Source organism: Nelumbo nucifera, chromosome 3 (genome assembly GCF_055504915.1).
Source record: "Nelumbo nucifera cultivar China Antique chromosome 3, China Antique-T2T, whole genome shotgun sequence".
Classification (NCBI taxonomy): domain Eukaryota; kingdom Viridiplantae; phylum Streptophyta; class Magnoliopsida; order Proteales; family Nelumbonaceae; genus Nelumbo; species Nelumbo nucifera.
In genome coordinates, this window is record NC_142651.1 from 90242477 (window position 1) to 90314565 (window position 72089).

Here is a 72089-nt window from a genome sequence, read left to right on the forward strand (position 1 = left end):
AGCTTGGGGCTCCTTGGGGGGAGCCCGAGCTCTCCAAGCTAGGTGGGAGGCTAAGTTACCGAGGTGTTAGTCCTCGGCGAGTTGCTTGTCCTGCCGAGTTGCCAGTCCTCGACTTGGCGTGTCCTTCCTGTCGAGTCGAGATCATGCTGTCAGGCTGAGCTGTTCACCAAGCCAGGTTACGCACACATGTCCTTGGGCCACGGGGTCAGGCCAAATCGTCCTCCATCAAAACTTATGAAATTCTTTAAACCCAAAATTGCCCAAGTATATTTTGCATTACATACCACCATATTCGGTAGTACTAGTAAATGTTTGTATGTATTGCACGTGGTGGTTGTGATTATGATGATGATGATGATGATGATGATGATAATGAATTCAATGTTTTTATCAAAACTTTAATGAGTGTGACAAAGATAAATAATCAAATCATGTTGTACCAATGGATTTATTGCCTTTCAATTTGAATTCAATTTGAAGACCAAGCTTCAAATAGTTTTATTTGTACTAGTAAAATTTTAGATGCCAATAAGAATTTCAATATCCTTATAATTATTGGAACCCATTACAAAAGATTAGTAATTAAACCATAGTGTTTGGAGGATTTAAATTTTGTATTTTGTTTTTAGTGTTAATAAAAATACTTTTTAATTATCATATTTATTTTTGTTTACTATGATAAACATATAATATTAGAGATGTGGACATTTTTTGACAAATTTCTATGTTTTTATAATATATATATATATATATATATATATATATATATATATATATATATGTGTGTGTGTGTGTGTGTGTGTGTGTGTGTGTAAGGTGCAAGTTGTATCTGTTAAGCCAAGTTTGTGTTTAACCTAGGCCCAACCTTATGCATTGGGCCTAAGGCTTGAGCCCAAGGTCAAGCTTGCTCTATCCAACCTGAGCCCATCATGCATTGAAATTTGATGCACTTAGGCTTAGATTTATTAATCGCTCCATGCTAAAATTTCACATAAATGTCTATGGATAAATGTATGCAAATATATGACTATGTATGTATGCATGCATGTATGTATGTATGTAGTCAGACCAGGCTTGAGCTACCAAAGGCTAGCCCTGGGTAGAGGTCAAAATATATAAGAACCCAAACTTTTTGGCTCAAGCCCGAGCCTAGCTTGAGGACTAAAAACCCAAGCTAGTTCATCTAAAATTACAAGTTGGGTAGGTCTAGATGTCTAGGCTCTGATTTAATCCACCCAATCTGCACTTGTATAAGTCACTCATCACAATTAGATGAAAAAATAGTTTTATTTTGAGTTAGTTTAAATTTTTATTCTATTTTCATCATTAATAAAAATAACTCTTATTTAACACTCTTATTTTTGTCTAATATGATGAAATACATAATATTAGAGATGTACCCAAATGTTTTATACAACTTTTTGTATATTTTTTAATAATTTTTGTCTCTATCTCTTTTAAAACTTTTTTTATTTAATTATGATAATGTGGGTTGACTGGTTTGACCTAAAAGGTTGAACTATTGATCCATCACTTGAATAGAAAAATGACTTCACTTCAAGATCTGTTTTAAATTTTGTGTTTCATTTCCATCATTAATAAAAATATTTCATATTTACCATACTTATTTTTGTTTAACATGATAACTATATAATTTTAGAGGCATGCCTAAATATCTTTGTAATTTTAATATTTTTATTTATTTTTAAAGCTTTATTAATTAACTATGATCATATGAGACCATTGGTTCACCCATTTGACCCATATAGTTGAACTAGCATCCACCACACAAACAAAACAACAATTTAGTTTTCATATTGGGTTTGGACACATAGGTTTTATATTGTTAAAATCATCGGCTAGAGATTTAATTAATAGAATTTATTGGTGAGAAACACAAATACTTCAAATAAAGGATCTAAGAAGGAAAAGTGATAGTTAGCACCTTAACGAGAAAGAATTGAATGAAGTAAAAAGTAATAGTTTAATATATATTTTATGCCCTCACAATTAGAGAAGGATCAAATTCAAAAGTAAGGGTGTTTTAGTCAAGAAAAAGTCTAAAACTCTTTTATTTAATATAAAATATACATTCGATTTGATAAGAGGGTATGGGAGTTAATACCTAATATAGGACTTAAAAAGAGGGAATGCAATGAATTTAATATAAGTAGTAGTTCAGATTATGTTTTTGGCTCTTATAATAAAAAAGAAACAAAATTCAACAATAGGGGTATTTTAGTCAAGAAAAATAACTGCTCAACATTCTTATTCAGACAATAATTGTCAACAACCAACCTGCGAGCTTTGGGAAGATCATGACCGGTTTAAAAGGATAGAGTCACCACCCACTTTTAGAGGAAATGGGCCCTCATTTTAGCTTTAGAAGTTTGATTTTATTGTATTGATAGTGACTCCATTCTCCACAAGAAAGGCACTTAAACAAGAGATTCCAAATTCCAAAGGATTGGGAGAGGGAAGGTGTTAGGCACCCTTCTCTCCAAGCTATAGTAGCAACTCAATTTGCGGTGAAGAACCAACAAAAAGAAAAAAAAAATATTGTTGAAATTTTTGAAATCTGTAGAAAAATGCTCTTGACTTCTCTTGAGACCAATTTCGATGTGTTGTAATTGGGCTTTAGGTACTAATTTCCCTAAGGCCTTCGCCTCTCTACCTCTTTTTCAGTTTAGAAGAAGTTGAGAACAATGATTCTCCAAGGTCTTAGAACTTTAACTTAGGAACTATAAGTTCAACCGGTAAGAAGGCTAGGCGAGAGACTTACCTCTCATATGTAACTTTGTCGATGGAATTCCAATAGCTAAAATAGACCAACAAAGTGCTTGAATGTTCTCAAGAGGGGTCTGAAACTATTAAGAACTTGGAGATTTCGTACAAATCTCAAATCTAGAAAACAATGGGCAGATCTGAAACTTAAAGCTCAAATGTTTATAGATTTCTTTCGAATGAGAGTTCTATAGAGGTTGGGGATGCTCTTAAGGTTTCCCCTTTACCTTTCACTTCTCTCCCTCTTCAAGGGTCCCCCTAGAGTTTGAGTTGAGTCTAATTATAGAGAAAGGGAGGGGGACAGGTAGAGGTGTAAAGTGTGTCGTGTCGGGCTACGGCCCACGCAAAGTGCGGGCCGTGCCATACTGGCTCGCAGGCCATCACAGGCTGTGCCACCCTCCCCGGTGAAAATTTTAGGGGTCAGCCCGGCAAGGCCCATGACCCAGGCCCGTGTGGGCCCGTGCCATGTCGGGCCATGGACCGGGCCAAAGCTATTTTTTCCTATTTATTTAAAAAAATAAAAAAAAACTTAAAATTTTAATTTTATATGAATTTTGATGTATACAATTGCTTATATATACAATAATTAAATAAATTAGTATAATAAAATTGAAAAAAATTATTTATTTTATTAATATATTATATACTATATATTATTATATAATTATAATTTATATGAGATATTATATATTACATATAAATATAAAATATAAATACTATGTATATATAATATAAATAGTATATATGGGTCTTGTCGGGCAGGGCCACTAGTTGGGCCATGCTGGCATGTGAGCTACGGGCGACACAACCCACTTGGTTGTGTCGTGTCGTGCCGGCCCATGGACTTCAAACCCTAGGCCCAGCACGACTCGTGGGCTGTTGTGCCGTGCCAGGCCGACTCAGCCCGATTTACACCTCTAAGGACAATTCCAAATTCACTCAATTAGAGAACCCGGGCATCAAGGCAACTTTTTCAAGAAAATGGGCAAAGATTTTTCAAAGAAGATGGTGCTCAGTTAAGCTTTCCTCTTTAGTGAAAAATTTTCCTTAATTTGGGGTTCATTTTCATGGGTTTTGTGCATTCAATGGAAGCTTGGGGTGTGTCTATCGTTGCTGCCTCATATTTGAGGCTATCAGTGGCATAAAATGTAAATTTGACATATAAATGATATTTTGTCTTTTCTTAACTTTAAATGCGTATATCTTTGGGTTTTGAGCTTTTTAAGTTTACTAGGCCAAATTTTATTAGTTCAGATGTTTGAACAGGTCAAGCATGGGTCTGACATCAGCTATCACCTTTTTCAGGTTTCAAGTTGAGACAGATGAAGTGGTGATTTAACCTGACACGTCGAAATGAAATCTATCTATTTCAATGGTCAAACGGGTGAATTAGGCCATGAAATTTGACATATATTTTATATTTTCTATACATTATGAATTAATAAATATTCATTATATATATTTATAATATATTATTTATTATTTAAAATAATATATTTCCCCTCATCAAAGTAAATATCAAATGACACTTTCTCATGGACCATGTATTCTTGGGTGATGCATATAAGAGTTGTGTGAAGTCATTGCTCTCTAGAATGTAAAAATTAATTGTCATTTGTCAAAATCCAAGCCAAGAGAATGTAAAAAGAAAAAAAAAAGATATATACATGTCATGGTTTTGACCTTAGTCTCACCGTTGGATAGGGGTGGATTCGAGTTGAGCCAAATACCTAGCTATTCGAGCTCGACTCACCAAAACAATGCTACACTTGAGCAAGCTCAAGCTCAACTCAAGCAAGAGACTTGAGCTCAAATTCAGCTCAACTCAAAAGTTCACAAGTTTGAGTTTGGCTCAACTCGAGCTCAACTACAAGCCAAGCTTCTTATAAAAAATAAAAATTATACATATAAAAATAATTTTTATTATTTTACAAACAAAAAAAATAAGAATTGTAAATTTTATTTTTTGTATGTATGTATGCATGTATATAATAAAAATATACAAGCTCGTAACCCTAATTGAGCTGAGCTGAGCTAGGCTTGAGGTCAGCTCGAAGCTTGGTTTAAATCGACCTAAATTGAGCTTTTCACGACCTAAGCTCAAATAGCTTGTGAAAAGCTTGATTTGTTTCCACCTCTAATATTGGATAATTAAGATATTAAGATTTGCGAGGGTGGTTGCATGATGTGTGATAAGAATGTAGCCAACTGTGAGCATCAGGACACAACTCACTTGGGCTAAAAATGGAGTCGCCACCCATTAGTTATGGAAATGGAGGTGATGGGACCTCTGAAATATACATCGGAAAGCACTTTGGTTTAATAATGACTCCCAAGCCCAGTCACTGATTACACTAGTCTAGGTAAGACTCGGATGGGAGAGGGAAGGGGTTAGGCACCCCTGTCCCGGGTCCAATTGGTGGGGCCCACATGGGATCCTAAACAAGTAAGTGCAAATAAACAATTATAATAATAAGAGCAGAATGTATCGGATTTTCTTTAGTTATTGGTGCATAGATCAAATAGGACAAAAGTGAAAGCAGATTTCAAATGCCCTTAATAATTTCATCCTCATGGAAGCAACATAAATCCCCAATGAAACCAGACAACCTATTTTGACATTTTAGAAAGCCAACTTAAGGGAGAAAACTAATTAAACAAAACAAAATACCTTTCAAAATAAAAGGATTGCATGCACTCTACACAAGGAATCAATTAGAACAAAACTACCAATGGCTTATAGTCAAATCAAATATAACATTTAAATAGACCAATGCAAAATGATAAAGAATAGAACAATAATAAACAATCTTCAAATTGGTCAAATGAAGATTAATTTCCCAAGAGACCGATATTAAGGTAAGTTGTGCTGTAAATTGAAAGTGGAACATTATTCTCCCCGATAATCATGACTAAAACATTTTGTTTGTATATAACCACAATCGGTGAGTGCCGAATACTATCTACTTAATTCTAATAAGCCTATAATTAGATGAAAGACATGGATTAACGGCAATAACAAAACTATCATCGACATGGAGAACTAAGATTGATTGGTGGGATCGGAATGATGGGCAAACGTGGGTATTTTTGGGTGGAAGTATGCAAGGTAAGGTTTCTGAGTATTTTGGATTGATTAGTGGGTCAGATTGAGCCAAATGGGCCCAGATCGAGCAAATTTGGAAATGACTTAATTTGGTCAATCTAGAGTTTCAAGGGTCAGATTGGGCCAAACGAGGGTATTTTTGGGTAAAAATTTGCAAGTAGGTATTTTAGGGTATCCACGGTCTAGTGGTAGTGTTTGATTGGTTCAGAGGGTAAATATTGTAGGAATTTGAGTCAATGGGATGATCTAGAATGGAATCTTTGTTTGATGGAAGGTAAATAGGGGTATTTTTGGGTGAAGCTTTATAGGTAGGTTTTTCGGTGTATCCATAGTTTAATGGTGTAGTTTGATTGGTTTGGATGCATTTGGATGAAAGGAATTTGGTTTAATGGTGCTTTAGGTTAACAAGAGGGGTCGAAATGAAATCTTTGTTTGATGAGAGGGTAAATAGAGGAATCTTCAAATCAACATTGAAAGCCAAGCAAAACACAACATTGAAATCATCTCAAGAACAAGATACTTAAGTTTATCACAAAGCACGAAAAACACATGCAAGTAACATTTAGAAAACATTTTAAAATATTTTGAAAACTTGATAGAGGTCCTATGATTAATATAGTGTAACTTCTCTTCTGTCAAGTGAGAGGCGTCCTTTCAAGTAGGAGAAGTTTACACTTGAAAATTTAGTAAAACACTAGAAAATGCCACTAAGAGTGGAAAGTGTTGTGCCTTTAATTGCATGATAGTATTCATAATAATACATATTTAAATACGATTCTGCCAGTTAGTATTCTCACTTATGCTCTTTGTGGATGGTAGAGAATTCATAAATTCAACACACTAATAGGATGGTAGATGGTTGTAATGCATATGGACATGCTGCCACACGCTTATAAGGTGGTGGAGGACTTTCTACTAAGCTCTCATTACCATCATTTTTTACTTTTACTTTTAATTTTCATTTCTTCATTTTTTTTTATATTTATCACGATATATCATGCTACAATTTCAAATAAAGACATTGGCAATAAAAAATGTGCATTATGCCGTGACACAAATAACAATCCACTATAAGTCGAGAAAACACAAAGATTACATTATGTCATTATGCAAAAAGATGCTATCTTTTTTGCCATGAGGGATTTATGTAATAAAGGATTTTATTGTGATGTTAGGTTATGAAGTAAATCAATAAGCATCATGTTATGCCATGAAGTAGTTATCAACAAAACATTGTTATTTTAGCCACAAGGGACTTTAGCGCCATGAAAGACTTTAATGTCGTAATGGACTTTAATACTACAAGGGATTTTAATGCCATGAAGAACTTTATTTTCATAACGGACTTTGATGTCACAAAAGACTTTGAACAAATTTAATTAATTTGAATGATTTTTAACTAAACAATGAATGTTATGAAGCAAATCCACAAAAATCATATTATGCCATAAAGAAATTATCAACAAACACTGATATTTTAGCCACAAAGTACTTTAGCGCTATGAAGGACTTTAATGCCATAAGGGAATTTAATACCACAAAGGGACTTTGATGCTGCGAAGAACTTTGATGTCATGAAGAAATTTACTATCATAATAGACGTTGATGCCACATTAAGATGAATGATTTTTAACTAAACAGTGATATTATGTTATAAACAAAATTAATAAGAACCATGTTATTCCATGAAGTAATTATCAACAAAACAATGATAATCTGAATTGGTATCACACAAATCCAATTTATCCCCTCTATATGTGAGAATATATTATTTTGTTACCTATAAATATTTAAGCACTTTCTTCACAACTCTCCAATGTTTCCTATCTAGGTAACTTTGAAATCTACCTAGTACTCCCACTATAAAAGCAATGTTAGGTCTTGTGTAGACTTGTGCATACATGAAACTGCCAATAACTAATGCATAGAAAACTCTACTCATGTTCCCTTTCTCATATTCAATTTGAGGATAGCTCTCATTGCTACATTTGTTGCCTTTATGAATTGGAACTACATTTGGTCCACAATTTTCCATTCCAAGACCCTTTGGATATAAGCCCTTTGGGATAACCCTAAAACCTTATGGTTTCTATCTCATTGGATCTCAATCCCTAGAAACATAGAAGACTCTCCCATGTTCTTTATGCTGAATTTCTATTTTAGAAATTCTTTGATTTGGTATAATAGGCCCATATCTTTGCTAGCTAATAGAATATCATCAACATATAACACTAGCACAATGTAACCACTCCTACTAACCTTATACATCAATCCACAACATTTTTCTTTGTACCCAAAAAATGTAATAATACCGTGAAATTTGTATTACTATTGACAAGAGGTTTGTTTCAATTCATATATGGCCTTTTTCAGCCTACAAACCATTGTTTCTTGTCCTTAACTACAAACCCTTCGGGTTACTCCATGTACATTTCCTCTTCTAAATCTCCATTCAAGAAATTTGTTTTCACATTCATCTGATGTAGCTTCATGTCATAATGAACTACTAAAGCCATGATTATTCTGAAGGAGTTTTTCTTAGAGACAGGAGAAAATGTCTCATTGTAGTCAACTCCCTTATCTGTATTGTACTCTTTAGCCACGAGTTTAGCTATGTACCTCTCAATTTCACCAATAAGGACCCTTTTAGTTTTAGATATCCATTTTCATGGAATTGTTTGAGCACCTACTAGCAAAAGTACTAAGTGCCAGACACCATTAGTGACCATAGAGTCAATTTCACTCTTCATTGCCTTAAGCCAAAGTGTGGAGTCGCAATTATCCATGGCTACTTTGAATTTGAGTAGGTCTACAAAAGGACCCACATCATACTCAACCTCTTGAAAGTATACATAATCGAAAATGCGATGCTTTGTCTTATTCTAGTTAATCTCCTAGGGAGTATGGGTGCATTTGTACTCTCTATAGAAACTAGTATTTGTTCTGTGGGTTCTATGGGATGAGCAATAGTTGCATCTACATTAATAGTTTATCCTATTAACAGTAGTTCTTCTTATACCATAATGAAATTTTTATGCAGAGCAAATAACACTAAGAGGTTTGTCATTGTTTTGGACTTCCTTAAAGTCAATGCTTCTGGGATGTTCACTCCCACTCTCCCAAAGATCCTCTTAGAACTTCATGTTTCTTGCCTCTATAATTCTTGGGGAATTATTTGGACAGTAGAACCTGAACACTTTGGATCTTTGAATATACCCTACAAGATGTTTGTTGATAGTCCTAGGGTCCAATTTCCCCAACTATGGGTTGTAAACCCTCACTTTGTCTCTGCAATGCCAAAGTGTGTACATGGTTTAAACTCGGTTTCTTTCCAACCTAAAACTCGAATGGAGTTTTTGAAATGGCCTTAGTCAGCACCCTGTTCAATACATACATTACATGAATAGGGAGTTTTGTGTCATCTCTTAGTTACACATAAGCTTATGGGCAAGACATAGTCACTCATCATGCTTCTCACCATATCCATTAGGGTTCTGTTTCATGTCTTAGTTACACAATTCTGGCCTAGTGACCTAGGCGTGGTGTATTGTGCGACAATAGATGGTTCTTTTAAGAACAACGAAAGGGTCTTGAATTTTGTCCTAAGCCAGTATGTCTCTCATAACACTCGCCTCTTTAATTGAAATGTGACCCAACATTCTATGCCATAGGAATAGGGAGTTCTTCGTTGTTGAACTCGTCTTTATCTCGACTATGTAGGACATCAATTTGTCCAAATTTGATGAATAGTCTAGTTTGTACAACTTACCAATCAAATCACCAAATCCAATTAATCTAGATGAATAAAATATTTCCAATTTTAAATTGTAGAAATTTAGTTTATATCCATTAAGAACTAGTTTGGAAATTGAAATCAAGTTGAATCTAGAGATATAAACCACATTGTCCAAAATTAATTTATAACTAATACTCAAAATTCTTTCAAAGTCTCCTATGGCTTCCACAACCACTTTATTTCCATCTCCCAAAAGGATGAACTATTTATTTGGTTTTGGCTTCCTTGTCCTTTGTAGTCCTTGCATGGTATTAACAATATGAGTTATTGTACCTGAATCAATCCACCATGAATTAGAACAAGACTTAACAAAATTAAATTCACACATTATAGAAAGATTAGTATTTGATTCTTTCCCTTCCAAACCCTTCTTTTCTAGCTAACTCTTAAACCTTGTACAATCACTTCTAAAATTGCCCCTCTTGTAGAAGAAGTAAGTGTGCTCACTCTTTGGCTTTCCCTCAGTATTCTTGTGCCTCTTGTCTTCTGTGTTGGACCTTTCCTCTTCTTCTCACCTTTTATAACAAGAATTTTTTTTTTTTTTTTTTTTAGTTTTCAGCCTCTTCTCCTCTTGTATGCACATAGTTTGAATGATTCATATTTAGCTGGCAAGGAGGTCAGAATAAAGGTGAATGAGAAGGGCTTTGTAACAATCACACCAAGGCTATTGATCTTGTCGCTTATGTCCTTCATTTATAGAATATGACAACCCATGTAACGAATAATCATGGATCATTAGACCTAAGAACACTATCTACATCCATGGTTATCATTTATAGAATATGACAACCCATGTAACCAAAATTTGACCTAAATAATGTTGTAACACAACAGCAAATTTGGCTTCCATTATGCCATCAAATAATTTTTTTTGAAAATTAATAATCACAACATTATACACGATTTCAGTCGTACATCTGCAAGTAACCAATAAAAATTAACATTTACAGTAACCCTCTATGTTAATGGTGGGATTAACCGTTTCCACCAACATGGCTTGTTACAACAATGATGCCACTCAATAAATAAATAAAGGATCAAGAGAAATAAATAATGAAAAATAAAATAAATAAACCTCTTGAATTTAATAGATTGGGCATGAACTACAACCCGAAATTCAAGCCATGTTGAGGACAACCGGTATTTCGAAAATCCATTAACATAGGTACACAAAACAAAACAGTGCTAATGGCAGCCATGGGATCAATCTAAGCACAAGGGGTTTAACCAATATAGAGTTATGGTCTTGGAGGACCAGTTTTGATACCACTGAAAGTCGACCATGCATTTCACTAGTATTCGAACAAACTCGATATCAATGATGAAATAATTAAATAAAATATAGTAAAATAGATCTGATCCACTCAGATCTAGAAGACTAGTGATTGACTTTGGCCAAATAGGATAATAAAGTAATAAAATTAAAATAAAATCAATACCTCCCATCAACATAACTACTATTTGATTTGTAGAAGCCGATTTCCTCCTTGTACCAGCCTTGAATCCTTGGAAAGAAATACAACCACATCTTAGTATTCTCTTTGGTGGAAGATGTAGGGAAAGGTAAGGAAACCTTTACAACCCTTGTACTGGTTTCCCTGTCTTTCCTTTCCCTTCCCTACCTTTTCCTTCAAACCAAACATATCCTTAGTGACTAGCTACAAGGACTTGTTCTATCCCCTTAGTCACAATGACTCTCTCTCTCTCTAAAATAGGGTTGATAGGAAAACGCTCTAAAAAATTAGAGGTTCGGTGGTGGAGAGAATGCATATATATGTCTGACTAGGGGAGAGGCGTCCTCTCTCATATTATTTCTTCTAGGCAAGCTCCCCTTATCATAGAATTTTCCTAAAGTGTTGTAATTAATTTAATTCCCTTGATTTTCTTTCGATTAACAACTTCATTATTTCCAAATAAATGGGGTCAATCCAAAATTTTAATTTTAATTTATCAAATCTCCAAAATTCTAGAGCTAATATGGGAAAGAGTACTTTAAGTCTTACCACTCGCTTAATGAGCTCTAATTGAGTGGTTGGATTAGGACCATACAATCTGGATCGTGGCCACTATGATGAGTAACAAATTAAAGGTATATTATCTCATCAGTGATTAGGTTTAACGGTCAAATATCAACATTATTCTATAAAGAAATTGTGAATGAATCATAGATGTGTTGCTATAGAGCTGGTTTCAATATTCAATACAATCTATGTTCCAAAAATAAAAAAGGTCAACAGAATTGGATTAATGTGTTAATTAAATCCAAAACATCATTCTCAATCTTTGAAGTTTGAATTGAAAATATTATTATCAGGAATTAACAGTTAAACACGCAAATTTAAAGTGTTTTACTTTAAATCAGAAATATGTGATACTTTTTCACTTTGCAAGATACCACATCGGAAAGCAAGAGCCCCTTTATTGAAGAAACATAAAAAAAAGGTGATCCATCAATCACCCTTCCACCCAAAATACTACGCAACCCATTGCATCCCTGTTTTTGCATAAACAGAAATTTGCCAAACGAATTGTATGATTTGTCTTCATGCAATTATATGTATACATAATATGTGGAAAATGAATCAGATTGAAATCCCATCACCACTTGTAACAAATGTGCGTACATATCTGCATCATCCCTAATGATGGATCCATTTTCATCAGATGGTTGTGAAGTAGCTTCATGTGAGTAGATGGATGCAAGTCTAGAATAACTTGCCACATGTCACATGTTTCAAAAATCAGGACACACCATTGAATAGATCTATGCCAGAACATTTGTCATATAAAAAAATCAAAATAATTATCTAATTCGGTCATTATTTGCAGTCTTGCTGAGTTTTTTTTTCCCAACTTCAGTAGAAACTCCTTGGGCTGATGACTTTAGGCCCATCTAATTTACTAGATGGGACCCATCATATGGCAAGCTATGAGGACTCCAAACTCATCTATGAGTCATGCTTTTTTGTCATCAAGCCAATGTTTAAAGCCCAACGAGTGAGGGAATCCTTAAAACTTAACACCCCAAAACTCTATATATCTACCTTTTTCCATTTATGATTAATGGCAATATGTAGTTACATATTGTGCTTTTGTGAGCAAGCTTCAAAATATCACAACATTTTGATGCATATCATATGATATCTATCAGTTTTCAGAGTCACTCTATCAGAGTTAAGTGATTTCATTTCTTTTAAATGTTAATAGGTGATGTGATATATCCATTTCTTCTTCTTCCTTTTGATAATTGTTAATAAAGTCCTATGGTGGCCACTCCTTCCACCTGGAATAAAGTTTGGGGCGAAAACAAAAATTATGGAACCAACTACCAAGAAGAAGAGAGATAAAAATAGTTGAAAGAGAGACAACAGAGATGATGTGACATATCGTCATTGCATATCCAAAATTTAAGTTTTAATTTTTTTTTTTTACGAATAAGAATTGAAAGAGATAAAGCATTTTATATAATTGGAGATACAATAAAAGAGAGGACAAAGGGATCTCATTAAATTCAAAATTAATAGAATGCTAAAGCTGAGAGAAGAGTGTTGGAATTTGAAAATAGAGGATAGCTCTCTTGTAAATAATTCAAGAACTTAAGTGTTACTACCACCAAAGTATGGCCCATAACCGCTGTAGATTATATATTTCTATCCTCTTTTATTATTATTATTAAACATGTTATCCAAGAAAAATAAAGTAGATATACGTATAGAAACCAAAAGCCCCTCAACTAACTTCACTTGATTTCTTTATGAAAGAGCTGGATTGATGGCCCATCAAAGCCCAAGGATCTGTCATAAAGAATTGTGCAGTGCTGCATATTGTTATGGGCACACCATCCGGCAGCGCACTGTGGAGTAGTCATAGGCAGCAGCACGCACGGCAGGCACCGCCGCACAGCAGCACGCACCGATAGCGCACAACGTGCACCGCACGGCAGCACGCACCACGCACCCACCCGGCACCGCACGGCAGCGGCACCATGGCACGCAGCAGCGCGCACCGCACGCACTGCACGGCAGCACGCATCGCGCACATGCCCGGCACCGCACGGCAGCGGCACCATGAGCCGCGCGCACGCACTGCGCGGCAGCGGCACCATGAGCCGCGTGCACGCACCCGGCAGTAGCAGCAGAACGGGGCCCACACGACAACTCATAGGGGTGGGCCCACCCTTATCTAGACATGTCAAACTAACTTGCCGCCAGCTTACCTTATCCTTATCTTATCCCTATCCCTTATCTTATCCTATCCCCTATCCTTGTCTTATTTTATCTTCTTAAGTAGGAGTTGTGTTACCATTAGGAGTAGGTAATTAGGAGTTTAGTTTAAGTTGATTTACCCTAGCCTAGCCGAATCCAACAAGGAATTCTCTTCTGTAATCTCCTATTTAAGGAGCTATGAATTGAAATAAAGCATTCCGTTTTCAGCCAATAAAAGAGTGAGGAGAGTTCGGGTGGTTTCTTGGACAAATCACCCATTCAGTTCCGCAATAGGGTCTGCACGCAAGGGAAGCCAGGGCATTCGCACCATGGACCGGCCCGTGATGGGATCCTACACACGGGACCATAACAAATTGGTATCAAAGCCAAATGTCACGGGCGATATGGAGCAGCTGTCTTCCAAAGTCCACGAACTGGAACACCAACTTGCAGAAACCAGCATGGAGGTTCGTGAAGTCAGGGAAGACGTCCAGGAGATGCGACGCCTGCTAGAAGCATTCCTCTCCAACAAAGAAATGAGTTCAGAGGGAATCGCCAACACCAACAGACGCCGTCCGGACTAGGCAGGGGCATGCAGCGAACAACAGATCACTGCCCCTACAGCCGTAGTTATTTCCAAGGATCAACGCATGGAGGACAAAACTGTAAAGTCTCCTCCTTTGGTCGGGGACGATGTCACAAACATTATAGTAGAACCTGCAAAATGCACTCTTTTGACGGAAGCAGGTGGGCTTGGCGATGTTGCTGGGGCTTTACCGAAGGCCTTGGCTCGGCGTGGACATAAAGCTATGGTTGCGGCACCACAGTATGGTAACTATACAAAAATCCAAGAAACAGGAGTGTGCAAGAGATGTAAGGTGGGGGGGGCAGGATATAGAGGTAATTTCCTTCCAAGCTTATACTGATGGCATAGATTTTGTGTTCATGGACAGCCCTATGTTTCGTAATATTGAGGAAAATATATATGGGGAAGGCCGAGAGGATATTTTAAAACGCATGGTCCTCTTCGGTAAGGCCGCCCTTGAGGTCCTCGACTGTAAGCATACCCGGTGCATTGTTAGGATCCACAACATAGCACACCGGGGTCGTAGTCCAGTACGTGATTTCTGTTATATGGATCTTCCACAAAACTACTTCAAACTATATGGCCCAAGAGGTAGGGAACACTTCAATGGCCTTGCAGCTAGCCTGAATGCAGCAAAGCGGGTAGTCACTATAAGCCATGGTTACGCCTAGGAGCTGGAAACTAAAGAAGGTGGCGGGGGTCTGCATCAAATAGTTCAGCGTTATGCACTGAGAGACGAGGCAGTCCCTGTTGTTCATACTGTTGGTGGACTAAGAAATAGCGCACAGCCGTTTGATCCATTCGTAGAGTCCCAAGCCATGTATCCTGAACACGAGCTTGAGGACAAGCTTGTAGTCCCGGAGGGGTGTAATGTTATGGGCACACCATCCGGCAGTGCACTGCGAAGCAGTCATAGGCAACAGCACGCACGGCAGGCCGCACAGCAGCAGGCACCGCCTGGCAGCGCCGCACAGCAGCACGCACCGATAGCACGCAACGCGCACCGCCAGGCAGCAGCGCCCACCGCACGCATTGCACGGCAGCACGCACCGCACACCCACTCGGCACCGACGGCAACGGCACCATGGCGCGCAGCACGCACCGCACACACGCCCGGCACCGCACGGCAGCGGCACCATGAGCCGTGCGCACGCACCCGGCAGCAGCAACAGAGCGGGGCCCACACGATAGCTCATAGGGGTGGGCCCACCCTTATCTGGACATGTCAAGCCAACTCGCCGCCAGCTTACCTTATCCTTATCTTATCCCTATCCCTTATCTTATCCTATCCCTTATCCTTGTCTTATTTTATCTTCTTAAGTAGGAGTTGTGTTACCATTAGGAGTAGGTAATTAGGAGTTTAGTTTAAGTTGGATTACCCTAGCCTAGCTGAATCCAACAAGGAATTCTCTTCTGTAATCTCCTATTTAAGGAGCTACAAATTGAAAAAAAGCATTCAGTTTTCAGCCAAGAAAAGAGTGAGGAGAGTTCGGGTGGTCTCTTGGACAAATCACCCATTCAGTCCCGCAATAGGGTCTGCACGCAAGGGAAGACGCAAGGGAAGGCAGAGCATTCGCACCGTGGACCGGACCATGATGGGATCCTACGCGCGGGACCATAACACATACTGTTTAAGATATTCATAAATATTAGGGTAAATTAAAGACTATCTCCCTGCAATTTGGGTTAGTGATGCTTAGCCCTCTAAATAGAGGTGTAAATCGGGTCATGTCGTCCATGGCTTGGCATGACAGCACACGAGCACGACACGATTGTGTGTACTATGCTGCCCGTGGCCCATGTGCCAGCATGGTCCAGCACGTGGCACAACATAGAATGTAGGCTTGCAACGGGCCGAGTGTAGTCCATTCGAGAAAGCTAGCCATTGGAACCCTTGGGGGACCCTCCAAATGGCTAGTTTCAGATTTTTAGGGGAGTTTACAAAAATACCTCCTCAATCGACAGTTATAAGCCTATAAATAGCTATATAGGGAGTAAATTATGTATTTTGGCTTGGGGAAGAAAAAGACAATAATGCCCCTCAAACAACTATATCCTATATAACAACTAATTTTTTAGGACTTTGGGGCATTTAAATAAAGTGATAAATGACTTTACAATGACCAAAATAACCCTCCCAACAACTAAAAAATAGCTAGTTCTTATGGTATTTTGGGCAATTGAATTATTTTCAATTCCTATAAAAATCCCTATTCTCCACCATTCTCATCCTCAATTCTCATATTCTCTTAGTCTCTTATCTCATATAGTCTCATAATATCATACACTTAGCAATTTAGTAGGCTTTGAGGCTTTAATTGTTGAAATCAAGTTGAGATTCTAAACCATTAATCTGACCATTTAGGTAAGTGTAATTAAATTAATTTTTATTTTTTAGAATTAAAAAATGGTCAGCTCATCCTCCCAAAACCAATTCCCCAATAGTAAGTTTATTAGCCCGACTTGGAAAATATTTAAAATAGAGGAGGTTATGAGGAAGGAAAAAAGAGTCATTTGCCAAAAATGTAGGATTAACTTTAGTTTCAATAGCAAGGGTGGTACTGACCACTTGAATAGATATTGCTCTTCCATGAGAAATAAGAAAAAGACATCTGCTTTAAAGATTTGCTAGATGCTGAGAATAAATTACAAGACAGAGGAGGGCATGGCAATACTACACCTAATGAAGCAGATGATTAAAGTCAAGGAGATGGAGTATTTTTTTCAACTTTATTTAAATTATTTGTTATTTTTTCAACAATGTAATTTTTTATATTTTTAATGAAATAAAATTCCTATCTTTTTTTTATCCAATTTGTTGTCCATTTTGTATTTTGGTAAGTAATTTTTTCATTTTTTTGTTAGATTTTTTATTTTTTCAATTTGTTCCCAAAGCCCAACCCTAAAGGAAAGTTAAGTATTTTAGTTTTACTTAGCAAAAAAACAGTCTTGGCCTTTTTTGCCTATTTTAGCCTAAGCCAAGGCCCAACCTGTAGCCCAGCCCAGCACAACCCTAGCCCACAACATGGCCTGTGACATGGAACGTGCCTGCATAGGCTCGGGCGCGGGCCGTGCCAGGATGGTCCCCCAACTTATCCCAGGAGAGGGAAGAACAACCTTGCTCGGCCTACTTGCCAGCACGGCACGACCCGCTCTTTGCACGGGCCACAAGCAGGCCATGCCATGTCGGCCCAACATGACCCGATTTACACCTCTACCTCTAAACTTTGATTTGTAAGAAAGACCCACCCAAAACTTTTAGATTCCAATTCTTTATTGCCTACCTCATTAACAGTCTTGATTAGACTTGTTCATTGGCAGCCCATCAGATTCGTTTTTACACTACTTCGGTTTGGGTCCCTTCAAATTTTGTCAAAATTTGAACCTAGGCCTGGCCCATGAGCAGTACTAGTACCGATGGTAAAGGTGAAATCACCTAAAAGGCCTATTTGAAGTTCAGTGGGTTAGGAGAAGAAAATAAATAGGGATGCTAAAGCAAAATATCTTTTGTTGTATTTTTAGTTTTTTTTTTCATTTTTAGTGTTTTCTCTATTTTCTATTTTTCCTTTTTTTTTCTTTTTTGTATTTTCTATTTTATGTATTTCATTGTGTTTTTCCTCTTTTTTTCTTCATTTTTGATGTACTTTTATCAATTTTCTACAAGACAGTCTCATAAAATGACAAAAGGGCAGTTTAGGGTTTTAGAAATGTTTAAAATTGCACATGATAGTCAAAAGGAATCTTTCTGACGTTAATTGATGAAATGCTAATGGTAAGGGCAAAGTGCTGGTATCTACTAATTCAAGCTGGGTATTTGCCCCAAATTATAGTTTGGGGGCTGAGTGTCGGTGTATCACTACCTGTCTACCCCCCAAGTACGGTGACAATTTATAATTTACCCTAAACCAGGTGTAAGAGTGCATGTGCATGCTATGCACATGTGCAAGTAAGTACTAACCATATATGATATCAAATTATATTTCCTCCTTACAAAATTGGTCCTCACACCCACTTTACAACCCTTGCAACTATGCATTGGGAACATTATGAATAAAAGCATACAAGTACTATACTTTATATAGTATAGATAGATATTATTTAACATCAATAATAAAAGCACTTATCAACAAAATGTATTACAATGATCTCATGTAAATGATAGTGACCATCCAAAGGGTCCCCATTCCCCAATATGATGAACTGTCTGAATTGACTATAAAGATTCCTCTAATTCGTTATTTCTATTTTCTATCCGACACATCCTATCTATACTATATATAAAAGTGTAGATGCAATGTAAAACTCTTTTTGGACTAAAATTACCCTCTATTTTTTTTATTTGAGAAAGGGTATAAAAGTCATTATATTATAGCTTTAATGGCTACTAAAATGTCAATATTTATGTATTTAGTTCATCTTTAATTATAAGGGTTGAAAATTTAAATCCACTTTTTTATTAAATCCTATATTTAAGTTATTTTTCACTAATAATTTATACTAATTAGTTATATGTCAATGTTTTTAACAATATAAGCCCATATATTTTAAAATTGACCAAAAAACAAACCATTCTTTATCCAAGTAGTGGCTAATCGATTTAACCATCTGAATCAAATTGATCAACCTATGAAGTGATAGTTAGTTAATAATTTTTTTAAACTAGAAAAAAATATAAAAAATTACAAAAATGTAGAAAAATTAGACACATTTATGATATTTTTATTAATCAAATTAAAAAAATAAGTATCATAAACAAGAATTATTTCTATTGATAATGAAAATAAAATACAGAATTTAAATTGGGTCAATATGAAATATAAAAATTAAATAGTAAATAATTCAACTTCTGGTTAAATGTTTTAACCTTTAATGTCATAAGTAAATAATTCAACATCTATAATTCTATATTTACACTACTACTAAAAATATGAACAAAATTGTGAAACTTTCTTTTGACTAAAACACTCATTTTTGAATTTAGTCCCTATTTAATTGTGAGTTTTAAATTGTAAATTGAATTACTACTTTTCACTTCATTCAATTATTTCTATTTAAATCTTACATTTTTTTGATAAATGAATAAAAAATATACACAAAAATGATAAAACTTTACAAAAAATAAGAGTCTAGAAATGATACTTAAAACTTCACAATGCAATCCTATTATTATATATTTGAACGAGGTGTTTATGTAATCAGAGTTAGATTTTGCAATCTGCATCCAGTTAATAATACAAAACAAAAAATCTACAAAAAGATAAAAAAAAATACATATCGTCTATAGAAAATTTTGGATATGTTATTACTATCATTATCATCATCTATAATTGTCATGTGCAAATCACGTGCACGCTTACTAGTTTGTGATAAATGGGTGGATGGTAAGTCCAATCCAAAATGTCTATGTAGTAGTGGAATCTCTGGATTAGTCACATATTCAACCGTTCAGTTCACATCATCCCTATACCTATACCCTACCTTATATTGGCTGTTTTACAGTCTTAATATAAAAGTTACACACAAAAAAGGAAGCTTCTTGTAAACATGTGTGGCATTTTCATTTGCTCCAAAATTTGCTATAGTTTAAAGGGTTGGGAGATACCTTGGTCATTTAGGCTATGTATGGTTTGATAGAAATTAAAAGAGAAATAGAAAGTTGAGAGGTTCTGTTTCTCTCTTATTTTCTTTCAAACCAATCACAACCTTAGGGAGCTTCATTTAAATGATTTGGTTGACATGCTTTAAACTCTTTCTGCAGCATTTGAAAGCAATTAATACATTGTGAGTTATTCTTTATAAGGTCCACGCTCATTATGAGAAATGAACCAGTAAAAACTAAAAACTTTGACCCAAAGCAAACTAATATTTCTGTCTTCATCATTATAGTCACCATTGAAGTCTTATCCCAACTATATGGGGTCAGCTATGTGATTCCATTCTATTCAAAGTCATATCCATTGTTAAAGTACTTGTGCTTAAGCCTTAAATCATTTCTTAGTACTTTGACTCATATACTTTTTGGTATATTCCTCAGATATTCTAACCCCTTTAACTTACAACAAATTACTTCTCATGAGTCATTTTTGGTATATAATATAATATTTATGTTGTTCACAGTAATGTTTTATAAGTCTTAATTTTATGACACCTAATTATGACCTAAGACGTTTGTTTTTAGTATAAAACCTAAGACCTATTTCAGAAATAATTTGGTTGTGACTTAAGAAATATTATAATTTGTAAATGCAAAAGACATGCATGTAGAGAAAGACGTAGAAGCTCTATGCAAGATTCAAATTTTCCTCATTTATCAACCGCTATTTATCATATTGGTGGGTCACTGATACATGAAATAATGAAGTTTTGACCTATGAAGCTTTGACCTATTTTAGGGGGTAGACAGCCTAAGACCTACCCCTAATTATTTAAAAAAAAAAGAAAAAAAAACTAAAAGAAAGGGGTTGTACATGGTTCAAACCAATAGACCCCTTCTGCATGTGTATTGATATTTTGAACCTTGACTTTATATATTTTAGAAGCAAAAAATTATATAATTTTAGTGGATAAACACAAAATCTACTAAGAGCAGTGGAGGGGACTCATGAGCATTAGTTCAGTAATTGGAGTCTATGAAACAAAAACAATTTATAGAGACCACAATTGGACAAATAATAAGAAAATAAGATCATAAAGAAGGAAGTCACCAAAATATCTAAGAAAAGTTAAATTAATTTGGTGTATGGTTAGGGGTGGCAATTTTATGCCCAACCCATTGAACCTGACAAATCCACCCACTTTATAACCCGCCCATTTACTTAGTGGGTTGGAAATGGATTGAATCACCCATTGGCTCAATTTAAATGGATTGGATTGGGTGAGGTTGTGAATATCCAATAGGTTAACCGTTAATAATACAAATATGATTTGTTTAACTAGTTGCTCATTCAGGTTGAGTTGGGTTGGCACAAATTCAGGTTACTAACCTGAACTCAACTCAGTCAAATGGTGGTTTGTTCCAGTTTGGGTCAATGTGGTTCACCCATAATCCAAATTAATTTAAATCCCATTAAATGGTTCGGTGGCCCAATATGGTAGTCCAATTTAGAACTGGGTAGAATTGAGATGTTCAGGTTCAGCCATACCCAACTTGAATTCACTCAAATCTAATCAAAATGAGTAGGTGGTCTGATTTGATTTGGACAGGTTCAACCAATAAATATATAGGGATCATTCTAGTTCAATCCAACATAATCTACTTGTATTAACTTGAACCCAAGGCCGACTTGAGTCACCGTGGTTTGCATGATGGTCTGTTGGGTTTTAGATGGCCCGGTCCAATCTAGGCCCAAATGGTCCAACCGTGCTTAATTCAAAGCAACCCCAAACCTAGTCACTTGGCTTGGTTCAATTTGATTTGGGATGGGTTGGTCCGGTCCAGACCCAAAACAACCCCAAACCCAATCAGGTGGTTTGGCCTGATCCGGTCCAGGTCCACACAGTTTGACCGTATACAAGCAACAAGCCACATTAATTGTTCTTTAAAATTTCCATGTAAAAAGCATGTACTTGTGATGCGATTTGAACCTAGAACCCTCATCCGTAAGACAACACTTTTTAGTTGTTGTAAAGACTTACCATTAGGCCATGCTTAAAACGTGCCTCAAGTGATTCGTCTTTTACTTTGAGCATCTTTTCATGCGAAGTTATTAGAAGGTTAATGGGTTGAATTAGGTCAAAGTGGGTTTGGGTTGAACTCAATTCATTTAAACTGATCATTAATGGATTGATGGATCAGATGAATTAGGTTGAAACTCAATCCAAACCCAATCCATTCAAACCTGTCCAATTGCTACCCTATATGGTGAGGGACGCGAAGGATGCAAACCAAAGAATGAACAAAAGAATCAAAGGAAATCTAGAATTTTAGACAAGACAAATTGAGTGACAAGCATTGAGATAGTTGAAGCAATGGCAGCTAGGGGAGTAATTATTCTACAACTTAATAGCATTTGTCTACAAGGAGACTCCAAAGTGGTCACAGGAAAATGTGGAATCCTTGAAAAATAACGACAATTATTATCAATATATTACAGCTAGAAAGAACCCATCAGAAAATGTATTTAATTAGAGAAAGGAATGCACAAATTTCTATATATTTTGAGACAAAAGGGTGTAAATGTATTGAATGAACAGAACCCGGATCAACTGTAAATAAAACATGTTCCAATCCACTACCAACATGATTTTACACCGCACATCTCATATATGGCGGCGGGTCTCACTTTGGTGGGACCCAGTCTCATGGTGAGATGTACGGTGTTAGATTGAGGTGGTAGAGGGTTGGCACATGTTTTGTTGGCAGAAAAAAATGAAACACCATTTTCAATTTTATGTAATTATCTTGAATTATAATGTTCTTTCTTATTGTATTTTCATCTGACTTTTAATGCATGGTTCTTTATCTTTGTAATATTTTTGTATTTGAAATATAAAAATTTATGAATATTAATGAAATAATGAGATTTATCATTAGTTTTTGGTCTGTTTTGTAAATTGTAATACAGACATGACAAGAAAGGTTGTGAAGATATTTGAAGAATTCAATGTAATTTCTACATCTAAATGATTCTAGATGTTCATCATTCATTACAAAAAACTTGTTTATGTAATTAAAATGATTGAATAATCTATATCTGTATTACCATAAAAAGTGGGAATGGACTTTTCCTTAACTAAAATACCTTTATTTCTGAATTTGGTCCCTCCTTATAAAGGAAATAGTCCCTCAGCTCAATAACTTTTATTTTTAAGCTATTAAATATCAATCCCCAATCTTTCTCACCATTAATTCCATTAATTAAGTTAGTACTATATAATTGTAATAATATAAAAACCAATTTAAAAAAAATGACTTAAAAATGAAATTATTTTCCATCCAAGTGGCTGATTAGTGGTACAAACGTTTGGATCAAATGGAACAACTTGTAATATTATATTAAACAATATATTTTATAAATAGACAAACATACAAAATAATTACAGAAAAATATGGAAAACTTGTAGAGAAGAATGCACATCTCTAATATTAAATATTCTTTATAACAAACAAAAAGAGTTTGTTTAAAGTAGAACCATAAGCATTTCTATGATAGACCTTTTTTTTTATTATTAAAAAGCCTTTGGAGTACCAACTTAGCCACAATTTCCTTTTTTTATTGAAGTAGTATATATAAGATGATTTGTTTGAAACATGCTAGGTAGAAAATAAATATTTAAGACATGAACCCCTTTGGGGTACCAATTTAGCCACAATTTCCTTTTTTTTTTAGGAAACCTTAATTAGCCACAATTTCTAAAATAATGTGTACTTCGAATTCCAATCCAGATTTATCTAAATTTCCCATATTATTTTGTAAGCATTACATATACAATATGAGCTACCATTATTGGTTAACCAGGCTATGGAATAGGAGTCTTCTACACAGCTTTAAAAATCAAAAGTAGGCATTTGATAAATGGATCTATGTAATTAATAGCTATATGGGGTAGACCTTTTCAACAAAAAAAAATATATATATATAGTGTTATATGCATACACCAATATTTATCATTAATAATATATTTTAATATTTAATAAGGCATAGAAATCCTCATGGAACAATGAAAAATCATTATATTAAACAATGAATTACAATTAATCGTTTATTTAGATTTTACTATTTTAGAATCATATCTTGATCAGGATGGACCTATGGGAGAAATCCACTTCACGCTTCACATAAACTCCAAACCCTATCTCTATTTTATTCTTCCTTGACTCTTTTTTTTTTATTCTTCCTTGGAATCAAAATCCAAAGTATTCCAAAGCCTTCCACTTCCACTCGTTATTTTCTTGGCTACCCATTTGTTTTTATTGTTACACCTGTTCTCCTCCATTTCATTTTCCTTTCAACGTCAAGTCCCCATGAAACCCCAATTGTCATTTGTCCCATTAATTTACACTGCCCCACTTCTCTAACCCTCCAAATGCTGTGCCTATTGCTAACAACCAGAGCTTCTACTTTTGTTTGCATTTAATTGCCCTAAAATCTCAGTCCCTCCAAAACGCAAAACATCAAAACCTTGAATCCTTGATCAATCTAGAAGCTTAGATCTTAATGGGTTGTTGGTGAAGCAATTCTATAAACTATATATAACTAAGACAGGACAAATATGGGGGAGAGTGAGAGAGAGAGAGGATAGATACTCACCCCGTCACTCAGACAGGTCAAGGAGAGAGAAAGGAGTTACGGATTGTAATGACTAAGTGGCCTGGCGAGCTCCACCACCACGCGCTTTGCATGCGGCTTTCCCACTCCCAAGTCCTAACTCATTTCAGCAGTTTTGGCAAAAACTTCTTCCGCCCTTCCATTCCCAATCCCTAGAGACCCCAGAATTTACAGCACTCACTTCAGAGTTTCAAACCAACCGACCGACCCTTCCATAAAATTTCAAAAACCAAGAAGACGCACCTGCCACTCTGTCCTTCCTCTCTCACATATAAAAATCCCACCTAAGCCTATATACCATTTTTGCTTACAAAAGTAACAGAAATAAAGAAATAGAGAAATAAAGAGATAGTGAGAGACAGGGAGGTAGGTCTTCAGGGACCCGATTACAGATTGGCAAGGGAAAATCAATCCCACCACCATCAGCGCCTCGCTCATTCAACTACATAAACCCACAGAGGAGCCAATCGAGTATCATGCCTTCAGGCGCAAAGAAGAGAAAAGCAGCAAAGAAAAAGGAGCAGGTAGCCAACATCCAGTCTCCAACTAACTCTCAAGGTACTTGCTTACACAACTACTAGCCTTATCTCATCCTCTTCATCATCACCCACTTGTTTAGTTTTCTTTTTTTAATTATTTTTGTTTCTTCTTTCTATTGCTCAATTGGGTGTCTGTCAGTTAAATATTTCGTCTTAATTAGTATTCCTTTCGTCCCAATCTGTTACGCATCCTTTGTTAGGAAACGATGATCTGAAAACCCATGATGAGAAAGAAAGTGATAGTGGTTATGCGAGTTCCCCTACTTCAGAGGATCACCATCATGCGTTAGAAGAAGAAGAGGAGGAGGAGAATAAGGATTATTCCGCACTTGGGTCTGTTGCTGCCGACACTAAAGCGATGGAAGAATCCATAAATGGTAGCACTGGGGAAGGAGAGAATAAGCACAAGGTAGAAGCAGTGGAGGTCCTGGAGGTTGTCAGGGAATTGAAACCCGATGAGAATTCTGAGGGAACCGATGTTGTCATCGAACATGTGGAGTATGCGAAGGATTCCCGTGATGGTGGTTCATCTGGGGATGCTGGTAGTTCCAGTACTAGCTCTGATGATGAGTCTCAAAAACCTCGCGTGGTCGAGAAGAATTCCTCGGTGACGGAATCGGAGATATTAGTAGAGGAGAAGGGTGAGGGTGGGGAGACTCTGCCTCCTGTTGAATCAGTTGAGCCGGTTGTTGCTTTGTCTGAAGGGGTGAGTCAAATTTTGGAAGCCGCCTCGGAGTCGGTGGACAATACTGAGACTACAGAGGTAGTTGTTCCCAAGGAAAAGGAGGAGCAGCCGTTGCCTTCCTCGGATGAGACTAGTGGGGTTTCGGGTGTGATTGATTTGGCGTCGAAGGAAAATGAGGGTAATGTTTTGCCATCAATAGATGCTCCACCTGTTGAAACTAGTAAAGCCGTGGTTTCTGATGAACATCATGTTCAGCCTCAGATTCCTGAAAGCTCAGAAACCCAGGTCTGTGAATTAGAATTATGAATGTCAATTCTGATTTTAGTTCAAAATATCAGATCGTTTACATTGATCTACTAGTGAATATTTTTTTTCCTTTCTTTTCAACCAGCAGCAAGTGGAACGGTCAGCTCCACCGGCGGTACAGCCAACTTCATGGAAGTCTTGCTGTGGCCTATTTGATGTTCTGACGGGTTCGAATAGATGATCATAGGTGAGCAAGATTATAGCAAAAATGTTTCTTTTTTCCTGTTAGAAAAGAGATTTCTCCAGCTGGTTCCTTGTACCATTTACATGTCTGTGAAAAAATATTGTTTTGTGTGGTTTAGTGTTTTGTTTATTGTATTGCTGTTGTAGATGGTATTGTTATTGTAGATGGATTGTGTTTATTTGCATATCTGTGAAAAAAATTTGATTTGTGGGGTTTGGTGATGTATTCTACCTTCTGCTCATCTACATGATTGAGCACCTCTTTCTTTTTTGCAATAAAATAGGTTCTGTTCTGGAAAAGAGTTCATTGATTTTACACCAAGTCACCAAGATTACCATCGAGAAGGTTCAAGGTTCTAAGCTTACTATTTTTCTGACAGGATGCTCTTGTGATTCAGTCATTTATTGATTGTGGTTCATAAGAACAACTGGAGGGTCCAAGGAAGGGTTTTCTTTTTCTTTTTTTAAATTTTCAGGGGCAATATTATGTTCTTTCCTGTCACAATTCATTTTTCCCTACAAGAGGAATTCAGATCTAGTCTTATCCCTTGGAAAAGCCTGAGGCATCCTCAAAAGTCAGTATGATTCTCATATAAATGTTTCCTCCGGAAGCAAAAAGCTCAATATACTTTGAATTAGAATGGAGGTATGTGCAAAACTCTGTTACCTTTTCTCAAAAAAAAAAAAAACAAATGGAGGTATGTGCAAAACTAACCTTGTAACCAAGGCTTGAGGCTTCTTTTGGATCATCTCTAGGTGCAGTGGAGGCAACGCTTAGGTTGTCTAGAGGAGCATGTGTGGTTTAGGCATGAACTTTCTGTGTAGTTGGGCATTAGCATGAACTTTCTGACTATGACTCAAGGTTCAGAGTATTGATACATGTGAAATGCAATTTTATGTTTTGATTCAGGATTAGGTGAGGCATGACATTTCAATTCCTCCCCCCCCCCCCAAAAAAAAAAAAAAAAAACTCTTAAATGGTATATTGGGGTTCAAAGATCAATACTCATCATACAATATTCACCGATATGTTGTGATATTTTGAACCTTACTGTGACTATTGATTTGAGCCTAATTTAATTGGCTTTCCTTTGGCCTTGGTGCTCAGGTTTGTGCCTCTTTATAGGGTTGATTCATTGAAGGATCATATGCTGTGGAAGGAGAAATTAAGGGATAATCTTGTTTGGTTGCTATTATTGTACTGTACTTTGCAAGTAAAGGAGCTGCTATTATCTTATAGGAAACATGGATCACTCTCTTAAATTTCTTCTATTAAGCCCTTTTAATTGTTTGGGGGCTTGGAAGTTGGTTAGTTTTGTGTGGTCAACCTTTAGGTCATGTCTGGGTATAATTGAATGAGCATGGACAGGACTTGTATATGTTGTCTTGCACGGAGGGAACATATAATGGGAAACCTACAAGTGAGATGGGTACAGACTGGGGTATGATGGTCCTGTACGCTGGCTATTGGCTTATGGAACTCTAGAGAGTTGTTTCTTTGTTGGCACATCCTGGATGTGTTTTGAAGTTAGATTGGGATGTTGACAAGGCTGTGGTTGTTACTCACTAGGCAATTGCAGGGATTCTAATGGTCAATTCTCTGTGTAAGAGCAGACACATGCAATCTGCCATAGACACGGTTGACCCAACTTAAACCCAAACTGAGGTTGGCCTTTTCCATACTTCTCTAATTATGCCTTAGACATGTCGACATGTTGTAACCACAATTGGGCAAAAACAAATCTATTGCTTTAGTTAATTCACTGTTCATCCTGCAATTTAAATCTACTTGTCCCAGTCTTGAGCAATTGTGATAGCTTTTCTTCACAGAGTATTATTTTCTTTAAGATGCCTATTGTTTTCTTTGATGCAGGTGCAAAGAATGATGAAGACCTAAGGTGGACAGGACAGTGCATATGAGTTATGAAAGTTGTTATCGAGTAAGGGGATTTTGGTCACAAGTTTGAGATGTTTTTTAGTTATAGGATGTTTTAAGTCATGGGTTGTGATTTTAACATGTTCAAGATATCCTCCATAGAAATAATGGACAAGGGAGCTGACTGAATAAAGAATTTCAGGATTGTGATGTGTGAGGGATACTTCTGTTGTCGATAGTCAGCTCGAACTTGCTTAGGATTTGCAGGGTGTCTTACCTTTTGGTTCTGACTTTCTGTGATGGATAATGTTCTTTTTTGGAGTATATTTTATTTATTTTTTTTTGGGAAAGTTGATCTCTTGTTAATCAAGGTGGTTTTGTACTTCTGTAATTTGAGTTTGCCACTTTTCTATCATAAAATAAATATATGAATGCATATTCTTTGATTACAATCAAATTGGTCGTTCACTCCTTTCTCTGGAACATTCTTTTTTCATAAAAAAAAAGCCTCTTGTAAGTACATTAATATGCTTTCTTTTGCATTTTCTTGATTTCTTCTGGTTGTGCTTGGGAGTTGGGAGAAGGGATTTACTTTTCTTTCTAATACCCCAGTTTAATTCGATTCCATCCTTCCAAAAAAAGGGTTGATTTGTATTTTGTATTACGGACACCTCACGACATCCTTCTTAGGTGAACCACTGGGGATTCTATGAACTGCTCAATGGGGAAACTTTTCTGGTAAAAGATGGAAAAGAAAGAATGGCAAAGCAGTATTACAAGAATGTACTTTTGTTGTATTCAGAGTACTTTTTGACCATGCATTAGGGGTTGCCCTATTGATCCAAGACAGGGTATGCCCTACCCACTTCCTTAAGGTGAAAAAGGAAACTCAAAGAACACAAGGTACTAAGTAAGTTAAGATGTTTGTTTTTTGCTGAGTCCACTTGTATGATGTCAAGCTTGAAATTGTTCAGAAAAAGAAAAGAAACAATGTACATTATGACTCTCGGCCCTTTCCTGGAACAGGGTAGGTAGTGAGTGTTATTAACTTATTACCACATATAAAAGGGAGTGGGAGTGGGTAGAATGAAATGCTATGGTCTTTTGATTTGATTTGTCTTAAGACATAAATTAATATAATAATTCCTTAGATGACCCATATAATTGAGATAAAGCTTAGATTATGGATAATGATGAATAATTGCATTTCTCAAAAGATAGATAAATAATCGTTAATTTTTAAATTTATATTATTATTATTATTATTATCATAATCAGTATTAAGAGTTTTCCCAATTATATGATGTATAGGATGTTGGTTACATGAATCCTGATTTGTCATTCCTCAGCGCTGTTTCTATCATTAAATTATGAGGGCTTAAGGCATTCTTTACATATAATGGAGAAATTAGTTTTTTCTTCTTTGTAAAATTCTATTGCTTAGGCTAACTACGTAATTAGGTGAACCACTTTCACCTAGGGGTGTAAACTGATCTGATTCAGATTAGATCTAATTTCTGCATTTGCATCTGCATTCAATTATGAAACTTCTAGATCTGCTGATCTGATTCAGATTGGATCTAGTTGCTGCATTCACATCTGCATTCAATTATGAAACCTTTAGATTTGCATTCAATTATCATGTTGGATTTCGGATCAGATTCAGATTTAACCGCAATAATCTTATTTTATATATATACTAGCGGGAACCCGTGCGATGCACGGGATTTATTAAGTGAAAGCTAAATAATAGAAAGGGTCATTTACTAAATTACCCCTTATGGTTTCATGGATTTACTAAAATTTATTCTATAGTTAGCATTTTACTAAAATAACACTTATAATTTGCAATGGATTTAATCAATCTTCCATTAGATGGCAGTGGAAAATGATAGTGTTGACCTTAATGCTCATTTAAATAAATTTAATTAAAAGAAAATAAAAATACTATTTTTGTCCTTAATAAGACACGACCAACCACTCTATTGGCTATATTTGGTCAATTTTGTTTTATGTACAAAAAAAGTGTTAAGGGTATTTTTGAAATAAAAAATCACAGGCCTAATGGCAAAACAATCTCTCCTTAATGAAAGATTGATTAAGTAAACAAGTTGTAAAATATATAGGATGTTTTAGTAAAATGAAAACTATAAGATAGGTTGAAGTAAATATGTAAGACTATAAGGTGTGTTATAGTAAATGACCCTAATAGAAACACATAAGAGTATACAATTGTTTTGTATTTTCAAATTTTTTAAATAATTAATAATTATTAATATTTTATATACTATTTTTAACAAATTTTTCAGAATACAAAAATAACAATAATTAATTTCAGTTAGGTTTATTCATAAAATTGATGAAACCGACCAACCCAATCAACTTGACTCGAGTTGGTCGGTTTTCTAGTATATTAGGTTGGATTTGGTTTAAAAATTTCTCAATTTGACCAAGTTGGATCAGTTTCACTTTGACCATTTTTAAACCAACCAAAATCAAACGACCTAACCATGGATATATATTAATATTTTATATTTTAAATATGAAAAAGTGAGAAATTTTCTATATTTCTTTGTCAATGTTTTATTTCATAAATCTAATTTTTAAATTTATTTTTTCATAATTGCATTGCAATTTTTAAAATTAAATTTTAATTTTAAGTTATACTTTGAAATGACTGATCTTTGTGAAAACCGACCCAAACCATTACAACTAGAGTGGGTCAATTTTCATAAAAGGTTAGTCGGTTTCAGTTAAGCAACTCCCCAACTTGAGTAGGTCAATTTGGTTGGCCAAATAACCTAGGACCAGACCGAACCAACTCATGAACACTCATTTTTTTAGCTATATTAATAGTCTTATCTCCGATAAATAACATTAGTTTAATCTCTAATAATTATTGAAAATTTATAGCGAAAATATAATAATTACAATAATTACAAAAATAAAATAAGTAATAAAAATATATTAACTTAGTCAATAAATAGTATATTCTCAAATAATAGTTTAATCTCTAATAAATATTAATTAATCAATAAGTTATAATAAAAATACAATAAATTTATACATAATAATTGAAAACAAATTTATCATAAAAAACAATAAATATAATTTTAGTATATATAATTATATAATAGATATAGATTAAGATTTTAAAATTATTATTAATAAATATTAATTTTTTGAAAGTTATTTTCTCGAATTGTTACTTGATATGAGTGAAATTAGTTATTTACAATATTATGTAAAAATAATAAATTATTATTAATTTCAATATTATGTTATAATTATTTTTCTACATGTAAATTTTTTCTTAATTTATTACATAATTCCATTATTTTAACTATTTAAAATCTAGTTATGATAAATATTTAAATAATCTATAAAATATTTAAAAGTTTTTGTTATTTGATATTTATTTATTTAAAGCTATTACATATTATTAAATATTTGAAAAACATTGAAATTGATAATCCAGAAAAACATAATTTAAATTGTTAGTACATAATTTCATGATATATTTAAAAAAAATTATTTTTTGTGTTTTTAATAAATATTTTAAAGGTATTATATAATTTTATTAGAATATTTAAATAATTCTTAAATATTTTAATCCAAACTTTCTTTAGATAGATATAGATAAAAAGTAGGGGAGATGATAAATAGGAATTAAAGATAATTTAGGAGAGAAACTCTCTACTAGATTAGAGATAATAGAAATGGTCATTTACTAAAATACCCTTTATAGTTTCATAGATTTACTAAAATCTACCCTAAAGTTAGCATTTTACTAAAACACCACTTATAATTTACAATGGATTTAATCAATTTTCCATTAGATGATAGTGGAAATGATAATGTTGACCATAATTCTCATTTAAATAAATTTAATCAAAAGAAAATAATAACAAAATTACCATTTTTGCCCTTAATAAGACATAGACTACTCTATTGGCTATATTTGATCAATTTTGTTTTATGTACAAAAAAAGTGTTAAGAGTATTTTTGGAATAAAAAATCATGTGCCTAATGGCAAAACAAACACTCATTTATGAAAGGTTGATTAAGTAAATAAGTTGAAAAATATATGGGATGTTTTAGTAAAATGAAAACTATAAGGTGTATTCTAGTAAATGACCCTAATAGAAACACATAAAAGTATACACTTGTTTTATATTTTCAAAATTTTAAATAATTAATAATTATTCATATTTTACTTTTAATAAATTTTTTATAATACAAAACTAACAATAATTAATTTCAGTTATGTTTATTCATCAAACTGATGAAACTGACCAACCCAATCAACTCAACTCAAGTTGGTTGGTTTTCTAGTATTTTAGTTTGGCTTTGGTTCAAAAATTTTCTAATTTGACCAAGTTGGATCAGTTTCACTTTGGTCATTTGTAAATCGACTAAAACCAAATGAGCTAACCATGGATATATATTAATATTTTATATTTTAAATATAATTTTTAATATGGAAAAGTGGGAAATTTCCCATATTTCTTAGTTTAAAATGTTTTATATCATAAATATAATTTTTAAATTTATTTTGTAATAATCGCATTCTAAATTTTAAAATTAAATTTAAATTTTAAGTTCAAATCTTTTGAACCGATTGGCCAAAGCAAAAATTCGACTCAAATCAATACAACTTGAGTGGGTTGGTTTTCAGAAAAGGTTAGTCGGTTTCAATTGACCAATTCCCCAACCTCACCAGGTCAACTTGGTTGGCCAAATAGCCTGCGACCGAACTGAACTAACTTATGAACATTCATAATTTCAGCTAAATAAATATTCTCATCTCTAATAAATAACAATAGTTTAATATCCAATAATTATTGAAAATAAATTGATAATGAAAAAAATACAATAAGTACTAAAAATGTATTAACTTAGTCAATAAATAGTATAATCTCAAATAATAGTTTAATCTCTAATAAATATTAATCAATAAGTTATAATAAAAATACAATAAATTAAATTTAAAATTTTCAATGAATAATAAATAATTACTGAAGCAAAATAAATATTAATGTTAGTGTATATAATTATATAATAAATAAAGATTAAGAATTTAAAAGTATTATTAATAAATATTAATTTTTTTTAAAGTTATTTTCTCTAATTATTACTTGATATAAGTGAAATTAGTTATTTACAATATTATGTAAAAATATTAAATTATTACTAATTTCAATATTATGTTATAATTATTTTTCTACTTTTCAGAATTTTTAAATTTATTACATAATTTCTTTATTTTAATTATTTAAAATCTAGTTATGTTAAATATTTTGTTATTTAAAATATTTAGTTATTTAAATACTTAGGGTAAAATACAGAAATCTCCCCTCAAGTTTCTGACAATAATAAAAACCTCCCCTTTAGTTTCATTTTAACAAATACCTCCCCTAAACTTTTAAAAAAAAAATCAACAAAAACCTCCCCTCCGTTACTGACCCCAATGGAAAATTATAAAGTTACGAAATTACCCCTGTTAGTGTGAGAGCGTTTTTTGCATTGAATCTTTTGGAATTACAGACTGACTACACTCATCCACGTGTATGGTCTAAAACTAATACTTACCGACATCAATGGTTCTCCCACCTTCTTCTCCTTCCTATCCGATTTCACACACTGGGTTACATCAAAATCGCAATTCTTTATTATCTCTCACAATCACAATAGCGTTATAATCGTCTCCAATATTTTTACTAAGCCCAAGCATAGGCTCCTCCTCCTCCTCCGTTCACCGAAGCAACTAATCTTTAACAAGTATCCACTTCTCTGCAATTGATGAACGGGTCCCACAAATAACAAAACTCCACGGTTATTCCATGCTATATCGCCTTTCCATTCCTTCAAGTCTCACCATCGGCATATATCAAAAGAAATGGGTACTGATTAATTCTTGATTCACAAAACTCCCTCTTGCTTCTTTATCATGTTTGATCAACTTTTTCTTTCTCCACTTTACTACACAAGATCCATTGTGATTTGCCTCCAACAAGGCAACGACAGTATTCGTGTATGAGTATCAAATTATGTGATGTGGCAAAATCATCTCCCTCAAAATCACATACTCCAATGGGATCGAACCGTCCCCACTGCCTTTCCCAAGAACGGTGGCGTTCCCACTGTCGTCCATCTCCACGGCGGTGTCACGAGCCACAAAGTGACGGCAGCACCTTTGCCTGTTTCACCTCCAAATTCAGAGACACCGGACCCTTATCGTCCTACCAAACTTACACACTTACCCCAACGTCCAACACTCCGGGAACCTCAGGTACCACGATCATGCACTTGTCTCTGTAATGACAGATGAGCTTCTTGAAAGCATCATTTATAGAAGAATAAATCAAAGAAATGCCAAGTGGGGAAGCAAAAGAGAAAGAAGGGAAGATAAGTGTGACATCTAATCGCACGATGAGACCAGATTGATATATACTTCTGATAAACAAGTGAAACTTCTCATTTGTAACATCCTCCGTGATATGAGCGACAACAAGGTCACTCATTGCTCTGGTTCCTCTCCTAAACAGAGTTTTCATTCCTTGCAGAGTAGCCAAAGAATTCCAAACCCCAGCTTTCGTTGTTGTTCTTGGTCTTGGTAGAGATGCTGCCAATACCCAAGTTAGAATGGGTATTTGAAAAAAATTAATGCATCAACTAAATGTTTTCCGTCTAAGTTAGTGATGGAAGGGAGGTGTTTGTTGATTTTTTTTTTTAAATTTCAGGGGATGTATTTGTTAAAATGAAACTAAAGGGAAGGCTTTTATTATTGTCAGAAACTTCAGGGGAGGTTTTTGTATTTTACCCAAATACTTAAGTAATAAGTAAAATATTTAAATTTTAAAATATTAATTACTTATTGGATTTAATTATCCATAAAATCATAATTTATACTATTATTACATAATTTCATTATTAATTTTTTAATATATTAAATTATTATTAATTTCAATATTATGTTATAATCATTTTTCTACTTTGACGAAATTTTTTAAATTTATTACATAATTTCATTATTTTAACTATTTAAAATCTAGTTATGATCAATATTTAGTTATTTAAATATTTAAATAATCTATAAAATATTTAAATTTTTTTGTTATTTGAATTTTATTTATTTAAAGCTATTACATGTTATTAAATATTCGAAAAACATATAAATTGATAATCCAAAACAACATAATTGAAATTGTTAGTACATAATTTCGTGATATATTTTGTAAAAATATAAAATTATTTTTTTTTGTGTTTTTAGTAAATATTTTAAAGTCATTATATAATTTTGTTAGAGTATTTAAATAATTCTTAAAATTTTAATCCAAACTTTCTTTAGATAGATATAGATAAAAAGTAGGGGAGAGGATAAATAGGAATTAGAGATAATTTAGGAGAGAAGCTCTGTACTAAATTAGAGATATTTTGAAGATAAATAGGAATTAGAGATAATTTAGAAGATAAATAGGAATTAGAGATAATTTTGGAGAAAGTGGGGGATAGTGGGGGAGGGAGTTTAGGAGAAATTTTAGGAGAAGAGATTATTTAGGCCATTGGAAAAGTGTATCTCATTGGTTGTTTCAAAAGTGACATGGAATAAAAAAATAAAAAATTCAAAAAAAGAAGAAAATTTCTATATATATATTAGTGGGTGCTGTGAAAACCTCTTATATTTCCAATATAAGGATATAATCCTTGCATCATTTGACATAAGAAAAATAATAATAATAGAAGAAATCATAAATTAATGTAAATCAACAAATAAATGCACTTAATATTTATAAGAAATTTAAAAGTTAATAAAAATACTAGAGAGTTCGTGCATCGCATGGGACAGTGTGATATATTTGCTTTGTTAAATTAAATTTAAGCCAAGGGATCCCTATGATATTTTCTAATTAAATAAAGGTGATACGAAATGAAAATACTTTTGTTATGAGTTATATATTTACTCATTAATTTTAAAACTTAAAAAATTCATTATCTTCAAAACTTTAAAACCGTATTATAACGGATTCGAATAGTTTCAAATTAAAACCGTCTAATTCGTCCAAATTGATTTTGAACGGGATGGAGACCAATTCAAAACCGGTCCATTGAGAATTGACTGTACTGTACCATGTCAAGGAAAACTGAAATACGGTCCCGGAAAGTGATTCAATACCAACAAAAACAGAATTGACAGATATGAACTCTGATTATGATTTCTATCCGTGTCCAAAGCACTGTGAACTGCGTCCGTGTACAAAACAGGAGAAAACGATCGATGGCATTGGAAATAATATCATTATTAAGGGAAAAATTGTTACTTGTGCCCAAGAAAACTGGATCTCTATAGTGTAAACAGCAATTGAAGTACTAAGGCCCTCTATATTTAATAGGAAGGAGAGGAATGGAGAGAAAGGATGATGACTTGGCAGATCGTGAGTGGCGGGAAGGGAAAGGGAGAGACAATAGAATGTAGGAAGTGGGATTTGGAGAAAGGAGAGACCATGTGATGTGGACAATCTTATATATAATATAGATAATATATATAAAGATTAATATAATAAATGTATATGAATATAAAATATTAATTTAACAATTATAAATTTTATATAATTATATGTATGTATGTATGTATGTACCTATACATGTATATGTATGTGTATATATATGTATGTATGTATGTGTGTGTATGTACCTACGTATGTATGTACAATTCAATGTTTTCGAACTGTTGTTGACCTGGACGGTCAAACCATTTGGACCGGAAACCGTTCAAGCAACTGGTTCCATTTTACCCCAAACTCAGTCCTCGGCCAAAAACCGTTGAATTGGTCAACAAGCCATTGAGCTGGGTGGTCAAACCGTCAACCCATTTGACCTATTCAATGGTTTTTTGTCATTTTTTATTTTAATTATTATTTTTTTTATTTTAAATTTTTTTGTTAGAATAGGCCATCTGTTCGAATGGGACAGTCAAACCGTCGACCAAAAAATCAGTGGCTAAAACGGTTCCGGTTTAAAGTCAGTTTGGTACAATTATACTACATATATACATAAATGATAATTTTTTATCAAACTCAGATTTTAATGAGATCAAGTGGCGTTAAATCCACATCAAATTTGATTCTAACATCCAAATCCAAGAAAATTGTATTTGGAGTCGAATCGAGTATTGGAAGGCAAAGCATTACGAGCTCTCTAGATATTGAAACTATATTAGATAAGAAAGTTCTCAACTGATGCTGGGTTAGGTCTGCCCCCTCTCCGACCCTGAACTCAAATGCCTTGCCCCGAACCCCAGTAGGATTAGAAATCCTAATCCCATCCCCATGAGAAACAGGGACCCAAATTTGCCCTATTCTGTCCCAACCATTCTTACTTATATACTTACAATTTTATTTTATTAAAGTCTACTTAAAATTATTTTATGTCATATATATATATATATATATATATATAGGGAGGATGGACAAACACCCCATCCCCGATCCCATGAGTTTCAGATTTTCTCAAACCCATCCCAAACTCCAATCAATGATAAAAACCTGCCCCGACTGGGGTGGGACGGGACGGGGCAAGGTCCATGGACGGGCCAAATTTTCATCTCCAACAATTAGAAGAGATGTTTGGTACAATGTGTGACTGTGGTGTCCTATGCGTAGAAAATCAATCACACATAGTATCCTTGTATTCGGACAAGGCATAATTTTCTTGTGCAGGTATTTCAGACCTGATTAAGACAGACCCAACCCTAACATTAATAGGGTAAGGCAGGCTTATCACTTAAGTCGATCTAGAGGTGTAAAACGGGTTATGCTGAACCGGCATGGCATGACCCGTGTAAAGCGCAGTCCATTTCAGGCCGTACTGCCCTCCTCTGGGATAACTTGGGGGGTCGGCCTATAACAGTCCACGGCCCAAGCACAAGTAGGCCGTGCATGCCATGGGTTTGGGCTGGTCCATGGGCCAAATCGAGCCGTGAGCAGGGCCAAAGCTATTTATTGTTGAGGTTTTGGTTAGGTGGGTGAGGTTGAGGATAGGTAGATGTGGGAGCTCTTCTTCCCGTAGTGTTGGCCATATTAGCCAAATCTTATGGCTAACAAGTAGACCATGGAGGTCTGTTAACCATAGGTCAGACGAGTCTGATGACACGGTAAAAGTAGTGACAGAGGACTCATAGTGTGGTCCAAGACCGGCCAGGATATAGAGTATCAAATCAGCAGCCTCATGAACTGGTGCATCAATTGCACCTAATAAGATATTGGCAATAGCTCGGGCTTTTTGAACATATTCAGTGACAGAGAGTGTACCTGGAGTTCACGTCGAAGCTGCAGAACACGAGTGCGAGATCCCGATGCAAAGGACCGAGAAAGATTGGTCCATTCTTCAGCTGATGTGGAGAGACCAACAATCTGTAGTGAGAGAGGACATGAGATAGGTACGGATCCATTAGTCAATGGGCGATTCCATTGATCATACCATCTTCGAGCTATCATCAGAATCTGGAATTTCATGAGGCGGGCATTTTGTTGTGTCGTCCACAATTCCCATCAACCCATTGGTTTTAAAAAAAGGAACGAACTGAGATTCCTAAAGCATATAGTTTTCGCCATTGAGACGCAACGGAGCAAAGGGAGTAGATGTTGGGAGCGTAGGCATGCCACCCGAATCAACACTCAAAGAGGGGATCGGAAGTTGCGCCATAGAGATGATTAACAGGACTGAAAAGCACAATCAGTCCATCGGCTTACTGTAGCAGAAATGAATGTAAAACCAATCACAGGACAGCAATAACCTTTCCCAAATTTGTGTGTCAAAATGGGTTTGCCAATAACAACAATAACTAAACAATTCAGCCAAGTAACAGAAAAATAGATAACAATCACCATACAATAGCACACTAGAATTTTTACGTGGAAAACTCCAAAATCGGGGAAAAACCACGGGATCTATGGTCCGTAAAAGTCTTTAACTAATTCAGAAATTAATGGGTATAATAGTCTTCTCTAGTTGCAACTAGAGGCTTACAAACATCAAGGAAATAATCATTGGCTCACAAGAACAGCATTAACATCACCAAATGCAAAGTGGATACAACACAAACAGAAGTTTAGATCTCACCAAGTTACTGTAAATCTGAACTAAGAAGTAGAGAAAGGAAGAAGAATCACCAAATCTAAACTAGAGTGGGATTTTTAACTCCAGCACTTAATATCATCAAGAACGAGCTTGAAAAGCACCTCCAAACCTGATCTTGAATGGAATAAGAGCCAACTTTTTCTTCTTCTTCACAAAACTCAAAAGAACTAGAAAAAACCTTTCGGTTCTGTGTTTTTTTTTCTTCGATTTTCTCTGTCGGGTGGTTACAAACTTACAGCCAAAAAAACTGAAAGGTGGAAGCATATTTTTCCACTATATGGCTCCTTTTTTGGGAGCAAATAAAGATGGAGTGGGCCCCTCCATATGGGTTGAACCCACACCCAACAATTCTCCCCCTCTAGTTCATATGGGTGGCTTCACAAAGCCCGCAACTTCTTTGTAGAATTCAAATTTGTCTCTAGGCAAGGACTTTGTTAACATATCTGCACCATTCTCATCAGTATGAATCTTCTCAATGTTCAACAACTTCATATCCAACACATCCCGAATCCAGTGATACCTTACATCAATGTGTTTGGATCTTGAGTGAAAAGTTGGATTTTTAGAGAGATGGATAGCACTTTGACTATCACAATAAAGAGCATATATTTTTTGCTTCATGCCCAATTCTTGTAAGAACTTCTTCAACCATAGGATCTCCTTACAAGCTTCTGTAGCTGCAACTTATTCAGCCTCTGTAGTAGACAATGCAATACACTTTTGAAGTTTGGATTGTCATGAAATTGCTCCTCCTGCAAAAGTCATTAAATATCCCGAAGTGGACTTTCGGGATTCAACATCACCAACCATCTCTGCATCAGTGTACCCATCCAACATGACTTTATCATTCCCGAAGCATAAGCATATATGAAAAGTACATCTGAGATACCTAAATATCCATTTTACTGCTACCCAATGTTCTTTGTCGGGGTTAGAGAGAAATCGACTAACTATACCAACACCATGAGCAATATCTGGCATCGTGCACACCATAGCATAGATTAAACTACCAACTGCCGAAGCATAAGGCACTTTCTTCATTTCAGCTTTGTCTTTCTCACTTGTAGGACATTGTTTAGTATTGAGCTTGAAATGACCTGCAAGTGGAGTAGTCATTGGTTTTGCATTGCTCATGTTGAACCTCTCAAGAACCTTCTCAATATATTTTTCTTGAAATAACCATAACTTCCCATTCTGTCTATCTTGAGAGATCTTCATACCAATAATCTGTCTAGCTGGTCCCAAGTTCTTCATTGCAAAAGACTTGCTAAGCTCATTTTTCAACTTGTCAATCTTGTTAGAATCATGTCCAACTATCAACATATCATCAACATAAAGCAAGAGAATAATGAAATCACTATAAAAAAATTTCTTTACAAATACACAATGATCTAAAGTGGTCCTATTGTACCCATGATCAACCATGAAAGAGTCAAATTTGTTGTATCACTGTCTTGGTGATTGTTTCAACCCATACAAGCTTTTCTTTAATCTGCACATCAAATGTTCTTTTCCTTTTTCTTTGAATCCCTCTGGTTGCTCCATATAGATTTCTTCTTCCAAATCACCATGAAGGAAGATAGTCTTCATATCAAGCTATTCAACTTCCAAATTTAGACTTACAACTAGTCCAAGCACAACTCGAATAGAAGACATTTTCACCACAGGAGATAATATTTCTTCAAAGTTGACACCATTTTTTCTGACTGAAACCCTTCACAACCAGCCTTGCCTTGTATTTTAGTTGTGAGCCACTCTCATCAGATTTCAATTTATAAACTCATTTGTTTTTTAGTACCATTTTCCCCTTTGGTAATTTCACCAAATCATATGTGTGATTCTCATTTAAGGATTTTAATTCCTCTTGCATTGCTCTCAGCCACTCATCTTTATTGTCATGCGACATAGCCTCTTGATAAGTCTCTAGTTCTTCCCTATCTGTCAACATCACATACTCATGTGGAGGATACCTAGTGGAAGGTCTTCTCTCTCTAGTTGATTTTCTAAGTTGAACTTATGGTGAAGGAACTAGAGGTACCTGTTCATTCTATACTTCCTCTGTATTTTCATTTACAGGAGTTACTTCACAAACTGTATCATCATGTTCATTTGGTACAACTCCCCTGTGGTCACCATCAACTGTAGGTGGGAAAACCGGATCCAAGTTAATTGGAACATCAGCAGAGAATTTTGGCTTATCAATTTTCTCTATATCTTCAATTGTTTGATCCTCAAGAAATACAACATCTTTGCTTCTGTTCACTTTCTTGTCCACTAGATCCCATAACCTGTACCCAAACTCTTCGTGCCCATAGCCTAAGAAGATGCACTGTTTAGCCTTGTCATCAAGCTTGGATCTTTCATCTCTAGGAATATGAACAAATTCCTTGCAGCCAAACACTTTCAAATGACTGTATGATATGACTTTCCCTGTCCAAACTCTTTCAAGAGTATCTCCATTTAAAGAAACTGAAGGAGAAAGGTTGATGAGGTCAATTGCAATTCTCATAGCCTCACCCCAAAAGGATTTAGGTAACTTAGCATGAGAGAGCATGCATCTGATTCTGTCAGTAATTGTTCTATTCATTATCTCTGCTACTCCATTGTGTTGAAATGCCTTAAAAACACTTTTCTTAAGCCTGATACCTTGGGTCCTACAATATTCTTCAAAATGACTCATATATTCACCACCATTATCAGCTCGGATGCCCTTCAACTTATTTCCTGTTTTTCTCTCAACCTTGGCATGAAAATACTTGAAAACATCCAACACCTGATCCTTAGATTTCAAGGCAAATGTCCACACTTTTCTGGAGTGGTCATCAATAAATGTCACAAAATATAATGCACCACCAAGAGATCTATCTTTCATGTAACAAACATCAGTGTGAACTAAATCTAAAACATGAGTCTTTCTAGATGGAGGAAATTTATGAAATGCAACTCTACTCTGTTTGCCAACTAAGCAATGTACACATGTTTCAAGAGGCACACCTCTCACATCAAGAAAAAGATTTTCTCTAGAAAGTATTTGAAGCCCTTTTTCACTCAAATGTCCAAGCCTCCGGTGCCAAAGCTCAATGGATGAATCATGAACTGCATTCACCTCTCTTTTGCTCAACCTTGTTTGCATCACATAAGGGGTATTGTGCTTCTTTCCCTTTGCCACAATGAATGAACCCTGACTGAGCTTCCATTTTCCATCACTGAAGGTGTTTGCATAACCTTCATCATGTAACTTGCCAGTGGAAATCAGATTTAGGTGGATATCAGGAACATGTCTAACATTCTTCAAAATTAATTTGCAACCAGTATTTCTATCTAGACAAATGTCTCCCATGCCAACGATCTTGGATGCACTAGCATTCCCCATACGAACATGTCCAAAATCACCTGTAGTGTAAGTTGTGAAAATTTCACCATGGGGAGTAACATGAAAAGAAGCACCTGAATCTATGACCCAAGCACTTCATCATCCAGATTCAATTTCATAGTAGTCAATTGATTTATCAAAGCTTGAAAATCACTCAAATGTTCAGACATATTAATCTCATCTTTATATCTCAAATGTGCTAGTTTTCTAATCAAGGCAGCCTTGTTTAAACCCGTTTTCCTTTCATACGTAGACTCTAATTTTTTCCATAAAACATCAGCCCTAGTTTCTTGTGTAACATGGTGAAAAATACTGTGGTCGATCCACTGTCGGATTTGGCCTACAATTTTCCTATGCATGATTCCTCATTCATCACTTGACTTGCCACTTAGCTTTACTTCATCACCTCTTATGGGTAGGTACAAATCTTTGCAATAAAGAATGTCCTCCATTCTGGGTTTCCAAATAGCATAATTCGACGAAGTCAATTTTATCATAACACCCGAGGATTCCTCCATTTGTATCAACACAAACAATTAATTTCAGGAAACCTAGCTCTGATACCACTATTGGGCAAGTTACACTATAGTAGTAGAAATGATTGTAAAACCAATCCCAGGACAGCAAGAACCTTTCCCAAATTTGCATGTCAAAATGGGTTTGCCAACAACAATAATAACAAGTAAACAATTCAGCCAAATAACAGAAAAACAGATAACAATCACCACACAATAGCACACCAGAATTTTTACGTGGAAAACCCCAAAATCGGGGAAAAACCATGGGACCTATGGTCCGTAAAAGTCTTCCACTAATTCAGAAATTAATGGGTACAATAGTCTTCTCTAGTTGCAACTAGAGGCTTACAAATATCAAGGAAATAATCCTTGGCTCACAAGAATAGCATTAACATCACCAAATGCAAGGTGGATACAACACAAGCAGAAGTTTAGATCTCACCAAGTTCCTATAAATGTGAACTAAGAAGTAGAGAAAGGAAGAAGAATCACCAAATCTGAACTGGAGTGAGATTCTTAACTCCAGCACTTAATATAATCAAGAACGGGTTTGAAAGGCACCTCCAAACTTGATCTTGAATGGAATAAGAGCCAACTTTTTCTTCTTCTTCACAAAACTCAAAAGAACCAGAAAAAACCTTTCGGTTCTATTTTTTTTCGTTTTTCTCTGTCGGGTGGTTACGAACTTGCAGCCAAAAAAACTGAAAGGTGGAAGCATATTTTTCCACTATACGGCTCCTTTTTTGAGAGCAAATAAAGGTGGGGTGGGCCCCTCCATATGGGCTTGACCCACACCCAACACTTACTACTGTATTTATAGAGAGGATTAATAGGATTCTAAGACTAAGTTTATCTAGGAGACTGATACAAATACAATTCTTATCAATTCTTATCACTTGCAGAGCTCGAGTGGGACTCTGCCTTGGAGTCTTCTACCCTAATACATATTTATCATTAAATCATGGGTGTTTGAATAATTTCTCATTACTTCTACCCAAGTACTTAATTTTCCGTCCTCTAGCTCTTTTACTCCCTTAACTTGTAACAGATCACTTGTCCTGTAAGTGGTTTTCTATCCATATGGAAAAACCATCTCAACCTACTTTCATTTACCTGAACCATATTTGATGAAGGAGAATTTGACCTAACCTCATGACAGAGACACTTGGACGTAACCCCGCATAAGCGACAACTCAATGTGATCAGATTGGCACGTGGACGTGACTCAACACGAGTGATAGCTCAGCATAAATTAGCTCGCTAAAAAGCAAGCTCGAGTAAGCTGGTACCCTGAACTAAAGTCACTCCGAGATAAGATCGTCTCGGTACCAGATCGGGACAAACGAAACCAAGTTCATTAAAGGTCGTGCCCGGACCGATGGATCACCTCGGTCCAAGGGCACTTTGGCATTCGTGTTAGGGTAGACCTAAGGGGCACAAGCTCGAGGAGCTCGCTACCAATCAGATCACCATCGAACAGCTCGATATCCTACAAGTGACTCGCCTACCGTCCAGACCTCCGAATGGCAACCTCGAGGAGCACACCACAACACTTTGTATCCTACAGGATCGTACCTCATAACGGTCACATTAGTTCACCAACTCCCCAATTTTGACAGGAAGGGACAGTATTACGATTTGACGGCGTGTGACAGTATTACAGTTTGACGGCGTTTTGCCCACCTGACACACAAGCAAGTCCTATCACAGCTGGGGTCCGGTAACTATTCCACCAACTCGCATGGACCCCAGTATATAAAGACTCCGCCCCCCAGGGGAGAGGTACGTTCTATTCTTATTGTTGTGTGTGTAATCTTCGCTCTCTAGCTCTCTCACTGTTATCATCTTCAAGCTCTCTACTACCAGTGTGCTCTAACTTAGCCATCGGAGTATCCTCGCCGGGTGAGCCACCCTGGGATCGCTGACTCCTCTCTTTCAGGAACCCAGGTCTCATCGTTGCTGGCAGCCAGATCATATCCAGCAGGGAGATGCCAGATTACGCCACATCATTTGGCACCGTCTATGGGAAGCTTGTTACTAAAAGCCTTTTTATTTCCATTCCAAAATCCTAAAAACTCAAAAACCAAACCCATGGCTTCTTCCAGCAATGCCGGACAGCACAAAGAAGCAAACGTCTCCGAGGGGTAACCTCAGTTCCCAACAATTTGCATAGGCCAGTTCACCATACCGCTCCCCACGAGTGGGATCCCAACACCTACTGTACCTCAACCAATTGAGCCTGTGCAACCTCCGTCGAACCATCCATAGTTCCCCCTTGAGTAGGACAAAACCAACTAAGCGACCTGGTGTACTGCGTACAGGCTATTCAAGCCCAAATGCAGCAGGTCCAACAGTTCCAACAGTACCAACAACAAGTTCTGCACCACATGTACCAGCAGCAGTTCCCACCGCTGCAGCAGAACCAACAACCTACCCCACCTCAGTGTCCAATCACCCTGAGCAAGCCTCACCACCAAAGCAGCCGCCCTTGCCGAGGAAAGATTTCCCAGGTCTCGTCCCACAATAGGAGAAAAAGACAAGTCCCTCTCATTTCTCAACAAGTAAGCAGGTCGAGAGATACTCGGCCGGCCGGAACCAGCCCGCCTCGACCTTCGCAACTCGAAGGTACTCTTACAAGAATCCGGTTCAAGGTCTTAGCTGGGGACTCCAGGCAAGATATTTCAGTCCATAGTAGCTGGCAGTCTGAATCACTTCTGACCAAAGCACCATTTGACAGGGCGGAGGTCAGCAGCACCGCTGCAGAACCAGTCGAGCAGCGGCCAAGGAGGCATGCTGGAGTGCCCCGGGTAGTAAATCCCAGCCAGCTCGCCAGATCTAGCCAGCCTAAGCAGCCTAGAGGTAAAATGGAGGTAAGCTCAGGAGTCACAAAAACCGCTCCCCTCCTCTTTGTACCCTCTCCACTATCCCCCGAGCTCCTGGCCTCCCCGATGTCGACGAACTTCAGGGTTCCCCCTGGACAAGTATGATGGGTCTTTCGACCAAAACGACCACGTAGATTCTTTTCAGTCCCAGATGCATCTCGCTGGGGCTGACGAAGCCTGCATGTGCGTTGCCTTCTCCACAACCTTCAAGGGGGTAACTCGCACTTGGTACAGAAACATTGCGCCCGAGACAGTTAAAAGTTGGGCGCAGCTCGTACAGTTGTTCACCTCACACTTCATCACCAGTAAGAAGTGCCTGAGGTCAGAAGAAAGCCTTTTCAGTATAGTCCAAAGGGAAGGAGAGTCGATCTGAAGCTACATCAAACGCTTCAACGACACTTGCCTGCTAATCCCAGACTTAGACCCGGCCGTGAGACTCGCAGTAGCAAAAAAGGGGATCACTCGCAGAGAGTTCAAGTGGCATGTGGTTGCGAACAAACCCAAAGACATCACAGAATTCCTTAAGCTCGCCTATCAGTTCATCGGGACCGAGGAAGAGATGAACCAATGGACTGAAGCCCCAGCAGAGAAAAGAAAGAGGGAGGACCACAGCTCGAACAATGGTGGCAGCAAGAGAAAGAAAAGCAAGTCCCCCACCAGGGGAGGGAACAGGTCAGATTCTCATCCCCAAGCTCCCCTAGTCGAAAGAACGAGCTTCACACCCCTCAACGTGAAGCGAGGGGAAATTCTCATGGCAATCAAGGACCACGCTTCCTTTGTGAAGTGGCCACCTCGGTTGAGAAACGACCCGACCCATAGAAATAAAAATGTGTATTGTCATTTTCGCAGAGACCACGGTCATAGCACCGAAAACTGTAAAACCCTCCACGACTATATTGAGGAGCTCATCCGTTGCGGGTACCTGAGAAACTTTGTACAAAAAAATAATAAAGATCAGACAGATCAGCGAGGGGAGCAAAAGAAAGACGCCTCCGAGTCCAGCAACAGGCCGAGTGAACAGAGGCAGCTGCCTGAAGAAAGACCAGTTCGTGGGGTAATCAACACGATCAATGGTGGGTCGGTTGTTGCGAGTTGTTCCACAACAGTGGGAAAAGATTCAACCCACGAACTAAAGCGTGAAGAGCAGAACCCTCCAAAGCGGCCGCGGCCTAAAGACCCTATATTCTTCACTGAGGACGACGCGTGCGGGATTCAGTACCCCCACGACGACGCACTGGTCATAAGAATGAAGATCAACGACTTCGAAGTCAGGCGCATCCTGGTAGATTCAGGAAGTTCGGTTGACATCCTGTTCAAAGGCACCTTCGATAAGCTACAACTCCGGGAAAGTGACCTCTAACCCGCAAGTACTCCTCTAGTGGGCTTTAGCAGAGAAGAAGTCAGGCCCCTCAGGCGAATTTCTTTACCCGTGAAGGTCAGTACATGGCCCAACATCGCGAGGTTTGAGCATGCCTTCCTAGTATTCGCAACGCCTTCCCCGTACAACACCATTGTGGGACGACCCGTCACTCACGTGCTTCACGCGGTGGTATCTAATTACTACCTGGCCATGAAGTTCCCCACGGACTTCGAGGTATGGGTAGTTCGGGGCAACCAGCTCGAGTCCCAAAAGTGTTACATTGTCGCCCTCAAAGGGAAGGCCAATCTGGCAGATGACCTCGAGTAAGAGCGACCTGTGGAGTACATCGAGGAGCGAGCCACACTAACTGAAGGGACAATCCACATCCCGACCTCAGCGGAAGATCCAGCCAGAACTCTCCAGATCGAAGTCGCGATCGAAGAGCCTCTCCGCTCTCGACTAGTAAGTTTTCTACTCAAGAATTTAGATGTGTTTGTCTGGTCCGCGGTAGAAATGCCCGGTATAGATGCTAAGGTTATAACTCATAGGTTGAACACTGATCCTTTAGTCATGGCAGTTAGACAGAAAAAATGCAACCTAGCCCCGAAGCGCTGGAAGATAGTCGATGAGGAGGTCGAGAAACTCCTCGCAGCCGATTTCATCAGGAAGGTCCACTACCCGAGCTGGGTGGCTAACCCCGTTCTGGTAAAAAAGGGCAACGGTAAATGGTGCATGTGTGTCAATTACACCGACCTTAATCAAGCTTGCTCGAAGGATTGTTTCCCTCTCCCTAAGATCAACCATCTAGTGGACGTGACCTCAGGGCACGAGTTGTTGAGTTTTCTGGATGCAAACTCAAGCTATAACCAGGTCAAGATGGACCCCGCCAACGAAGAAAATATAGCATTCATAACCGAGCTATGACTGTACTGTTACAAGGTTATGCCCTTCGGACTAAAAAATGTCGGGGCAACCTTTCAAAGACTTGTCAACAAACTTTTTGAGTCGTTGATCGACAATAAGGTTGAATGCTATGTAGACGACATGGTCGTCAAAACCCAATTCTCATACTATTTAATAAGTGACTTGCAACATGTTTTTGAAATTTTGCGCAAATATAGTATGAAGTTAAACCATAGTAAGTGTGTCTTTGGTGTCACCTCGAGCAAATTCCTGGGTTACATAGTTAACTAGTGTGGCATTGAAGCAAACCCCAAAAAAGTCAAGGCTATCCTAGAAATAAAGCCACCTCGCAAGTTGAAAGAGGTTCAAAGGCTGAATGGCCACAAGGCTGCCTTGAGCCACTTCATGTCCAAGTCGGCAGATTGTTGCCTGCCCTTTTTTAAGGCAATCAAGAAAAGTAAAGACTTCGAGTGGACTAAAGAGTGTCATCTCGCCTTCGATGAGCTAAAGAAATACCTAGTTAGTATCCCGGTTCTGACCCGAGCCGAGGAGGGTGATGTTTTAAAGTTGTACCTCTCCGTGAGTGATGAGGTGGTCAGCTCGGTAAACAAACCTCTGAGGCAAGTATACTTAAGCCCAAGGTATCTGGCAGACTGACGAAATGGGCCATTGAACTCTACAAATACGACCTCCAATACGAGCCTCGGACGATGATTAAGGCCCAAGCCTTAGCCGACTTTGTAGCAAAATGCACCTTCACCACCGTAGCCCTCGAACTGACGGGGCACGAACACAAAGAAGCAGCTTCAACTAGTACGGCACCGGTCCCGGTCAAAGCAAGGCCAACTTGGGACGAGGAGCCCTGGATCCTCCATGTCGACGGCTCATCCAATCAACAAGGAAGCAGAGCCGGCGCTGTTCTACATGGACCAAGTGGGGTGAAACTGGAGACAGAGTATGAGGCACTACTAGCCAGGCTTACATTAGCAAAAGAAGTACAAGCAAAGCACATCATCATCTGCAGTGATTCCCAGCTCGTGGTCAACCAGGTCACTGACGATTACGAAGCTCGCGACCCCACCATGGCTGCCTATTTAGCCAAGGTCAAGGAAATTCTACAAAGCTTCCAGTCATACTTCATCAGGCAGATACCAAGGTCCAAGAACGCTGAGGCCGATGCCCTATCCTGGTTAGCTAGCACGAGCAACAACAACATGAGGATCGTGCACATAGAGAACCTGCCTCAGCCCATCATTCCCCGGGGGTGGGGGGGCAGAAGAGGTCGCTCCCATCGCACAAACAGAGCCAAGCTGAATTGACCCACTCGCGAGCTACCTACTTCACGGAACTCGACCTAGAGATCGCAACACATCCAGAAGGCTAGAACGACAGGCAGCCAAATACGTCATGATAGACGGACGATTGTACCAAAGATCCTACACGCTCCCCTACTTGCGTTGTTTGCGACCTTCAGAGGCTGAGCTCATCTTCCATGACACCCATGAAGGCCTATGCGACAGACACTTGGGGGGCAAGGCTCTCGCCCAGAAACCGCTACAGCAAGGATACTATTGGCCCACGATGAAGGTAGACGCACTCGAGCTCATCAAGAAATGTGACAAGTGTCAGAGATACGCCAACATCCATCACCAACCTGCTGCCAATCTGAAGTACCTCACCAGCCCATGACCCTTCGCACAGTGGGGAATTGACATTCTTGGACCATTCCCGTCAGTGATAGGACAGAGGAAATTCCTATTAGTAGCAGTTGATTACTTTACGAAGTGGGTAAAAGCGGAATCCCTAGCAACAATCAGAGTTCTAACCGTGCAGAACTTCTTTTGGAAGAGCATAGTATGCTGCTTCGAACTGCCTCGAGTGCTCATTTCTGACAATGGTAAGCAGTTCGAAGATATCAAGTACCAGAACCGGTGTGCTGAGATGGGGATACAACAGAACTTCACTTCGGTATTACACCCCCAAGCGAACGGGCAGACAGAAGTCACGAACAGAGCCATACTCCGCAGATTGAAAGCTCGCTTATCCCGAGCTAAGGGGCTATGGGTAGAAGAGCTGCCCAGCGTACTATGGGCTTACCAAACTACCATTAAGACCGCCACAGGAGAAACCCCCTTCAACCTCACCTATAGCACGGAAGCGGTAATCCCAACCGAGATCGAGGTACCTACATTATGCCTACAAGCCTACGACGATGAAGGAAATGGTGACGAGCTCCGCACCAACCACGACCTAGTAGAAGAGGTACGGGATCTTGTGTACATCCGGAACGTAGCCTACCAGCAAAGAGTAGCCCAGTATTATAACGCCAAGTCAGGAAGCAACACTTCCGTGTAGGGAACCTGGTCCTCCAAAAAGTTATGGTACTTGAGCACGGTGTAGGCAAACTCGGACCGAACTGGGAGGGTCCCTACCGAGTAAAGTGGATACTCGGGGAAGGTACGTATGAGCTCGAAACCCTAGAAGGAAAGCAAGTACCTCGGGCGTAGAACATCAGCAATCTAAGGCGATACTACCTCTGATTACGAATTGAAAAGGCACCAGCCCCAAAAACAATTAAGCAAGCTCTAACTCTTAGATTGTGATTTCTAACTCGCAGTCTACTATGAGAGTACTAATTTAGCCATCGGAGTGACCTCATCGGGTTATCCACCCCTGGTCCTCTAACATTTAGTTCCTTACAGATCTCTAAGGAGAAATGAAATTCAGGAGCGAACTACGGGTCTCTCCCAAAGCCTAAGGGCCACAAGAAGACCCAGTTGCCACTTCGGTGTGGGCGAAGTTTAGGAGCGGACTACGGGTCCCTCCCAAAGCCTAAGAGCCACAAGAAGACCCAGTTGCCACTTTGGTGTGGGCAAAGTTCAGGAGCGGACTACGGGTCCCTCCCAAAGCCTAAGGGCCACAAGACCCAGTTGCCACTTCAGCATGGGCGAAGTTCAAGAGCAGACTACAGGTCCCTCCCGAAGCCTAAGGGTCGAAAATGCCAAACTGACAAGGACCTAGGCGTTGCATAAGACCTAGTTACTTTGCGGCATAAGCAAGCTACTTCTAACACCTAAGGTAAAGACAACTTGGGTATAAACCCTACGATGTCTATGCCACCCCGGTTATCCTTACTCATTGCCAGCTCGACACCTCGACAGGTCAGGTAACCTACACATTAAAATTGCCCAGCTCGGAACTCACTCACACTTAGAATTATTTTGTACTCTGGATTACTCAGAAAATTATATATTTCATTAGTAAAAAGGTTCAAGTACAAGAATTTTACTAAAACCCGAGCTCAACGGCTCGGGAGAGTACATCCACAGTTCAAAGAAGAAAAAAGGAATAAGAAGCCATCACGCAGAAGGGTCCACCACTTTGATCTCTTCATCACTCTCCTCCCCTGAAGAGTCGGGCTCCTCATCCGCCACCTTGGCCACCTCGGAGTCTAAGCCTGTCATCGTGATGTCGCCGAGGTCAAGATCGGGGAACTTCTACCGAACCAAGTACCGGCACAGCTTGAATCCAGATCGATAAGAGCCCGAGCCATATTCAACCTGCAGGGCCTTAAACTCCGGGGAGTCCTTAAAACTCTCGACGGCCTTGTTCCTTTCTTCCGTGATGGAGGCCTCGAGGTTCGCAACCTCTCACTCAAGCCGCGCCTTCTCCTCAGTCAGCAAGGAGATCTGCCCTTCCTGGGTCAAGATCAGCTCCTTCTGGGCCTCAACCCCCTTCTTCACTCTGTACACCTCGCCCCGAGTCAGGTCCAGCTCACGGTGGATTTTCTGCACCTCCGCCCTAGCATCACGAACTTCCTTTATGTGGATCGCCAATTGGCAGGCCAGCGCGTGACCAACAGAGTTAGCCTACCAAAAGAAAATTGGGGTCAACAAAAAAAAAAGAGGTGGAGGAGAAAAACGGAACGCTTACCACCATACTGTGGCTGCCGACTAGTCCCAAAAGCCGGCTTGGGGACATCTCTGCCCACTTCACGATCTCGTCAGGGAAGATGGCACCCTAACTGCGCATGGCTTGAACATGGTCCATGATACTCTCTTTCACGATAGGAAGATAACCCTTTGGTGCAGTATCCGCCCCCACGGGTGCGGATGAACACTCTGGCCCTTGGGGGTGAGCTCCCTTGTGATGAACCTCGTCCATGACCGCCTCGGGGGCAGCAGATCGGGCCTCTTCCTAGGGAGGCACAGTGGAGGCTGGCTCCATGATTACAACTTCAGGTGAGAGATCGGCCTCCTGGCGCGATCTCTTTGTAGTCCTTTTCTTTCCCTTCTGTGAGCTCCTCAGAAGACTTTCCATATTGACCGGCATGGTAGCTGCAAAAATGAAAAGTAAGATTAGCCACGAACTAATCAGAATCTTAAGAAGGCAAACACCCAAGGCGACCTACCAGGAGTCAAGCCGGCCTGCACGAGCTTGTCTTCAGCAAGGTAGTCCAAGCAGAGGAAGCCGAGCTCCGCCCAAGACTTGAGCATCTCCCTTGTCTTCAGACCCAGTCTAACACCACGAACCTGAATCGCCGGCCTCCAATGGGTTGGGAAAGACCACCCCTCGGGGTTACGAACCACGAAGTAATCCCGTTTCTAGGTCGGGATCCTGTTGGGGAGTTCGTTTAATAGCTTATAGCTCAGACGAGGAGACAGGTAATAGGTTCTCCTATGCTCAGGAAGAGCACAGGAAGAGTTTTTCTTAATCGGCAAAATGGTAGAAAAAATATCGAGGTCGAGGGGAAGACAGTACTCATAAAAAAGCGAAATGGTCCCTACTACGTTGCGAATGGAGTTCGGGTGTAACTGGTCTATGGTGATATCAAAAGACCTCAGGACCTCTACAATTAGGGGGTGCAGTGGAAGACGAAGACCGGCCACGAGCTGCTCTTCGAAAATCACAATCTCGTTGTGATCATGTTCCCAAGGGAAGTTACATGAGGGGAGACTGTAGAACTCTCTCGGGAGGTTGTATCGGCGTACTAAGGCCTGAAGCCGGTCCAAGGTTATTGTCGAAGGGCCAAAGTTGTCCGGCACCCGACCTCGGTGAGAAGTGGATGCCTGACTACTCGAGGCCTCTCGAACCTCCCAGGGTGCCTATACCTCGGGAAGGCCATGGACTACCTCTAAACCCGAAGTAGCCCCATCTCGGCTACCAACCTGGGCCGAGGTACCCGCCTCGGCCTCATCTAAAAGACTATCAAAGCTAGAGGAAGACATGAAACTGGATAGAACTGAAAAGAAAACCAAAGGGAGACTCACCAAAGAGAGATGACCGGATTAGAAGGAAATGGCAAACTAGAAAACCCGAGCTAAAGAAGCTAAGCGCGACCTCAGATCGAAGACTAGTAAGCTTGTGGCAAAGGAAATGAGTCTCAGGTCCCCCTATTTATAGCTACTGTATCGAAGAAGCGACGGTTGAGATCAAAGCAATCCGATGGCTCTTAAGAAAACCGGTTGCAAGACCCTCGAGATTGAAATTGGTTTAGCGCATTTTTTGGCATCTGCAAAGCCTATAGGTCGCTTGACATCCGTGCGTGAACCGCACACGATCCATCTAACAGAGCACCTAGACTTCAAGCCAAATCCACTTGGCGTATCGTGAACTCCCCGAACGAGGTCAAGACCCCTAGCTCGAGGAGTGGGGGGCAATTGATGAAGGAGAATTTGAACTGACCTCATGACGGGGAAACACGTGGATGTGACCCCACATAAGCGACAACTCAACGTGATCAGATCAGCACATGGACGTGACTCAACATGAGTGACAACTCAGCATAAATCAGCTCGCTACAAAGCAAGCTCGGGTAAGCTGGTACCCCGAACTAAAGTCACTTCGAGCTAAGATCATCTCGGTACCAGATCGCAACAAATGAAACCAAGTTCGTTATAGGTCATGCCTGGACCGATGGATCACCTCGATCCAAGGGCACTTCGGCAATCGTGTTAGGGCAGACCTAAGGGGCACAAGCTCGAGGAGCTCGCTACTAGTCAGCTCGCCATTGAACAACTCGATATCCTACAGGCGACTCGCCTACAGTCCAGACCTCCGAATGGCAACCTCGAGGAGCACACCACAGTACTCTGTATCCTACAGGGCCATACCTCGTAACGGTCACATTAGTTCACCAACTCCCCAGTTCTGACAGGAAGGGACAGTATTACCGTTTGACGGCGTTTCGCCCACCTAACACGCAAGCAAGTCCCGTCACAGCTGGGGTCCGATAACTATTCCACCAACCCGCATGGACCCGAGTATATAAAGACTCTCCCCCCAAGGGCGAGGTACGTTCTTTTCTTATTATTGTGTGTGTAATCTTCGCTCTCTAGCTCTCTCACTGTTATCATCTTCAAGCTCTCTATTACCATTGTGCTCTAACTTAGCCATCGGAGTATCCTCGCCGGGTGAGCCACCCCGGGATCTCTGACTCCTCTCTTTTAGGAACCCAGTTCTCATCGTTGCTGGCAGCCAGATCATATCCAGCAGGGAACTGCCGGATTACGCCACATCAATATTCTTAGGTGTTTGTATTCTCATTACATTTTCATGAATTCTAGACCCTTAATATAGAAAGTTTCCTGTCAAAACTTTTTAAATTGCTTAGTTTTGTCTGGCAATAAACTATAAGTTTGAAAGATTCACCTGGGTGGTCTTGTGGAATATGGATCTAATTAATCGTATACTGCATTATACAATTTAAATCTCAACTCTCCCTGTAAGCTGTAAGAGATTGAACAAAGAGGGCATAGAAAATATACATGAAGTATATAAAAGTGTTTTCTTTTATTTATATCAAATTCAAACAGAATCAACATCTACAAACAATGCAATCTCATACATGGAATTTCTCCATGTGCATTAATTCTTTTAACAACAAATCCAATCACACACACCATTTCACAACAAATTAAATAGAAAAGAAACAACAAATATTAACACCACAGTCTCCACCCAAACGCAAATCAACCCTCAAATTGATCTCTTTATGGTCTTATGGTTGATGCTCCATGAATGGCGAGAATGTATAGAAACTGCGTGGCTGAAAGAATGATCAAGAATGCTTCCATTGTTCTCTGCAACACCCAAAGATGCCCATATGTCATGCTTCCATTCAAAACCAGAAACTGATGAAATCTTATGACTATAGCTGTGTAGTAAGTAGTTAAACAAGCAGAATTTTAAGCTGTTGACATCCTTACCAGACGTGCATTCCTGAAGCCTCTCTCAATCTCTTTACAGGCCAAACTGCACATACAAGAAAAGGAAATTAAACTTGTGAAAAATAAGTCAACAATTGCCTTGTGCTGACCGACTTGTTGATGTTTTAATTTGCTTATGAAAAAGCTTGGAAAGAATTTCAGGTATATGAGACATTGATGAAATTGAAAAGGAGATAGTAAATTGACTGAAAACAGCTCACCCCATGGCAAGGAGAATTAGGGTCCAAGCAATAATAGCCACTGAAGCTGCAGATGGTAAGCTGTTCACATTCCATGACCTGATGTGGTTCAATCCAGCAATGGCGGATGCTCCTCCCACGACACCGGCAATCACTGCAAACAGCACAAAGAATCCGGTGGCAGCATTCCCCATCGGAAAGTAGATGGGCGAAAAATGAGCAGGAAGCTCAAGTGATGGGCCTGCAAGTCTTCCAGAATTCATTAGTATGGACTAATTGAAGGAATTGGGTTATGGTTTTAGATTAATAACTAAGTAAGGATGTGAATGTGACTCCATGAACAAGATGGAGCATGCCAGATTGAGGATTAATTATTTGTCCATCAGGCTCGAGCCATCCCAAATGAGAGTAGCCCAAGCCTAGGCAGACACATAGAGAGTCTGGAATGGTTGATGGCTTACCAATTACGAAGCCATGATCAATGGCTCGGTTGATGGCCCATCCTCCTATTGATGCCACAATCACACACATGCAGAAATTGAGTAGCAGAAGTCCAGTTGCGAGGGGTTTCAACCCTTCACCAGCCATTCTTAGAAGGAATGAGAGAAGTTCAAAGAAGAAATAAGGGCTGTAGAATTAATCCTCCCCTCAAAGAACCAAATGCAAGAAAGAGAGCTTGACCGAAGCACAGAGAGAAGAGCTTAAGCCATGGAGTTTTTATAGATGGAATTGCTAAGAAGTTTTTGGTTCTTTTCTTGCAAAGCTGAGTATGGATTCCAAAGGGTTTTGTGTAAGGTTGTAAAGATGATGCCTTGAAGTTCAAGGCAAGGAGCAGAAACTGATGCTTACTTGGTTCTCATTTTTATCCATTTTTTTGTCTATAGTATCCTTCATCTGTGTCTTTTGCTTTCTGTTTCATTCCTTCCCCCAATGAAGAAGATGCAATATTTTATAAATTGAACTTTATACCTTCAACTTTTTTTTCTACAAGCATGAAACTGTCTTGCTAGCTTCTGTAATCAAATTTAATCTCTTTTGGGTAAATTTTATTCCTGGGGCTTCCTCTATTCATAGTTAAATCAAACCGTTAAGTTGATGTGTCATCATCTCATGGTTTGGGCTTGCTGAAAGTCATAGAATCCAATTTAATGTCACTTTTAACTGGTGTTCCAGGGTAAAGGTATTCTGAGACAACACAGGCTCAGTCTTCTTTTGCTTTACGCTTTAGAGAAATTTTGGGTTTTCTTGCTTTATCTCTATCTCTGTACACTAAAGATCAATCTTACCCAAATAAAATAAAAAAGAAATCCAGAAATGATCGACAAAATAATAAGAAAAAAAAATATATCATCAATATAACTAAGCAACAAAACATTGTTCAATCAGATTTTGATTTTTTTAATTAAATTTTGAGACCCACATTCCACAAGATCTAATCAGAGCATGTATTCCCTTTAGCCATCAAAGTTTTCCCCTCTTTAGCTTTTAGTGGAGCATTCAGATTATCAGGACACCTAATACTCAAAAATGTTTCACTGAAGAGATTAATAGGAAGCGGAACAAGCTTCAAGAGTCCTAACAACTACTAGGGTTGCAACTTGGGGGCCCGGCCCATGTATAAATATTTACCTAATTTATATTATTTTCAATCCTAATTTAGGATTTAAAGCCCAAATGTCAAAAAATATAGGGATGGAAGCTTTGCCATCCTCACAATTTCATAATTTGACCTTATCTAGTTCATGTCAAGGAATCGTTTGACCCATGGTTTTTAAAACCGAACCGGTCACCGGTCAGGGGTCTGGTTACCATGTCAAATGGTCCAATCGTTCGAACCGAATGGTCAGTCTGTTCTGACAAAAAAAATTAAAAAAATAAAAAACAATCAAAACCGTTGAAAGGGTTAACTGCCCGGGTCAGTGGTTTGTTGACCAAAATCAATAGTTTTGGGGGAAAAGGTGACCGATTTTTCTGGTCTGACCGTCTGATCTGGTTTTGAAAACTATGGTTCAACCTAAAAGCTTAAACTGTTAGATGAGGTCCTTAGTTAGGTTATTATTCTCCAACATGCCTTCTGGCATGAAAGCCTATTGGGCTTGAAGCATGGACAAGCATAGATCCACCCATACCTTGTACAGAAATTTAATATGGAGGTGATGAAGATTAACGCTAGATCACTTGGTCAAACAAACTGTTGATAGCTTAAGTTGTTAGGTAAGATCCCAAACGGTCAAGCCATATAAAATCCAGGTTGATTCCTAACTTACCCTCAAAAGCCATTTGCCATGCCACATTATTCCATGTGGACGAATCATAACCTTCAGTTTTGATTTGAGGCTTTTAACTTGCTAGTTGTCTCATATCTAGAGGATCAGGGCCCATTATTTAAGAGAATGTCTCTGCCCAAAAGTGGGAGCCATATGATACCTCTTAGAAATCTAATTCATGTATAGTGCATTTGAAGATTTCTAAGAGATACTTTTCACTGTTCAATTAGTAGGGCTGTCAATAGGTTAGGTCCAATCCGACGAACTCAAACCGATTGGGCTGGTTCTAGTTCTGGGTCATAATTATTATCAGTTCGGAACTGGTTTCATCTATTCTCAAACCGATTCAGATCCAATTCGATATATATATATATATATATATATATTAAACATATATGTTTATTTCTTATTTACTATAATCAAGTCTGTTGGGTCATACCCGATGTTCTCTATCGGGTCCGGGCCTGGGTACTCAACATTTCATGTTGGATCGCTTCCGGCTCCAGCTAGTTCCAGCCCAAACCTGACCCATTGACAGCCCTACCAATTAACAACATATTTGAAGCTATTATTTTAGGCCACCCAAGGAGTGTTCTCCAATGAGAATTATTTTTCTCATTGCAGAGTTTCTAAAACAAAACAAACTCATCTGGTCTGAAAACAAAAGCACAGAAAGCATGTTCTTGTCTTTTTCTACCAAAACCCAAAACAAAAATGGGTTTTTGAATTTTTGGTTTAAAGAGCATGTTTTTATCTGTTTATTTAATATCATGTTTCATAAATCATATAGTTTTCATGTTATAAAATTTGTTCCTATTTTAACAAAATATCAGTTCAAGAAAATGATGTTGTTGAACATCCCCTTAGGTGGTGCTTGCCAACATGGTAATTTTCTTTTCTTAAGGTATATAAGTTTCTCTCAAAAAATGGGTTCTATGTAATTAATGCATTTTTTTTCTGATATGAAAACAGTGAAAACCTGTTCTTCTTTACTGTATTTTCAATTTCAGGAATGAATCATAATGGCAAACATATTTTTACATTTTGTAGCAGAAACTTTTGTTGCCTAGAAGAAAAGAAACAACTGCAGTGGAAATTACCTCTGCTTTGCAATTTGTTTTTATGATGGTTCCTGATCCTCCAATGTACAAATTCCTTCGCTGCATTTGGAATCAGTGTAAAACATCATCAGTATAAAAATACATTGACGATGTTTTTCACTGATTCAGAAAATGACCGTTGCTTTTTTGAAAATAGTGATAGATGGAAGAGTGTAAAGTTTTACATCGATAAAATCGATATAGTTTTTTTTTACATCGATTATTGATGTAAAACTTTAGAGTTGATAAGGTTTTACATTGATTGTCGACATAAAACTACTCTCCATCCAAATGCATGCAAAACTGAACCGGATTATAACTTTACATCGATAATAATTGCACATTTCCAAATGCATACAAATTCTTGATTTACATCACATCCAAATGCAGCCTTATAAATTTTTCCCTCAACTTCTGTCCCTCTCTTATTTTCTACCCAACCAAACACAGCATAAAGGATAGAAAGGAAAGTTGTATCCACCACATAAAGACAATCATGCCTTTCCCTTCGTCATGTAATGTATTTTTAAAATATAATGGCCATATTTGCCTTGGCTTCACGTCCAAATCACCATGCAAAAACACAAAAAAAGTTAAAAACAAAATCAAGTCATTTACCCTTTCTCACTCTGCTCTTCTCTTTCTTCCTATAGAAATGCATGTGCCTCTCAACTAGTAAAAGGATGGGGTGTGAATATTTTCAGTTGGCGAGTCAAAAGAAAGTACTCTTAGCCTTTCAGTCCTTTCTTTTCTCCTCCCTTTATTCCTTACACTTGAAAATCCAAATCGCCTACTTATAAGATTTGTTCATTGACCGCGTTTCGGACTCGGCCCATAAACATTTTGCATTGTTTGGGTCTCAGATTTTGGATCAGGCCATCATTCAAATTTTGGCCAAAGATAATTTCGAGTCTGGCCCCGGGCCCATGAATGACACAGAATGGTGAAGGTTCTCTTCTCGACATGACATGAGTTGTCTGCATGTTGTTGTTTCTATAAGAGAGAGAGAGAGAGTTTGGAATAAGCAAAATTTAACCTGCTCTGTCCCACCCCACCGACTGTGCCTCTCAAGTCTCAACTCTCACCCATTATGACAGCAGATTGGGTTTCACATGCCTATGAAGTGTGATGAGGGCATATTTGGCCCTCCAATGACATTATGACACCTAGCACCTCATGTCAACTAAGTGCATCCTCTTGACAACTAGACAGCTCGAGCTCGCCATAGGCAGTTCGCCACAAGCAGCTCATCATAGGCAGTTCGCCACAAGCATTTCGCCACCCGGCAGCTCGACACAGATAGCTTGCCACCAGGTAACTTTCTACAGGGTAGTTTGTTGTCAGGTAACCCGGTGCCTCGTGAGAAGCTTCCTGCCTGACAGGACCGTACTTGCCAACCTTGAAGACTGCACCTGCGTCCCTTGTCTGGTGGCGCAGTATCTGCCCACTCTGAGGACTGCACTCATGTCTCTCGCCTGGCGGCGGCGTGCCTACCAACCCCAGAGGTTGTCTCCTGCCTAGCGAGACCGTACTCTACAATGGCCGCATTAGCCCACCTACTCCCCAGTTCTGACAACGATAGCCAATCACTCCGAGTCGTTATCTGACAGCATATCGCCGCGACAAAGATTTGGGAGCAACACCTCCGAACCTGCCAAAATATTATTATAGAAAGACTTTAACCCCCCAGGGGCCAAGGTATCGCATGTTCACCACTCTCTAGCTTTCTCATCTTCTTGCAAACTTATTCTCTTCCAGCTCGTAGCTGAGTACTAACTTAAGCATCGGAGTGTTCTTGTCGGATGAGCAACCCCAGGTTCATTTCTCTTTACGTGGGAATCTCTTGCCCGTCGCCAGCTAGGAGCTCAGTCACTTCCAGCTAGGGGTGGCCGGATTGCGCATCATCAATTGGCGCCGTCTGTGGGAACCGTTTCAAAAAGCTTTCTCTACCCAACTTTCACAAGAATTAATGGCGTCTTCTAGCAACGTCGGGAAAAACAATGGAACAAACACTTCTGGGGGGCACCTTCAGGCTCCTGCCGTGCGTATCAGCCAGTTTACTATACCCCTCAGCACCTTCGGAGTCCCCACGCTGGACCTACCGCAGGTCGCCAAGGCGGTGAACACCACCTTCACTAAACCCTCCATGGTTCCTCTCGCCGTGGGGCAAAACCAGTTGTGTGACCTAGTGCAGTGCGTGTGGGCCATTCAAACCCAGATGCAGCAAGTCCAGCAGCTTCATCACTACCAACAATAAGTCCTGTGTCGTTTCTACCAGCAGCAGTTCCCAACGCTGCAGCAAAGCCGATAACCAGCCCAGTTGCGGTGCCCAATAACGCCACAGAACCAGCAGTCGCTCAACTGCCACCGAAGCAACCGTCCTCACCGAGGAGAAACCTCCCAAGCCTCATCTCATAGAAGGAGATAGCCAGTAGCTCCCACCGCCTCGCGGCTACAAGGCGGATCAGAAAGCGCTCGCCCCACCAAGTCCGTCCATCCCAGCGCGCGCAACCGGAAGCATCGCTGATGGGCAACCAGTTTGAAGCCTTAGCCGCAAGCTTCGAGCAAGACCCTTCAGTTCACGGAAGCTGGTATCAGCCTGACTCTAACCAAGCCAGAACTCGGCCCGACAATACCGAAGCAAGTAGCACCAATACAGACCCCGCCAAGAAGCAGCGAAGATGGCGTCCCAAGGTGTGTCGTGCAATGATTCCTGAACAACTCGCAGAGCCTAGTCAAGTACGACGGGAACGAGCCCGGGAATCGTGAAGACCGCCCCTCGCCTCTCGGTGCCATCCCCCCTCTCCCCCGATCTCCTAGCAGCTCCCATGCCAAAGGACTACAAGGTACCCCCTTTAGACAAGTACGACAGATCGTTTGACCCAAGTGACCATGTGGACTCCTTCAAGTCCAAGATGCATCTTGTTGGGGCAAGTGAAGCCTGCATGTGTGTTGCCTTCTCTAAAACTTTCAGAGGGTGGCGCGCACATGGTATAGGAACCTCCCGTCTGGAGCAATCAAAAGCTGGGCACAGTTCGTACAAGTGTTCACCACGCACTTCGTTACTAGCAAGAAATGTTCAACGTCGCAGGAAAGCCTCCTTAGCATAGTCCAGAAAGAGGGAGAGTCCATCCGAAGCTACATCAAGCACTTCAACGACACTTGCCTCCTGATCCCAGACCTAGACCCCGTTGTGAGACTCGCCGCAGCAAAGAGAGGAGTCACTCGCTGGGAGTTCAAGTGGCACGTAGTGGTGAACAAGCCCAAAGACATCACCGCATTTCTCAAGCTCGCTGACCAATTCATCGAGACCGAGGAGGAAATGAATCAAAAAGCTGGAGCTCCAGCAAAGAAGAGGAGGAGAGACGACAACAAAGACCTCGGCACCTTATAAGTCCCAGTCGCCTCTTTGGCATGGGCACTTAAGTCCCAGTCGCCTCTTCGGCATGGACGAGCTAAGTCCCAGTCACCTCTTCGGCATGGGCGAGCTAAGTTCTAGTCGCCTCTTCGGCATGGGCACCTAAGTCCCAGTCGCCTCTTCGGCATGGGCACCTAAGTCTCAGTCGCCTCTTCAGCATGGGCACCTAAGTCCCAATCGCCTATTCGGCATGGGCACCTAAGTCACAGTCGCCTCTTCGGCATGGGCACCTAAGTCCTAGTCACCTCTTCGGCATGGGCACCTAAGTCCAGTCGCCTCTTCGGCATGGGCAAAGTTCAAGAGTGGATTATGAGTCGCTCCCAAAGCCTAAAGACTACAATACTGCTCAAAACCCAGTCGCCTCTTCGGCATGGGCAAAGTTCAGGAGTGGACTATGAGTCGCTCCCCAAGCCTAAGGGCCGCAATACTGCACAAGACCCAGCTGCCTCGTCGGCATGGGAAAAGTCAAGGAGAGTGGACTATAAGTCGCTCCTAGAGCCTAGGGGCTAAAGTACCGAACTGGCAGAGACCTCGGCACCTTACGGGCAGCTCGCTTCCAAGCAGCTCCCAAAGTCTAAGAAACTGAATCAGCACTTACGAGCTCGTCGAATTACAAGCCAAAAGGAAAAATCTATTCCCTTCACCGAGTTACTTTCAGCTCGGGAGTGGGGGGCAAATGATGAGGGCAGATTTGGCCCTCCAATGACATGACACCTAGCACCTCATGCCAACTAAGTGCAGCCTCTTGACAACTAGACAACTCGAGCTCGCCACAAGCAACTCACCATAGGCAGCTCGCCACCCGGCAGCTCGACACAAATATCTCGCCACCAGGTAACTCGCTACAGGGCAGTTCGTTGTCAGGTAACCTAGCGCCTCGTGAGAAGCTTCCTGCCTGACAGGACCGTACCTGCCAACCCTGAAGACTGCACCCGCGTCCCTTGTCTAGCGGCGCAGTATCTGCCCACTCTAAGGACTACACTCATGTCTCTCGCCTGGTGGCAGCGTGCCTGCCAACTCTGGAGGTTGTCTCCTGCCTGGCGGGACCGTACCCTACAACGACCGCATTAGGCCACCTACTCCCCAGTTCTGACGACGATAGCCAATCACTCCAAGCCGTTATCTGACAGCATATCGCCACGGAAGAGATTTGGGAGCAGCACCTCCAAACCTGCCAGAATATTATTATATAAAGACTTCAACCCCCCAGGGGCCAAGGTATCGCATATTCACCACTCTCTAGCTTTCTCATCTTCTTGCAAAATTATTCTTTTCCAGCTCGCAGCTGAGTACTAACTTAAGCATCGGAGTGTTTCCGCCGGGTGAGCAACCCCGGGTTCATTTCTCTTCATGCAGGAATCTCTTGCCCATCGCCAGCTAGGAGCTCAGTCACTTCCAACTAGGGGTGGCCGGATTGCGCATCATCAAAGTGGTACATGAAATCCCTTACGATCCAATGTCTCATTCCATTTATATTAAGGCTTGTTTGCTTTTTGAGAAGTTATTTATTCATTTTTTTTTATTTTTTAAGTAAATAAGATAATAACTGATTTAGCTATAAAAAACCATTATTAAAAGAGAAATGTTGGCAATTTTCCTTCCAGGTGGAAAAGTTTATGCACTTAGAAGACAAGTATCACTTACCTGAACCCCACATGAATCTGAAGGAAGAGCATAAGTATCTTGGTCAAAATCCCATTGACCAACTTTCCCCCCTCTCAAAATCAAAAAAAAAAAAAAGTATCCTGGCCTGAACACTACTCAAGTCTCCTTGGCTCTTATAGTATAGGCTTTGCTTTCATACACATCCTCGTCCACGGAGATGAGTCCAGATTTGATGTGAATACATATGTGTAAATCTGGTTAAGTAGCCAATCACGATTCTCGAATGAACATGTCAGTAGCCAAGTTCTCACATTCGCATGGGAGATACTAAGGCTGCATTTGGTATTCCTTATTTTAAAGACTTACCTCCTTTTTGCTGAAAATGCCGTTATTATGAACAGACTTTAATAAGTCTTTAAAATAAAGAATGCCAAGTGCAGTCTACTAGTCTTGGAGGATGCTTTACCGATCGAGGAGATAGTAATTGTTTATTGGCATTGCCCTCATTTACTTCCAATTCAACAAGGGAGAAACCAAAGTCATTTGCTTGCCGGACTAAACAGTCAAAATCATGGTGTCATTTTGCTTGGGAATGTAGCATCGGAGTAAAGCCAGCCATGGGGGAATGATATTCTTGCCAAGGCATCCCAAGCTGACAATCAATCCACTGGTGTATCTCCACAGCCAGTTTTGGCAGATGACAGCTACATTAGAACGGATAAGGTTGTTCACGGGTCGGCTTGGGTCGGTTTACAGGGGTTTTTCCAACCGACCCGACCTGGTCGGGTTAGATGAGGTGGAAACCGAAACCGACCCACTGATAGACAAAACCGATCTGGTCGGTTTGAGTCGGATTGGGTCGGTTTCGGTCGATTTTAGTTTTGTTCCTGTACAAAAATGATAGAGAAGCCTAGAATTAGAAGGACACTTAATTCTAATTGTAATTGCTTAATGGGTTGCCTATTTAGTATAAAAGACTATAGAAGTTAGGATAGATACAATTTAGTTAAGTAAGAACTAGAAGATAGGGTTGTTCTAATTCTAATAGAAGACTAGTTAAGTAGGAAACTAGGAACTACCGAACTAGAAAACTAATTGGTTTGGTTTGGTTCGGGTCGGTTTCGGTTTTCACATAAGAAAACCGAAACCGATCCGATATATCGGTTTATGCTTTTGCCCAACCCAAACCAACCGGTGCTGATGAAAACCCGACCGACTCGAGTTGGGTCGGTTCGGGTTGGTCGGGTTGGGCCTTCTTATGAACAGCCCTAAGAACAGATATAAAATGAGTGTTGCAGAAATGCAAATATTAAGATGGAAGAGTGGTACAACTAAAAAGAGAAGGGCCAGAAAATAAAGTCATGTGAAGGAATCCATGACTGAGAATTGCTCCTAATTTTTGGGGTATTAACATTTAAGCTATGTTTGGTTTGAAGGAAAAGGTAGGAAAACCTATACAAGGTTTGTAAAGGTTTCCCTTCCTCTTCATATTTTTTCCTTCAAACCAAACATAACCTTAAGGTCTGAACTTTCAAGTGTTATATCTTGGTACCTTGAACTTTCAGAAATATACCCTTAAGTCTTACTCCATTAAATTGGCGTTACAGTGAGGGTGAAAATTATCAAAACGTCCTTACAAAAGAAACGCTGATTCACAGAATAACAAATAAGCTACTGCACCTAAACAAAAGCATCTAGAAACATGTGAGAACATTTGAGTTCTTTAGTGAAGCCTCTAGACCAGACCTGTTCATAGGCTGGGTTAGGCTGCGTTGAAGTTGGGCTTTGCCTTTATATCAATATAATACATTCAGGCCTGAGGCTGAGCTCAGCTCAATCATTAAGTTTAGATCTTGAGTTTGAGCCTAGCCCTCATATAAAGCTTGAAGGAAATTGAAAAAAAAGATTTTTTATTCAGCAATAAAATTGATTTATTTATATTAAATGACTTCAAAACCAAAAAATAATAAAAGATCTCACTATTACTTGAGAATAAAGAAGATGACACTTGACATCCCCCTTATGGGTAAGAGATTCAAGCTCCTCCCTCCAAACTTTGTTTTGTGACAAAAAAAGTCCTGAACTTTTGGATTTCAACGCTTTCACCCCCTACTCCATTAATTGGTTTTATGATAAAGGTCATGCCAAAGCACAATATTTCTTCTGGACTGGGTTACTATGCTTCTAAACTTTCAAGAATGAATTCCGTTTCTTATTGATGCATATTAAGGCTGCATTTGGCATTACTTATTTTAAGAACTTATTTTCTTTTTGCATTTAAAATGTCCCTATGAATATTGAGTTTTTAACTACCAAAAAAAAATAAATCCTTAAAATAAGGAATGTCAAATGCAGCCTAAACAAGGTTCAAAATATCTAAAAGTACTGATACAATCTTTTATCAGGTCATCGATACGCTCCATAATAAGAGTTGAATGATTTTGGTTGTTTTAATAGATAGCTTATAAGCTTTCATTTGAACTGACAAAAGGTAAAAAGAAAAAAAAAAAAAAAAACCTGAAAAGGGAGGTTTTCCCTTCATTGAAATTCTTGATACACAAATTATGCATATGGAGAGTATTATACTTTCAACATTGAAATAACCCAATTTAAAAGAGAGTTTGTATTTAATAATTTTACGGGCAATGTGCTTGGGCGCGGGGGGTAGGGGGTGTTTCCAAACCCCTCAAGTATAGGGTGAAATAAAAGTTTATTAAGGTTATGTTTGGTTTGAAAGAAAATGTAAGAAAATTTATACAAGATTTATAAAGGTTTTCTTACCTTTCTCTACATTTTCCTTCAAACCAAACATAGTCTAACAGAAAAAAATAAATAAATAAATGACATAAATGATACACAAGGTTCCAATTTAATAATGCGTTAAAAAAAATTCATGTTTCCTGATTTGTCCTCAGGTTTTGGCCAAACCCCGAAGGGCTACGCTACATGTCTTTTGGCGAGGAATTAGATCATGTAGTTCCCTATGACTTGGTGGTGGAAATCGAAAGAAGAAAGGGGCTTAAAAGAGAATATCAATGAAAGGAGGACTTGTGAGCAGATGTCAATGGAAAGAGAGCTCCCTATTCATTCCTCCATATTTATTATTTATATTTTCTATTTATTAAGTAGAGAGGTTTCTACAACCTTCCATGTCACATCATTCAAGGTAGTCAACTATCAACCATTATAATTTAGGGAGAATGACCAATCAGCCCAGATCAGAATTTTATAGCCCCAGGGGAATGCATCTTGACCGTGAATTAATGCCAATTTTTTTCGGGCAGCATATGGTTTAGAAGAAGGGAGAGGGATAGTAGTAGGGGGGGGCTGGAATTCAGAATTCTGCATCGGGTGTATCCATACTTCTCCGTATAATTTATTCTTAAGGCTGAGTTTGGAAGGAGTACAAAAGCAAATGTTAGAGTGCAAAACCTTATATTTTGTATTATTTTGTATGTATTTATGCTGTACACATTTGCATTTACACTCTTTCCAAACTGAGCTTAAGGGTAAATTGGTGAAACAACCCCAGAAGTTTGGTAATGGCAATCACCTCCCCTGTTCTTTTTAATATAGTTCCAAGTAGGCTCCCTTTGTTAGAATCTTCTTAAAAGAGGCATAAAAATGTTTAAAATACCTATACAATTACTTTTAACCAAAATATTTTCCAAATTTTCTTCTCATATGAATCACTAACCCAAACCCTTCCAATCTCTTTTTTAAAATTAATTCTTTTTTTTTTTCAAATTTGCCTTTCATATCAATCACTTAAAGGCAAAGCTGCAATTTTAAATATTCTATTCTTTTATTGTTTATAAAGTTTGTATTGTTGTTTCTATAGAAACCAACCTCCATAGAAATTGCTCGAGTATTTTAAAATTTCGAAGGATTCTAACAAAGGGGTCTACTTGCAACTGTATTAGAAAGTTCAGAGAAGGTAATTGTAAGTAGCAGCCTTTAGGGAGGTTTCAGCAAATGTCAGAAACTTCAGCTGAGATTTCAACAATTTACTCTATTCTTAAATATTGCTTTATGACCCAAGTTGGCTATGTTCTCATTCCACATGGACTAAATTAGACCTACAATGGTTGAATTTGAAAATCCATTTTCTTGCACCACCAAAACAAAATATTCCACCAACAAATATAAAAATGCAAATGGTAATATAATTACCTCAGGATGAGAATGGATCTGTGGTTAATAACTTAATATAGAAATGCAAATGGTAATATACTTACCTCTTGGGGAGCATGAATCTGCTAACCACAAAACGCTGGCCACATCCGTAACGTAACACCACATATGCACAAGAAATATCCATAAATAACAATAAATAGTACAAGAAATGTTCCCAACGTGCTGATGTAGATATACAACGTTCTGTGGTCAACAAGATCCGGGCTCCCTCTGAGTGGCAGGTGATTAGGTCAACACATATTAGCTATTGAAGCCATTCGACGCCTGGTATGGACTACGGTGAACAAACACACTTGGCCCAAGGAGGATCGAAACCCAGAAACAAGCCTTAAACAGGACAGGACTTTCACTCTTTCAGGCCTTGGTGCTTAGGCAGAGGATTAATTCATGTGGGTTAGCGGCCAAGGTTGGGCAATAATTGGTCCCAAACTGTGCATCAACATTCAACAGTTTTCAGTCAGTCAAGTAACAATCAACAAATCCCTCTTTCCATAAGACAATAAATTCTAGTCGACAGTTCCAACTTAGGATGCACTCAGCTCCTGCCATTTCTGAAGACCCATCCAACCTCATGTAGAGATCTTTTGCACCATATTCAAAACAATGTGGGGTTGGGCCCATGTAAAATCATTAGAATCTGAACTCAGGGGGCATTGCGTTGCCTTCTTTCCATTATTGTCCTCGCCCACAACATGGAACCTAACATACTAATATCCCATGTTAATTTTTAGCTTACCTTTGCTTGAACCCATAAGTTCATTAACAAAATTGAAATCATTACCAGAATGGAAAGAGAAACAGGATCGAAATAAGTTTCTTTACCCTCCAAAACGTAACAAGACCATCTCATTCTATGATTAAAACCATAAAGTTAAGTTTTGGCTTCAAACGCAAGGCAAAAACTAAAATGTAATCATTTAATCTGATTTTGCTTCCAAACCATCCATCAGAAATCATCCCTACCAACAAGACACACATAGGGTAACCTAAAACCTTATCCCTGCAGCTATGACATGATCAAACCAGAGAACATTCAGCTACTGTAATGTAGTCCGATATTATTAAAATAATTGCGCACAAGAGAAGTTATGGTGCGCTTTCACCTTTCAGTTTTCCTTTTCCCCATCTGTTGTCATATTGGATTAAGGGAATGCAGTCAAACAAGAAACAATACTGAACAGATCGGAATGGAGTAACAGAGTTCATGTAGCTCAGACAGTATAGCTTGGAACAATGATTTGTTGGGTTGAGTTGAGTTTGGAAGCTGCCTAGTTCATATTCTATACCCAGTTAAATCCATAAATTATGATGAAATTACACCTACACATAACAAACGTGTTTACCATAAAAATATAAGACCATTCAATTGCATCTACAGAACTCTCTCTCTCTCTCTCTCTCTCTCTCTCTCTCTCCTCAATTCCTCTACTTTCTTTCTTGATTTTTTAACCTCTTCTGGTACTGAGGGTCTCAGTTTGCAAAATCAAAAGAAAAAAACAGGAGAAACGGTCTTCTTCTATATAGCTCTGTAAGTACAACAGAGGCTTGAAAATGAACCGAAACAAAACCAAACTAATAAAGCGAAGGCATATTCAATGTTAGAAAGGAACTCTAACCTGTTCTCTCTTGTTGACTGACTTGTTCCCTCTTCTTATCTTTCTCTATTCTATCTTGTTTCTCTTGGCCTCGCCTACCTCCGCTTTGCATAACTGAGATAGAACAAAGCAGCGGCAGCAGCAAGTGTCCCAGTGGACGCAACTGCTGTCGGCCACTGAAGCTTGATGCACTTGGATCCATTCTCCGCATCAACCATTGATGATTTGCATGCAGTTTCACGGTTTTTCAGTTCCATGACAAAGTTGTTAGATGACAACAGCTCCTGCTGCAATTGACTGACTTGAGCTTCTTTCTCCTTGATTTTCTCCTTGGACTGACTCAGGGCTTCTTCCAGAGAACGCTTCGCAGCCTCTATTTCATCCTTCTCCTTCTCCAGCTTCACTAGATCCAAAGACTTATTGGCGATATTTGCTTCCAATCCTTTAACTTCATTCAGTAGCTGAAGAATTTTGATCTCTTGTTCCGAGATTTTGACCATCGCTTCGCCTTCAATCTTGTTGCTCTCTTCCCTGTTCTTCGCTTCCTTGGCCTCAACCATTGACAATTTCTCCTCTAAATAAAGGATCCGGCCCTCGTTCTCCGCCTTGGCTTTTTTCAAGACTCCAACCTCTCCATCGATGCGTTCCAGCAAACAAACCTTCTCCATCTCAAGAGCCTTGACCATGGACTCCTTATGGAGATTGCTCTGCTTAAGCTCCTCATACGCATCCTTCACCTCCTGCAATTCCCTCAACGCTTCTTCGCTCTCGGACATCGACGAAGAAAGATCATGCTGCAGGCGAAACACCTCCGTCTCGAGCTCAGCCGCTCGAGCGGCGATTACTTGCAGAGCCTTCTTGTCTTCTCCAGATTCATCAATCTGCCTCTGCATCTCACCCAATCTCACCTCCATATCCTCTTGATTCCTCTTGAATCCTTCGATCTCCTCCGTGAGAAGCTTGATTTTCTCATCGTTCTCCCCCTTATCGCGCAGCAATCCGGACTTCTCCTGCTCCAGAACTTCAATCCTCCGGTTCAATTCGGAAACTTTCTTATCGAGATCAAGATCTCGCTTCGAGTCCAAGCTCTCCTTCTCAGGCCCCTTACCATTGACATCCGATGCGACGCTATTGACAATCTCTTCGTCGGCCATTGGAACCTAGAGCGGAAGGAGACGAAGATTAATCCGAGCAATTGAACCGAAAACAAATTAACAAGAAACGAGAAGGGCTTGAAAAGGAGGGTTTACGACCATACCTTTCTGTTAGGGTTTAAAAGGCAGAGAGAGAGAGAGAGAGAGAGAGAGAGAACCAACGCTATCTATTCGCTTCCACTTTGTTTTCTGTGAAGCTCAAAAAAACAATGGAAAGGGAGAAATATTCGCAGTGGAGGGAGCGTTTTATGGAAAGACCTAAGCCTTGAGGGAGCTTCGGCTGGCTGAAATTTTGTGAGGGGGCTTTGGAATGAATGAGAAGATATTGAACGTCAGATTGGAACCAATCTTTCACAAGCTGGGGGAATTATTAGATCGAGACGGAAATGGAAAAGATAAACTCAATAGAGTTTTATATGTCGGAGACCGAGCTGGACAACGAACCTGTCAGTGGTCCGGTTTCCGGGTCGAACGGTCCGATCGTTCAAATTGAACGGATGGCCCGTTTTGACAAAAAATAAAAAATTTTAAAAACTTTAAAAAAAACAACCATATCGTTGAATGGTTTGAATGGTTCGACCGCCCGAGTCAGACCAAATCAATGGTTTTGGGGGAAATAACAGTTCTAGGGTAAAATGAAACCGATCACATGACTAATTCCCGGTTTTTTCAGTCTGACCGTCTAGTTTTAAAAACCATGTCGGAATGTGTTAAATTATCAAAATGTTCAATTAAAACCTCTATTTTCTCCAAACAGATGAGAGATAAGCTAAAAAGACAAGAATCATTTCACTTGTATAAAAAAAAAAAATGTTTTATTCATTTTATTGATATA

General features: G+C 38.7%; 3 protein-coding genes across 7 annotated transcripts; 1 reads left to right on the forward strand and 2 right to left on the reverse strand.

The window, feature by feature from the left end:
* Positions 1-24583: 24583 nt before the first annotated feature.
* LOC104608951 (uncharacterized) lies at positions 24584-28791 on the forward strand. 5 transcript variants are annotated; one of them, XR_016083762.1, is made up of 5 exons: positions 24590-25303; positions 25485-26254; positions 26361-26462; positions 26839-27104; positions 27567-28178. XR_016083762.1 is itself a non-coding variant. In XM_010275078.3 (4 exons), exons 1-3 carry the CDS (start codon positions 25222-25224, stop codon positions 26454-26456), a joined length of 948 nt encoding a protein of 315 aa, XP_010273380.1. In that variant the 5' UTR covers positions 24584-25221; the 3' UTR covers positions 26457-26462; positions 28332-28791. The 5 variants fall into 5 exon arrangements, 4 of the variants coding, with proteins under 4 accessions (XP_010273380.1, XP_019055262.1, XP_088756265.1 ...); XM_010275078.3 differs by lacking the exons at positions 26839-27104; positions 27567-28178 and adding an exon at positions 28332-28791 and having other exon boundaries at positions 24584-25303; XM_019199717.2 differs by lacking the exons at positions 26839-27104; positions 27567-28178 and adding an exon at positions 28332-28791 and having other exon boundaries at positions 26364-26462.
* A 26492-nt stretch (positions 28792-55283) lies between these two features.
* On the reverse strand, positions 55284-56617 carry LOC104608952 (AWPM-19-like family protein). The gene is made up of 4 exons (XM_010275079.3): positions 56380-56617; positions 55940-56159; positions 55719-55764; positions 55284-55592 (listed from the first exon to the last, which is right to left on the reverse strand). Exons 1-4 carry the CDS (start codon positions 56504-56506, stop codon positions 55503-55505), a joined length of 483 nt encoding a protein of 160 aa, XP_010273381.1. The 5' UTR covers positions 56507-56617; the 3' UTR covers positions 55284-55502.
* Positions 56618-69761: 13144 nt separating this feature from the next.
* Positions 69762-71502, reverse strand: LOC104608954 (peroxisomal and mitochondrial division factor 2-like). The gene is made up of 2 exons (XM_010275080.2): positions 71359-71502; positions 69762-71260 (listed from the first exon to the last, which is right to left on the reverse strand). The coding sequence occupies exon 2, from the start codon at positions 71252-71254 to the stop codon at positions 70196-70198; it is 1059 nt and encodes a 352-aa protein (XP_010273382.1). The 5' UTR covers positions 71255-71260; positions 71359-71502; the 3' UTR covers positions 69762-70195.
* Between the last annotated feature and the right edge of the window lie 587 nt (positions 71503-72089).

Excerpts from the sequence above, each read along its gene's own strand:
- LOC104608951 (XM_010275078.3), top strand. The coding sequence starts at position 25,222 with ATGCCTTCAGGCGCAAAGAAGAGAAAAGCAGCAAAGAAAAAGGAGCAG. Across the intron at positions 25,304-25,484 it reads GTCTCCAACTAACTCTCAAG|GAAACGATGATCTGAAAACC; the intron begins GTACTTGCTTAC and ends ATCCTTTGTTAG. Across the intron at positions 26,255-26,360 it reads CTGAAAGCTCAGAAACCCAG|CAGCAAGTGGAACGGTCAGC; the intron begins GTCTGTGAATTA and ends CTTTTCAACCAG.
- LOC104608952 (XM_010275079.3), bottom strand. The coding sequence starts at position 56,506 with ATGGCTGGTGAAGGGTTGAAACCCCTCGCAACTGGACTTCTGCTACTC. Across the intron at positions 56,160-56,379 it reads TGATCATGGCTTCGTAATTG|GCCCATCACTTGAGCTTCCT; the intron begins GTAAGCCATCAA and ends GAAGACTTGCAG. Across the intron at positions 55,593-55,718 it reads GCTTCAGGAATGCACGTCTG|AGAACAATGGAAGCATTCTT; the intron begins GTAAGGATGTCA and ends TGGGTGTTGCAG.
- LOC104608954 (XM_010275080.2), bottom strand. The coding sequence starts at position 71,254 with ATGGCCGACGAAGAGATTGTCAATAGCGTCGCATCGGATGTCAATGGT.